Below are 72,089 nucleotides of genomic sequence, written 5' to 3' on the forward strand. Positions count from 1 at the left end.
GTCTTCCTTAAAAATCTCAACCACCAAGACCTAAAGGAGCACTATATAAAGGACCAAAATGGGAAAAATTGGGGACGCCTACATTTACACTTACGCTCTGCAATTTAGTTTTATAGCTTTCTAGCTTTTTAATATTTTCTTTTCAGCAACCTTGTTTCCGTTGCCTTAGTTTATTCGCCATTCTTTTTAGAATTCCGTTTTTCCTTTTCCTTCTGTTTTCCAGTTGGCCATAGTAGTAGTTTCCTACACTGGGGAACTACTACACTTTATTTAATTTTAGTAAGCAATTTGTATTGAAGAAGCAAAGCCTATCGACTTGTGGAGGACTGCTCAAGTACTCCGAGATTTGCTATACTCTGTTACTTCGATTTCCAGGTTTTTATTGAATTATTATTATTATTGCCCAATTACTATTATAATTATGTTTGTCGCAATGTTGATCTGTTTATGCTCTGTGTTTGCCTTATTTAACATGTCCGGCTAAATTACCGGTATCCGTATGTAGCAATTTAATTAGATGGGATTTAATAATAATCGGTGAAAACCCTTTTTCTCAAACAATCTTTTAGGCTGAAGTTTTTAATTTAAATTTAATTAACTTTATCACAAAAGCGTGAAAAGCCATTTAATACGATTTTGCCACGAGAGTGGGAAATTAACTAAGGTGAGAACCAACAATCGCGAGACCGTGAGGCTCGAGCTAGATAGTAAAAACTAGGCATTGAGTTTAAAAACAGCGAGAGCACTTTAAAAGCACTTAGAACTTATTTACTTTCAAAAAGTAATTTTAACTTCAAATGGGACAACGAGAGCGTACATTCTGACTTAAAGTTATAGGCCGAATCAACAATCACGAGAGTGTGAGATAAAGCTTTTTAAATAAATATTTTCTACTGAGAGATATTTGGCATTTAAACTATTCACTGGTGACTTATCGAATCCCTGACAATTGATGCGCTGCATACTGATTCCTTCCATAAATTATTTCTTAAAACTAAATTTCCCTTAGATTTACTATTTTGCCCCCGAACTTCTACTAATCATTCCCTTAGCTAAACATAGTGACGTTAGTAACACTAGTTTGACCATAGGTCCCTGTGGGATCGATATCTTTTAAAACTAAAGCGACTGGACTATGCACTTGCAGTCAAGTACCCGATAGACTATATTTTATATATAGTCAGACGAAGCATCAATGGTTGTGACATATAATGATTGGCATGAGATGCTCCCTTTTTCTTTGCATGGGTATCGTACATTTGTCCGTACTTCAACAGGGCAACTCCTTTCTCTCTCGTGTATGGCATGGAAGCAGTGCTCCCCATAGTGGTTAAGATCCCATCAATGCGAGTCTTGATGGTAGCCAAATTGTCTAAGGTTGAATGGTGTCAAAGCAGATATGATCAATTGAGTTTGATTAAAGAGAAAAGGATGACAAATTTGTGCCATGGCCAATTATATTAAAAGAGAATGAAGAAAACATTTGACAAGAGGGTTCAACCTCGAAAATTCAGAGAAGGCGACCTCGTGGTCAAGGAGATCTTGTCTTTCAATACTGATTCTAGGGGAAAATGGACTCCTAATTATGAATGCTCATATGTTATTAAGAGAGCCTTCTCTGGCGGTGCAATGACTCTTACGACTATGGATGGTGAGAAGCTCCCTTGTCTTGTGAATACCGATGCAGTCAAGAAATACTTCGACTAGAAAAATAAAATAACAACTCACTAAGTTGAAAACCTGAAAGGGCGGCTTAGGCCAAAATGAGCGTCTCCGTGGATTGAAAACCCAGAAAGACGGTCCAGGCAAAAATTAGAGACATAAACAAAAAAAATCATCCTGGTAGATTTAACCCAAAAGGGCAATCTAGGAAAAAGCTAGGGATTTTGGCAACTAACTACATTAGGCCAACCTTGATCATTTGAAGCAACGATGCCTATCAAAGATTCTCATCCAGTCATCCTCGAACGAAGTTCTGAGCATAGCGGAATTCAAAGTTGTTAGGGAGAGTAGTGGTCATTGTATTTCAATGTAGCCATTTCCATATATTTACCATTTTTCAACTTTTTAGTGATCCATGGAGTCACGCCATTTGCGGACTACCATTCTACAATAAAATTTGAGCATTTTGCACATTTGTTTGTTGTTGTTATCCTATTTTAGTTTATAAAATTTCATTTATTTTTTATAATAATTTTTGAAACATATATATATATATATATATATATATATATATATATATATATAGATATATATAGATATATATATATATATATATATAAACAATCACGTTTTTGAAATTTATAAAAATATTTTCCTCGATTTGTGAATATAAAAGAGGAATGTCAACAGTAATCTCAAGGATGGTAAGATCTTGAAGAACGAAGCTCAGTGTTCTCCTAAGACATGATTTTTCCTTGTGAATGTATACGGGATCATTAGTTTTCCCAACACGAGATTGCGGGAATGGTAGAATCCCCGGTGAAGACACCAGTGAGGTTGCCGATAGTTCCTCGTAACAGGGTTTGTTCGGATGTTTCTTATCCCCGATAAACCTGTCCCTCCCTCGGAACGAAGTTCATGTTTCTAGAAGATTAACTTTGGGTCTCTAAGCAGTATCTTTTTTCTTTCCAGGAGGATTTAAGTCTTGTATCAGGATTTAGCTCCTTTGATAACTTATGATTGTTCATCACAGGGTTTTATTCAGCTGAATCCCTAGCAAGATCTCCAGTAACATCTCCACCTTGTTGAGGTTAACCGAGTATCTGATTGTGTTGTGTTATCAGTCTAACATTTTGTGCATTTTTTGTCAGCATATTCAACACATATTCATACGCATATGCATAACATCATGGTGTTTAATTGTGCATCCTGCATTTCTTGGTACTTTCCCCGCTCTTTAGTGTTTTCCCCCCCACAGAGTGTGTGCATCCTCTCTCCGATAGAGTATCGACTTTAAGCAGAAAGTGCTTATTCTTTCTAATTCCCCATAAAGTTTGATCCCTGTGGAAGGTTTTGTTTCGATTTTCCTTTCCAGTTCATTATCTGGATGGAATCGATCCCCAGTTGAGTTTATTTCCTCATTGGATTGAGTTTTCTTTGACTGTTTCTCTCCAGTTTATTCATGGGTTGAACTTTGGCCCCTTGAGCTTATTACCTTTGTTAAGCTATTATTTGTATGATAACAAGTGATATTTCTCTTACCTTTGGTTGGTTACCTTTGTTAAGCTATCACTTGGTTGATAGTTGGTAACCTTTCTTTTTGAGCTTATTACCTTTTGTTAAGCTATCACTTGACTGATACTTAGGTAATTTCTCTCCCTAGCAGAATTGCGGCATCCGTTTTGATTGATCTTTTCCCCGGTAGAGTCTTGCCTTGATAAGTCTTCCCCTTCTGGATTTTTGGTTCGTTTGTTTTCTAATTGTGCATTGGTTTCTTTCCAATACAATAGTTATTCCCGACTTGAGTCGTTTCCTCTGTGGAACTTTGTTTGTCCCCAACTGGGTCCCCCCATTGGGATTTGTCATTCCCCTACAGAATTTCGGTCTCCTCTTTTCTCCATCAGTTCTTTGTCTTGTGGTGCTATATTCCTCACAGAGTTCCTTGTCAGCATTCATGTCATATCATAAGCATTTTTGCAGTATCTTAGGGCCAGAAGTTGGATCTTTTGTATTTAAATATCTTCAATCTCGTCGAGACGAAGATTTCAATCTTCATATCTCTGAATTGAATAAACTTAAATAGGGGCATCTGTCATACCCTAATTTTTAACCCTAAGATCCCACATATCATTTGCATCTTTGCATACAAACAAGTCACATCTTAGTCCTCTCTCACTCATCTTTGAGTTTGCCTTTTTGCAGGAATCATCAATCACCTATTTGCTAGTGTTTTATCTTTGTGTTCATATGTTAATTCCTTATCTAACCACTAATCAAATTATCAAGAATATGTCTTGTTTTCTTTAAGTTAAGGCTTTTCATCAAGAGCATCAAACATGGCTCCCCAACTAGGGTTTTGTTGATTCCTCAAGACAAATTATGGTCAACCATTGATTCTCAAGGGGCTTATCTTTCAAGACATGATCTCTAAGGTTCTCAAGCACATTTCAATCTCATTTTGATCTAGAGTATCTCAAAGTTTTGTTGCTAACTTTTCAAGAAAAGTCAAAGGTTGATGTGTTTATTTTCATGCCTTCTTCAACAAGTTACCTCAAACTTTAAGCAAATTAATCAAGAGACATTCAAGGAAACCTTATTTTGAGTTCATAAGATCATCCATGTACCTTGAAATACAAGAAAAGTCCAAGTACACAAGTTTGTTCCAAGTGGTTTGACCAAAAAAAGTCAACATTAGAAATCAAAGTTCAAAGGATCACAACTCTTTCAATTATCAACATTTTTGAATGCTTCTTTTTGCATATGACTCTTCTCAATATCCTATACAACTTCTATTTAAATGACAAGATCCAATTATGTTTGGAAGATCATCAAAAGTTTGGAGACATTATAGGTCATTTGTGGACTTAGTGAAATTTAACCTACTTTCAAGTGACTTTATCTTAACTTTCAAGATTCATAACTTCTTCAATTTTCAACATTTGAGGCTTATTCTTTTAGTACAATATCATTTGTGATTCCCTCTACAAGTTTGCTTCAAGAATCAAAGTCAAATTATGCTTGGAAGGCAATGTCATTCATTGAGACATTACAGGTCATTTTCAGCCATTTGGGACTTAGAATTTTCTAAGTTACATGACCATTTTTTCGTGCCAACTTCAGCATGTCACAACTTTGTGCTCAAGCATCTAAATGCAACCTTTCTTGGCACATTGTAATCTTTGATATGATGTCAACCAAATGCAAGAAGAATGAGATCAAAAGTCCTCCCGAGCAAGATGCCCCATTAAGTTGAACATGGTGACTTGGAACTAAAGAAATCACCATGATCCGAAATTTGAACTTCACTAATCTCAATTCCAAGCCAAATTACCACACGTTTTGGACCTAAACATGTTTAACCAAGTCTCCAGAAGTTAATTGACTCTTAAAATGCATCATTTGGCTGAGTTTTGATGGATTGGAAGTCACATTTTTCTCACTTCATGATCAAATTTTTTTTGCACGAATTAAGCTTGATTCCACATGTATTTGGATCCCAATTCATTCCCTATAAATAGAGGAATCTACTACATTCATTTCCAAGCTTTTGAGAGCCAAGAAATCCATGCTTCAATATGAAATTTTCCAGAAAAACTCAACTATTGTGTTTTGAATTCTAACCTGTTTCAACCCAATTTGTTGATTGCATTAGCATCTCCGGTCTTCTCTGAAGCGTTTGTAACAATTCCTAAGCTATGAGACCTTCTGAAGTAACCAGACCAGGTCGAGCTCAATCAACTTCTGATCACCATTTGGACAAGGTAGTTTTGAGCATCATTTGAACTCAAACAAGTTACCATAATATAGTCATTCACTCTCTGATGCTTTCCTTAACTTATCTGTTTAGATAAATGAATTTCGAGCATGTAGTTGAATTCTTGATGAGGAGGCGATCACATTGGTGGTGGTCTCGTGGTCTGAATTTACCAAATGATGAAACTCCGACGAGGGACCATCGGGGAAGATGATCGGAGTTCATCTCATGTTATCTGAGTTTGGAGACACGTTGGACATTTGAAATGTTTTGATTGGTCCAATTTGAATTAGATTCAATGTTTCATTTTTGTTAATTTCCATCATGCGCCCTAGCCTTATGATTGTTGGATCTGCCACATCAATTAGTGAGGTCAGATCCAACGCTCCGTATTTTTTATGATTTTATTTCTTTTTATTTTTTCATTTTAAATTGCATTTTCTTTTAAAATTCATAAAAAAATCGTTTTGCATCCAAAAAATCTCAAAATAATTTCTAAAATTCTCTTTTATTTTTCTTCATCTGATTTTTATTTTTTCATATTTTATTTTATTGATTTACTATTTTTCTTTAATTTTTTTGCTTTCTCCTTTGTTTTAATTGGTTTAAAAATACTTTTATGCATTTTTAAATTCTGAAAAATTTATTTTATGCTTCTTATTTTATTTCCAACCTTCCATAATTTTCTTGGCCATTTATATGATATTTTGAAGGGCTTTATGGATTTTCTCTTTTATTTCCCTTTTAAAATTCATTTAAAAAATATTTTTAATTCATTTTATTGCATTTTATGTTTGTTTGACCTTTATGGACTTCTGTTGGCCTTCGCTCATGGTTGTTTTGATCATAGGTCTCATCAAACTCAATAGATCTTGGGTGTTGATTGAGTAAAAAGGATGATTGAATTAGATGATGACTTGATCAATCCTTTGATCCAATTTGGATGTGATATCTCTTATCCTTTTCTTCTTCTTCTCTTTCTCCCCTCCTTGATAAATTGAATGATTTGTGTCCATCTTGTTCATAATGTGTGGATTGAGGCTTGATGAACTTTCAACATTTCAAATCTACCTCCTAATTGATCATGAATCATTTATGATACTTTGGATTGATGCATAAGTTTGTCATAGGTATCATGAAGTATAGATTGAAGCAACGAACAATCATTCTAGCCTTTGTGCTTGATCCATCCTCTTTTCTTTTTTGTGTGGCATAACTTTAGGAGAATGATTTACATATCATTTCTCTATCATGTATTAACACAAACATTATTATTGACCGACCTCAGATAGTTGTGACTTCTATATAAGTCCAAGTACGATTGCTTAACATATCCTAATTTCCCTCTGAAAGTAAGTCATTTTTATAAGTGAGATTGTAAGTCTCCCATTCCTCATGGTATTGTGTGAAAAGTATTATTTCCTTTTCACCTATGTGAGCTAGAAGTATACTTGTTAATTTTATTCAAGTCGGATCCCTTCTCATGGTGATGTATATGTTCATATTTTCATGCTTTTGGGTGAATAGTTGAGTATCCTCCAAAAAATGACCAAACCATCTTTCATTTTTTATCACTAACACAGTTTACTAACATTTTATTGTATTAACTTTACTTTAATGTCATTTATCTTATGCTCTTTATTCTTTTGTCATTTACTTTATGCTTTTATTTTAGCATTTCACATCATATTGTTTATGCTTATACTATTTGCTCTTTGTCCATTTGGATTTCTTTTTATTTTTAAGACATTAATAAAGGAAAAACCTCTAAAAAATTGGTGCTTTTGATTCATGGACTTGAGGTTACTATCCTTGACATTATTATGGAGTTATGGACTTAGAATTAGGATCTTTGACCATTGCTTTGGAAGATTGTGATTTGAGACCTTGGGATTCATCTGGTACTTTGGACTTTGAGTTTTTTTTGAAGACTTGACTTGTTTATTTTGATTTTATCTTATACATGGATTATTCATTGCTTACTTGGCTTGCTCGAGGCTTAATCCAAAGGAGGGAATTCTTGCTTGATTATCTCATAAAGCTTGCTATCTCTTGGTTAGATCTTTCCTCCATAGCTTTTACTTTATGCTCTAGGATAATATCTTCTTCTCTTCTCTTTATTTAATTTTCAAAATCTTCTCTCATTTTAAAAAAACTTCTTGTTTTTAAACTTGAACCATTTTCTCAATAAACCTTGACCTCAAAACCTTTTCTTAACAAATTCTAATACATTTTAAGCATATTCAAACCAATTTCAAAATACTTAAAAATGCATAACTCATTCAAACTATTTTATGTCCTTTGTGCACTTTTTTTCCTTTTTTTAAATTTTTTCTCCAAGTTTAGACATGAATCATTTCCATAGTTGATATATAATTCTCCCACCCCCATAATGTTGATGATAATTCTTTTCCACCTAAGAGAGCTAGTGACATACTTGTCGATCTTTATCCAAGTTGGAGTCCTTCCTTGTGGTGATGCAAAATTCTCATACTTGTGGGTGACTAGTTGAGTATTCTCCTTAAAATGACAAAATGAATTTTCATTAAAAAGAATCAAAACAAACACCTTTGATATTTTTACCACGAACTACGAGTTTTGATCCTCCATTGCACTTTGTTGGTACGTAGGCATGAGACTTAAAAGGTCTTGGCAAATATAAAATTAATAAAAATATTTATTTTTCTCATCTCCCCAATCTTTTACAAACAATACCATTTTAAATCAAACATGTACATATTTTCAAAGAGGTTCCTATAGACTACTATAGATGTTTAGGATGTTAATACCTTCCATTTACATAACTAACCCTCTGACCCTTATCTATTTTTGTTAGTTTTATTTTAAAACTTCATTGGGTTTTATTCATACTTTTTCCCTTTCCTTTAGAAATAATAAAAGTGTGGTGACGACTATTGATTTGTGAGTTAAGTTAATCAATAGCTTAATCTCAAATTTTTTACCACTGCACACACCAACACTACTGGTAGAATCTCATATATGCTCAACACGAAGGGTGGAGTTGCGAGGGAGCCACAACTAGATGGTTCAATACATCTATCTCAAAAGCAGTAAAAGGAAGACGAAGGCCCATGATAGAAAATGCACATTCGAAAAAAGAAATGACGCAAGTTCCATACCTGTCACATACCCTTTTGTCTTCAGAAGGAGTCGCAATTCCCTAGTTAGAAGACAAGACTACCTCTACAGAAACACCATTAAAACCACCTGGTTTGACGAAAACAAAACTAGTGGAAAAGTAAATAGAATCCATCCAAGAAGATGTAGTATCCTTTTAAGACTTACCAATGTTTTTTTGTGATCTCTTATTCATAATGCATTAACTTGCAGTTACAAGAAGTGAAATATAACAAGGGAACAATGGAACTATAAAACTAAAGAGACGACTTAGAAAAAGAGAAGAAAATACTTATCACTCAAAATAAACTGTGTTATAGAAGGAAAAAGTCTTCACCGAATACATCTAAGTCTTTCACACGCATACTCATGCCTCGACAAGGGCTCAGAGGCAACTGTTTTGGCCCGATCAAAAAGACCCCAAACGAGCTATGCTTACCGTGTCGTCCCGGTCTGCAATCTAATAAAGGTCATGTTCCATCAAGAATCTTCCTACTGAGTGGAGATAATTATTTCTACGGTCCCAAGAGATCTTATTCGTAAAGCACATTCAACGATCATCCGCAAAAAACAACAAGCAAATAACTAGTTTGTTCTCTCTCTCTCTCTCTCTCTCTCTCTCTCTCTCTCTAATAAATTTCAAATACAATTTTATTTCGCTCTTCTTCTTCCTATACTGACTTGAGCATTGAAGTGCTAACCTTGCAAGTACCCTCACTCTAGTGCATCAGAGGTTGCCATCCACAGTCACCTCTATTTAAACTTCTCATTTCTGATTCTAGTATAGAACAATCTTCGTATTTGCTATTCAATACATATGTTGCGGAATAAAGTCATTGAACTTGTAGCACAATTATATGATCAAATTTTATTAAGGGACGATGTGGATTTTGCATGTATCTCCCCTGTTGTTATTCAAATATGTAATTGTAATTAGATTTTTTTTGACTAAATACATTTTTGGTTCCGTATCTTTGACCCGAATAATTTAAAAAAAAGACTGTTTTAGTCCCTCAACTTTTCATATCGTATCAAGTTAATCATATATATTCAAATGGTAGTAATGATGTCAATTTTCGCTGTCATGACAAATGACATGTAACATTAAACTTTTGTGACTGATTTATTGATAGAAAAATCGGTTACTAAAAAGATTTTATGAGTTTTTAATAAGATCTTCATCTTCTTCGTTATATCATCGTCATCTTCATTTTCTGGAGAACTAAAACAAGAAGTTTGCCATTAGGCAGCATACAACAAAACCCGTTTTAAAAAGTTAAATTTTTTCGTTGTACTTGATTAAGACTAAAAGATACCATACTAAATTGGGGAAAATCATAATGCAAAAGGTAAATTAGATATTAAAGGGTATGCATCAATTTAATCAAATTGAGCACTAATAGTTTCCACGTTTTGGTTTACTTAAGTTTTTCTTGATAAGTTGTTTATTGTGAGTGATGTTGGTGATGCTTTATGGAATTTTTGTTTATTTTACGAGGATGAGGAGAACTTTTATGGATCCCAAGAAACTCATGTTGCTTACAAGATTTCTACTTACTATGATTCTTGGTTATCAACTATTAAAGAGTGTGTACTCTTACTTCCATTTATGGATTCTCCAACCCAATGGCCTCGACATAAATGGGGATATTTTATGTGTTGTGATGTTTGCCTTTATTGCTAGCGATGCAATTATGCGGAAGAAGCTACAATTGTTGGCACCTAGATAAATTTGTGTCCACATTTTAAACTATTTATATGACTTTTATCATGGTGTTGCCACGGAAATTATATAAATTTTCATCATTACTTTGAATTTAGGAATTAACAAAATTATATATCAAGGAATTACCTAATTCCTTGATATATAACTCACTAATTTAAACTACAATTCTCTAATTCCTTAGGTGAGTTGGATAGTAAAATCAGACAATTTAAGTTCGTTTATTCCTTAGTCACAACTAATAATCATTTATCCCTAAATTAATTATATAGTAGAATAATTAGTCTAGGGCCGATAATCCCTACTAACCAAGACCAATTTGTGAATTTGTCAATACACCAATAACATTAAACAAAAGAGCAATTGAATAGAAAATATAATATCAATTTATGCAAACTTAAAATTTTAAAGTATGATTTTTTGATTACAAAAGTAGTCAAATCTATTAAAAATTATAATTTCAAATTATACCATTCAAGTGTGACAAGTGATTCTAGTGTAATACATATTTTATTTATTTATTGAATTTTGAATAAAATGTTACACTTATATTTTGAAATTATTTATTAAAGTAGAGTTTGTTAAGCACTAAAGTTGTCAAATTCATAAAAGTTTATAATTTCAAAATTTACAATTGAGTTTCGATTATGAACTTCAATATAGTATTTAATTTTGAAGTGAGAAGTGTACCGTTTAATTTATAATTATTTGAGTTAGAAATTTGTTAATCAATAAAATGGTCAAATTAATTAAAGTTTATGATTCCAAATTATGCAATTGAAGTTGATTCATATGTTATGTGTTCAGTAAAATTTATTATTATAAGTCATAAAGATCAACCAAAGATAGATCATGACTTATAATTAATGAAATTAAAGTATTTCTTTACACACCTATTACTTGTATATCCAAAGATATACATGTTTTAAGTGATTTTATTGTCTATTAAAGTCTATTTATTTAGCATCATTAGAATTTATTGAAATGTATTTAAGTTTGACCCAAATATGAACTTTTATACATGTTTAAATATAATTAGTTTGAATCCATGAAGTTTATTCAAATAATTAATGTATGAGCGTGTTTTAAATGTTTGTGGTTACTAGTTTGTTGTTATGAAAAATGTGAAAGAGTATTCAAGTTCTGAAATTACTGACAAGTTTGTTGTGGGGAATTTGATGAGTGAGTTGACGACTAAAAAGTTTGAATGACCTCAACCCATTCGTGATCATGTGACTCAAATTGGAAATTTGGCAGCAAAGTTGAAGTCCTTAGGTATAGATGTGAATGAATTTTTTCTTGTATAATTTATCATTAACCCGTTTTCTCTTGAGTTTGGACAGTTTCAAGTGAATTACAACACCATCAAATAAAAAAGGAACTCTCAAGAAATTAAGACCATGTTGGTTCAAGAAGAAGAGAGGTTAAAGTAGATGAAAAATCAATATGTTCATCTCACGACTCATGATGGAGTCAGTTGCAGTAAGGTGAAGCCCGACAAGAAGGATAAGAAGAAGGGCAAAGCTCTTTTAAAGGTTAACGGGGATTGAGTCCAAAAGAAGAAGAAGTGTTATTTATGCAAAGAGAATGGACACTTAAAAAAGGATTATCCTAAAAGAAAGACGTGGATTAAAAAGAAATGTATATTTTATGTTTTCGTAAATTTTGAATCAAACTTTATTGAAGTACCAAATAATACTTGATGGCTTGATTTGGGTGCGACTACTCATGTGTCACATATTACGCAGGGATTCCTTTCGATCCAAACCATAAAAAGGAAGTGAAAAGTTTCTTTATATGGGAAACATAATGAAGGCACGAATAGATGGAATTGGAACGTATAGATTGATCTTGAATATTGAATATCATATAGATATAAAAAGTTATCTTTATGTACTTGGATGTACTAGGAATTTAGTTCTGTTGCAAAGCGGGATGAATTGAATTTTAATTTTAGGATTAGAAACAATGTATTTTCTTTATTTAAAGATTCAAACTATTATGGTTATGGTATTTTAGTTGATGTTTTATATCGTTTTAATCTGGATGTTAATTTTAAAGAATCTATTGTCTATCTATTATAATATATTAAATCTAATGCAACACATTATGTTACGACACATAATATGTCATGTAGGCTATATTTACCACATCAATTAAAATATGATGTGCCATCTTTAAGAATGAATATGAACATATTTATACAATTATACTTCAACTTCTATTCAAAAAATCATATGTTACAAATTTTTTATTATTAAATATCATAAGTATTAATTACAATTAAACACAATTATAACCCTTAATATAGTTCATTCTTTTTACCTTACATCTATAAAAAATAATAATAAGGACATAATTTTTTTAATAACTACACTATTATTGTCTTTTTATATAGTCTAATATCAAAAAATATAATAACTACACTATTTGGTTAAAATAAAAAATATCATAAAAAGAAATGACCATTCAAAAATTAAAAAAAAAATTGATGACTTACAAATATAATTATATTAAAAATTTAAAATTCTTACAAAATTTAATAATTACAATAATTTTTTTAGTTGATCAATTTTCATAATTAGTTTAAATTTTATTTACAAATAAATAAAATACAATTACACTTCAATTTTTTTCTAAGTATGTTACAAAAATCTTATTATTATATATTTCAGAAGAGTTAATCACAACTAAACACAATTATCACTCTTTATATAATTCAATCTTTTTACCTTACACCTAAAAAAAATAACTACACTATTTATTAATAACTACACTATTTCTTTCTTTAGAGTCTAATACCTGAAAATATAATAACTATAATATTTTATTAAATTAAAAAACATTTAGCACAAAAATAAATCGATCATTTAAAAATTAAAATAAAAAACTGATGGCTAATAAAAAAATAATATTAAATATATACAATTCTTACAAAATTTAATAACTACAATTTTATTAATTGATCAATTTTTGTAACTAATTTAAACTTTATTTACAAGTTAATAAAATAAAATAAAAACCATATAATAAAAATATTTAGGTTTCCAAATATTAAAAAAACAATAATCATGTGATAAAACTTTTTAATAGGAAATCATCTTATTATATGATGAACGTTTATAATTAATCTGAATTTCTTTTTTAAGTTTTAAAATTATAAAGTTCTAATATATGATTTAAAAACATCATATTCGCTTCCTCAATAACATAAAATACTCATAATATCTACAAGTAACAAACTTACTTTAAACTAAAAAAAAACGCTACAAAATTTAAAACAATTAACATATTTTAGTCCAACAAAAAAATAATTGAATAATGTCCAAATGATTTTGTAATTTCTTTTTTTTATTTAAAGTAAAACTTGAAAGTAGCTCAATACCATTCTACTATATAAAATATATACAGAATAATAAAAAAAAATATAAATTAAATATCTCTATATTTTATGAAAACAACAAAATATTAACATTTACAATATTCAAATAAATACAAAATTGTTAAAAAAATGTTAAAACCTCCGCGCAACACGCCCTTCTAGTAATGTATTAAATTTGAAGCGGCAGATTATATCACGACACATCATCTGTCGCATACCATATATTTGATACATCATCATTATTCTTATGTGGCACCTTCAATGTAACAACCCGTATAATATATGTCTAGAATAATATCATACAAGTGTTAATAATTGGTACTGATCCACCATAAGTGCCTAGTGGCATCAATATATATACATGTCCAAACTAAAAATATCAATGGAACATGTTATACAATAATGCCTAAATAATAAAAATCTAAGAACTATGTGTAATATCTTCATTGCACACAACTCCACAGCGGAAGATCATGATAAATAGCATCCCTCGAAACATCCATAAACAGCTTCTCATATATTCAACCTGTAAGGATTACCTGAAAAATAACAACAATAATGGGATGAGATAATAATCTCAGTGAGTTCTCCTATCCTATGGGTCCACTCGGCTCTACAGGGTTTCTAATCAATATTCAACTCATATATAACTCAAGTCAACAAGGGAACGAAGACTTGAGCGATGGAGAAGCTATCTCGCAATTGTATGGCAACATGCATCTGAGTTCTCATAACTCAACCACGATCATTATTCAAATCACGAAACATCAATTCCCAAACGGACTTACGTCTAAGCCAGCCCCGGTTCATGCATGCTCATATGATTCGACTTTCGCGGTGGATATCCGATTCCCCTATGGGACTTAAACCTACTATTGAGAACCATCACTCGTATGGGACTTTACCCACTTTGAGTCTCTTTCACCGTATGGGCCTTATCCCACTTTGGTGTCCACTTTCTGTTAGACTATGGCACGGATCTAGAAGGGGGGGGGGGGGTTGAATAGATCCCAATTAAAATTTGAGTCGGCGCAACCAATTAAAAATTGGTTTTGAAAATTTGTTTTAAGTGCGGAAGCGGCCGAGGAAAATATAGTCTAAAACGAACTGTTATTGGAAAACCGGATATGCGTCTAGCCTATGGATTAGTGATAATGTAGAATAAGAATCACTACACTAGTCACACTATCAATGATTTATTTCACTTGCTAGGATTCCTAGTTCCAATGATTCAAAGAGCAAACCAAACTAGATACACAACTAAGATAATTTTGGTTTAGGCAAATTATAAAACACTTGGTGTGCAAAAACACTCCAAGTGATATTTATGTTGAGTAAGTGATTCCAATTAGTCTAGTACAATATCTTATTGTACTTGGGATTCAAAAATAGAGTTTTAACTTCTTACTCAATTAATATCAAGGTTTGATAAAAGTGCTTGTACAAAAATCACTTATTGTTAAACTAAAAACAAATATGCTGAAAAATAGAGAAGACAAAGATTTGATGAGGCAGTTCCCCCGTCGTCCTCGCTTCGGGGTACGTCTGCCCTCAATTCTAAAACTAGAATTGAGATTGCTTTAATAGATATCACCTGTTGAGTATAACAGTTTATACAAGGATTGACAAGCAAATATACAACAGAATTCTCAAGACGTTGAATGTTGCTTCCACTCCTTGTTCCTTGATTCAAGGTGAATCAAGTCCTTCGATTGTTGTTGATTGACCTCCGATTCCAGCCCCTTTGTTGAATAAAACTCAGTTCTTCAAACCCTCGGCCCAGCTGATCTCAACTACAACAAATCGAACCCGAAATCTTCCCTTCAATATCACTGAATCCGCTACTAGATTGATGAAGACTTCCTCTTCTCAATCACCTTCGCTCAGCTGAAAATTGATGAAGAATTCGTCCAAAAACCCCCAAAATCAAACCAGTCTTGGAGGACAAAACCCTAAAGGTTTTATTCAAGAAAAAACCTGTCGCAAGCTTCAACCCGAACCGGATTCCCCAATCTCGGCTTCGAACGTTATCACCTTTAACCAATCACAAAGCACTTCAAAAATGGTTGTGTGTAATTGATGTGTTGTGAGATGTTGAAGATGAAGATGAAGAATCTTGGACACCTATTTCACTTTTTCTTGTTCTTTGTACACTTGAATCAATTTGTCAAATGTTGGTTGATACAAGTAACTAAACTTCTATTTATAGTGACAAACCAACCAACCCATTTAACAGCTTTTCAAACAAAGTGGGAGTTACTAAAAAAACTGTGTTTGCGCACGAACGGTCGACCACAGCAGGTCTATGTGTCGACGCATAGCCTGCAGTTTTGGACAGTCTGAAAATCACATCAGTATGCGTCGACCATAGGTCGGCGTGCGGTGACCCGTGGTTCATGCGCCGACCCTGCGGTCGACTCAATCCTTTGTGCGCTGACCCGTGAGGAAATGCACTATGTTATGCGCCGACCCTACGGTCGACTCAAACCCTGCAAATCTGCAAAAATTCAGATTTTTGTGGTTTTCATGCATTTTGTCATGACCACATTTTGTCCACATATGTTGTATGAAATATAACAGTTTAGATGAGCATAGAAAAGGATATGATAGGTGATATGTTGCATTTGTTTTGTAGAGGTGGAATCGACAATGCCGATTCATCCATGGTGGTAATTTGTCATCATCGAAACCTATGATCGTATGTTGTATGACAGTTTGCCCTTACATACTCCCCCTTTTTGATGATGACAACCTGTGTGAAACCAAAGAAAAAACAACATGCAATATTTACACACACTCCCCCTTTCTTTTGTAATCTAAGGCTGGCTGCAAAACAAACTGTTAATTGTTGTGAATATCTTGGCTTGGCTTTGGTACACATGCTCTTCTGCCCCTTTGACAACATCAAAAAGAGAAAGAGAAGTATTATTCAACATAACATGATATTCAACAGGAGATGATGAATCATATAACAATACCACACCAAATATTATTACTGAACAAATTGAAAAGGAGATAACATTAAACTAGATTAACAAACAAGCATAACAGATAATAAGTTCAGTTAAACAACAAAAGTACAGATGCACATGCAGTTTTATGCCCTAATAGCCTCGTCCTCGACCGAAACAAACATCCGTTATTTGGTCAGCAACACTACTTAGATACTTGAGGCCCACATCGACGGACCGCTCCTGTCGAGCAAATGTTTCGGTGAATGCTGCATACCGTTCATTCATGCTGGTTGAGAGGCTATCGAGCCTCTCATTTTGTGCTTGAAGCTAGCTGCTTATATTAGCATAGCGCTCATCCTGAGTTTGTATGAATGATTGTTGAGCCAGCTGCATATCTCGCATCATATCTAAAAGTTCAGAAGAATTTTCTTGCTGCGGAGGAGACGGTGGAGATTCTTCAGCACCATATTGATACGGCTGATAGAATTGGCGTTGTGTTGACCAGCCCATATGTTTCCATTCACCCCAGCCACCTTGGTTGGGGGCATCTTCTTCAGTTGAATAGGTATTCTGAACCCAAGCGGTGTTTGTGTAGTCGTGTGTGTCTGCTTGTGGAGGACTATCATGCTGCTCAAATGCTTGTCCTGCTCCTTCTTCTTCGTTTTCCTCTTGGTCTTCTTCTTCACTTTCATCACTTTCATCATATTCTTCAACAGTCGTAGGAATATACCCCCTGCGAACAAATCTGTATGCTTTCCGCTCATCAGACCAAAAGTATCCCATCATAGAGAGAGTTTTTGGGCTGAATTCTTTATCTGAGGAAATGGAGGTATAGAGAAAGGACGGATAATCAACGTCGGCTGCAGTAAGAACCTCTTGAATAAGAGATCCATAGGCAAGAGCAGTGCCTCGTCCGGAGTCTCGTAAACTGAACATCCTACTAGCAATGTAGTAGGGCCAATTTATTTTGCGCTGATTTTTCAGGATATATATGAGATGAACCTCAGCCTGTTCAACTTGGGAAAGGCCACCCTTCTTAGGTCGCAGGATGTGCGCCACAATCCACTAAAGAATACGCTCACCTATTTTCAGCTTACCGGCAGTGACAGTTCGTGGGAACGCATCACTGTTCACAATGTGGTCTGGGTAGGGTCGTTTCAGCATAGCGTTCAAAGCGCTCTTAAATTCTTATCCTTCTATTGTGTGAGAATCAGTTACCTCAGCAAGAGGATTTTCATCAGCAGCCAATGTCAGATCAAAATATTTATTCCAAACATCAGACTTGAACGATACCTTTCTTGTGCCGATCCTGGAGTGAAACTTTTGACCACGAAATTTGTCATGAAGGCAAGTGTAGAACACACGGACTAGGTCTTCGCTATATTTGGCATTGCATTCCAGGAATTTAACAATACCGTGATACTGTAGCAGAGACATGATGTCTACGAGATGCATGCGTTCTGCTGTGAGTTTGTAGAAGGCATGTTGCCTCACAACTCCTCTTTGACCAATGTCATTGTTGAAGGTGTCGACAAGAGCCGGTGGAACTAATGAGACAGCGGTAATGGGTAGGGAGGCAGAGGATGATCCCCTTGACTCTTACCGGTAGGTTTGCGGGATGAGGAAGCCATGGGTAATGATTCTGAAGCTTTTTGTAAAGGTAGAGAGTGAAGCTTGGTGGAAGATATTGAGAGTGATTTGCAAGAAGGAGGTTTGCCCTTTTTATAGATGAAGATTTAGGGTTTTGGGAAGAGGAGAGGCCAAGAGACAATAGGCACTAGGTAGATGCAACTCACAATGTAGTGGGCACTACGCCAAAAACTGGAATAGACAGCGCACCTTAGAGGGCGCTTTATTACAAAAGCGCTCTCTAAAGTGAAGCGAAAAATAAGGAGCAATAGACAACGCACTTTAGAGGGCGCTTTTGTAACAAAGCGCCCTCTAAGGTGAAGCGAAAAAATAAGGAGGAGATAGAGGGACAACAATACATGGCGCTTTTTAGAAAGCGCCCTCTAAGGTTACCCTTAGAGGGCGCTTTTAATAAAGCGCTGTTATAAGTCCATGTGCATTTCCAGCTTATAAAGCGCTTCTGCAAAGCCTTAGAGAGCGCTTTCATAAGCGCCCTCTTAGGCCCCCTTTAGAGGGCGCTTTGTTTCCACAAGCGGCCTCTAAGGTGAAACGAAAAAATAAGGAGGAGATAGAGGGACAACAATACATGGCGCTTTTTAGAAAGCACCCTCTAAGGTTACCCTTAGAGGGCGCTTTTAATAAAGCGCTGTTATAAGTCCATGTGCATTTCCAGCTTATAAAGCGCTTCTGGAAAGCCTTAGAGAGCGCTTTCATAAGCGCCCTCTTAGGCCCCCTATAGAGGGCGCTTTTTTTCCACAAGCGCCCTCTAATGTCCCCTTTAGTAAACATTAAAATTATAACATACTGCGCGTTTTGTTATTTCACTATCTGTTATTTTCGTTCTTTTTCACGTTAGGGTTTTAAGGCGTTTTCCTTCCACCTCTGTTAGATCTACATTATTACTGCGCGTTTCCTCCTTCTACCAATCAAAGGTACACGCTTTTCCCAATTTCTGTTTTATGTTATTGCTTTGTTTTAGCTTTGCCCAATTTCTGTTTTACATTATTACTGCGCGTTTCCTCCTTCTACGTTTGTTTCGACCATGATAGCGTATGCAATAGGAAATTGACGGTTGGTTTTTAGTGACCATGATAGCGCATGCAATGGGACTACATTACCCAGTAGTTAGGGTTATACGACCTATGAACATATGATTTTGTGTCAATACCAGTATCATTAGAAACCTAGGTCCGAATGTGTTTGAACTCTTCTGAAATTGTTTTTTGTTTATTCTAATTAGTAATGGATAATACATGGATGTCTTCCAATCGATTGTCGAGAGAGTACGAGAATGGGGTATCAGAATTCGTTAAGTTTGCCGTTGCGCACGCCGAAGACCCCAGTAGAATGATATGTCCTTGCTTGGGTTGTTGTTATGGGAAACGGGTTGACGCAGTTCAGTTGACATCGCATCTAATGAGGCATGGAATTGATCGAAGTTATACATGTTGGAATTTGCATGGTGAGAAAAGTAACGAGAATGTTGAACCGGGGGATAGTACGACCTATGCCTCAAACTATAGTGGCGCAGATACATACGATTGTGATCGAGTTGAAGAGATTGCAGAAGCACTTGAAGGAGATCTTAAGGATTGTCCCAAAATGTTTGAGAGGTTGGTAAGTGATGCAGAGAAACCTTTGTATGATGGTTGCACTAAATTCACAAGATTGTTTGCGGTATTAAAGTTGTACAACTTAAAGGCGGGCAATGGGTGGTCGGATAAAAGTTTCACAGAGTTATTAGCCCTTTTGAAAGATATGCTTCCTGAGGATAATGTTCTTCCCAATCGAACATATGAGACCAAAAAGATGTTGTGCTCTATTGGCATGAGCTATGATAAGATACATGCATGTCCAAACGATTGCGTTTTGTTTCGAAATGAGTATGCATCGTTAAATGAGTGTCCTAAATGCGGTGTCTCGCGATATAAGAACAAGTTGTCTCCAGCAAAAGTCTTGTGGTATTTTCCTGTTATTCCGAGATTTAGACGCATGTTTCGTAGTGAAACCGATTCAAGACACTTGACCTGGCATGCAGATGAAAGAATTATAGATGGAAAGTATCGACATCCGGCAGATTCACCACAGTGGTTGAAAATTGATAATGATTATCCTGAATTTGGAGAAGAATCAAGAAACCTTCGCTTGGCATTATCTACTGATGGAATGAACCCACACGGTATCCAGAGTATCTCACACAGTACATGGCCTGTGATTATTATGATTTATAACCTACCTCCATGGCTATGTATGAAGCGTAAGTACATGATGTTGTCTATGTTGATTTCTGGACCTAAACAACCAGGGAATGACATAGACGTGTACTTGAAGCCCTTAATCGAAGATTTAAAGATTTTGTGGGAGACCGGTGTGGAGGTTTATGATGGATATAGGAAAGAAAGTTTCAACTTGAGGGCGATGTTGTTTGGCACAATTAATGATTTTCCAGCATACGGAAATCTATCAGGGTATAGCATAAAAGGTCAATGTGCGTGTCCTATTTGTGAAGATAAAACAGATTGGAAGCGCTTGGAGTTTGGTCAGAAGAATGTCTTTCTCGGTCATCGGAGATTCTTAAATTCAAATCATCACTACCGTGGATGGAGAAAGGCGTTCAATGGAGAGACAGAACAAGGCAGAGCTCCACCTATATTGACGGGTGATCAAATTTTTGAAAAGGTGAAAGATTTGGATACTCAGTTTGGCAAGCCTTTTGCCCACACACTTGTCAAAAGTGGGTGGAAGAAGAGGTCAGTTTTTTTTGAATTGCCGTATTGGAAGTCCTTGTATGTGAGACATTTTCTTGATGTTATGCATATTGAAAATAATGTATTTGAAAGTGTTATTGGCACGTTACTCAATATACAAGGAAAGTCTAAGGATGGCCTTAAGGCAAGAAAGGACTTGATAGCGATGGGAATAAGAACTGAATTAGGACCCTTGAAGAAAGGAAAACGAACATATCTACCTCCTGCTGCTTATACTCTATCTAGAAAGGAGAAAAAAACATTGTGTAAGTTTCTAAGTGAAGTTAAAGTTCCAGAAGGGTACTCTTCAGATATTAGAAGACTTGTGTCTATGAAAGACCTCAAGTTAAAGAGTTTAAAGACCCATGATTGCCATGTTATAATGGAACATTTTCTCCCAATAGGTATACGTTCTATTCTTCCAGAAAAAGTAAGAAGCTCTATAACTAAGTTGTGTTCTTTCTTCAAGTCAATTTGCAGTAAGGTGATCAATCCTGCGATCTTACCAATGTTGCAAAAAGAAATCGTTATTACTTTGTGTGAGCTTGAAATGTTTTTTCCTCCATCATTTTTTGACATAATGGTACATCTAGTTGTTCATCTTGTGAAAGAGACACAATTGTGTGGACCAGCTTATATGAGATGGATGTACCCTGTTGAACGTTATATGAAAATATTAAAAGGGTACGTGAAGATTCGAAGTCGACCAGAAGGTTGTATGGTTGAAAGATACATTGTTGAAGAAGCGATTGAGTTTTGTACTGAATATTTGTCTAATGTTCAGTCAATCGGACTCCCCAAGTCTCAGCTTGTCGAAAAGAAAGAAGGAAAAAATCTAATTGGAAATAAAATCGTGGCAATATCAAGGGTCGAACGGGATCAAGTGCATTTGTATGTTCTGCACAATGAGAATGAGGTTGAGCCGTATGTTGAAATTCACAAGGATGTTCTCCGAGGTTTAAATCCCAATAGAAATGAAAATTGGATAGTACGAGAGCACAATCGATGTTTTATACCTTGGTTTAAGGATCATATTTATTCAAAGTACTATTCAGATCCCGCTTCAATAACAGAAAGGTTGAGATGCTTAGCATATGGTCCAAGTTTCCATGTTTTTTCTTATAGCGCATACGCGATTAATGGATACACATTTTATACCAAAGAACAAGATGATAAAAGTACTATGTAGAATAGTGGTGTCACCGTGGTAGCTGAAGCAATGCACATATCAAGTGTGAAGGACTTAAACCCCAAATTTGCAAATCTGTCGTATTTTGGTGTTATCGAGCGCATTTGGGTGTTTGATTATGAGAAGTTTCAGATTCCTATATTTGGTTGCAAGTGGGTTGAAAATAATAACGGCATTCGAATGGATAAGTCAGGATTTTTGCAAGTGGATCTTAATAGGGTGGGATACAAAGATGAGTCTTTTATTCTAGCCTCTCAAGCTAGACAAGTGTTCTATGTCAATGATCCTAAAAGTACGAAATGGTCTATAGTTCTTTTTTCCAACAAAGTAATTGATGAAAACACTGGAGATCAAGGTGATATTGATGTTGAGATTGAATCGTTTACCAGAAATGATCAAGATGAGAATATTATATCAAATGATTCATATATTAGAAATGATCATAATGAGGGTATTTGGATCAATCCAACCGTCCGTGTTGTTAAGAGACATGTAGAACATATTCCAACCAAGAAAAGAAAGAGAACTTAGTGAAAAAGGTACAGGTCAAATGATTTTAATTGTTTTCTTTATTACAGGTAAAATGACTTTTATGATTTTAATTGTTTTTACATTTGTCATCTGATTTTAATTGTTTTCTTTATTACAGGTAAAATGGCTATTATGAAGTCAATCATTCGTGCAAGAGACAAGGGTGTAAAATTTGAAGTACATTGGAGTGCTGAAGACCAACTAATTTTTTTTCATCAGGCTTGTGTCTCAATAGAGGATGGGTATCTACCTAAAGTTACTTTTGTAGTGGTCCAAAAGAGACATCACACCCGTCTCTTTCCTGTCAACCCCAAAGAGACCGATAGAAGTGGAAATATTATGCCAGGTTTTTTCAATATATTTCTCAACGCAGCTGGTATATATTATCATTTGAATTTATCACTTTTTGCTGATTTTGTTGTTCTAAATTGTCAAAGGAACCGTGGTAGACACCAGCATTTGTCACCCTAGAGAATTTGATTTTTACCTTAACAGCCATGCAGGAATTCAGGTAATATTAGCTATGTCATTTAACTTTATGCCATTGTTTACTATTTGTTGCTCAATCGCCTTTTGACAGTTCTGTGTTATTTGCATTTGGACGTGTTCTTTTTGCAGGGGACTAGTCGACCAACGCATTATCATGTGTTGTATGATGAAAATAAATTCACTGCAGACCAGCTACAGAGTTTGACCAATAACTTGTGCTACACGTAATGATATGATTTGCTTTTTTAATCTTAATTAATGTTTTCTAAACTTGTACTGTTTTCATTTAATTTTAGAAGCCTTCTGATACTATTTTTTTCCATTCAGTTATGCGAGGTGTACTCGATCTGTCTCAATAGGTTTGTTACTCGATTCCCTTAAGAGACATGTAGAACATATTCCAACCAAGAAAAGAAAGAGAACTTAGTGAAAAAGGTACAGGTCAAATGATTTTAATTGTGCTCTTTATTACAGGTAAAATGACTTTTATGATTTTAATTGTTTTTACATTTGTCATCTGATTTTAATTGTTTTCTTTATTACAGGTAAAATGGCTATTATGAAGTCAATCATTCGTGCAAGGGGCAAGGGATACTCGAAAGTATCGATTGATATTTGTTTAGATGGAGATGTTCCATTGTCGTCAAGCCTCATTCGCGTAGATGATGATGCTGGATATTTGAAAGTATCCCTCTACGACAATGGAACATGTCCATCTAAACAAATATCAATTCTATCTTCAAAAGATAAGAGACCAAAAATATAAGGGGATTACGCAGCAAATCGAGTCAGTTGCATCAAAAAAAAAGGTATAAACACAATTATATGATATTTATGCATAGAAAATGTTAATTCTTGATCTTATACATCACCTAACTAATTTTATGATATTTTAGGTTCATGCTATTGATATTGAACAAAAAGAGGTTGTTGCTAAGAAGACTGCTGCTAGCAAAAAAAACATACATCTCAGAGATGCTTTTGCTACTTAGTTTTATTTCTTTTTAAGTTATGAATTGGTTGTATATAGAATCTTTAGAAGTTAAACGATTATATATCAGTGGATTGTTGTATATGTATGGATTGTTGTATATAAGACTTGTTGAATGCAATGTGTGAAAAAGGGCTTCAAATTATATAGTTTTGGGTGTACTGCTTCAATATACAGGTTGTCTAAAATAAATAAAAAAATATAGCGCTTTTTAAAAAAAAAAAATTTAAATAACCACCCACTTTAGAGGGCGCTTTTTAAAAAAAGCGCCCTCTAAAGTGGAAACATTTAAGGGTTTAGAGGGCGCTTTTACTGGAAAGCGCCCTCTAAACCCTTAAAAGTTTCCACTTTAGAGGGCGCTTTCCAGTAAAAGCGCCCTCTAAACCCCTTAAATGTTTCCACTTTAGAGGGCGCTTTTTTGAAAAAGCGCCCTCTAAAGTGGCCCTTAAAGGGCTTAAAGAGCCACTTTAGACAGCGCTTTCACTAGGAAAAAAAGCGCTGTCTTTACCTATGCCAGCGCCAGATTAGAGGGCGCTTTAAAGCGCTGTTATAGGCCAAAAAAAGCGCCCTCTATTCCCTTATTTGGCGTAGTGGGGTTAAATGCACACTTAATGAGAATTTGAAATGCAAATGCATGGGAAGTTTGAACATTTTATGTAGAAAAACTGATTTTTCGTGCGATGCGTCGACCATACCCTCTGCATGCGTCGACGCATACTGTTTGAATTTTTAAAAAAGAAAATTTTTAAGGTGTGCGTCGACCATTGCCCTGTTATGGTCGACTCATACAGGCAAATTTTGCAGATTTTCACTGTTATGCACATATGCTCACATGTTTGATGCATAAATAGAATGCCACACAACATTAAACATCCAAACAGATATGGTATACGAAACAAGTCATATATATACAATATTATCATGTAATACAACTATTTAGCCATGGAGGTTGGAAGAGAGAGAAGGGTAAAGGAACAATATCACCTCGATGCCGGAATAACTTGATGAACAATATACTTGTGCTTGCAACAACATTAACTTGTTAGAAGTACAAGATTATAGTTTTAAATGAAATAAGATAAAGCAAGCAATTTATAACGCCCGTTCCGAAATGTCGAGAATACCAAGTTCTCGGCGAATATGAAAGAAATGCTCAGTAGCTAGCGGCTTTGTGAAAATGTCCGCTAGTTGATTTTTAGTGTTAACATGTTCAAATACAACATCACCTTTCTCTACATGATCCCGAAGAAAATGGTGTCGAATTTCGATATGTTTGGTGCGAGAATGCAACACAGGATTTTTGGTAAGATTAATGACACTTGTATTGTCACAGAAAATGGGAATACGTTCGAGTTTGAGATTAAAATCCAATAATTGTTGCTTAACCCATAGGATTTGAGCACAACAACTACCGGCGGCAACGTATTCCGCTTCGGCGGTTGACAAAGCAACTGAAACTTGTTTCTTGCTATGCCAACTAACCAAGGAATTTGAAAATAGATGACAAGTACCACTAGTGCTTTTCCTATCCGATTTGCAACCGGCAAAATCAGAATCGGAGAAACCTACCAATGAGCAATCATTACCTTTGGAATACCATAGTCCATACTTCGGAGTACCGGATAGGTATCGAAGTATTCGTTTGACAGCTTTTAGATGGGATTCCTTGGGACATGATTGATATCTTGCGCACATACACACGCTAAACATAATGTCGGGACGAGAAGCAGTAAGATAGAGAAGTGATCCAATCATACCTCTATACCTTTTTACCTCTACGTCCTTACCGTTTTCATCTTTATTTAAGTTTGTACATGTTGGCATGGGGGTGTCAATGGCCTTGGCTTTTGCCATGTCAAATCTCTTGATAAGGTCCAAACAATACTTTGTTTGACTCACGAATGTTCCTTCTTTGAGTTATTTAATTTGCAAACCGAGAAAGTATGTGAGCTCCCCCATCATACTCATCTCGAATTCACCCTGCATAAGATCCGAAAACTCTCTCACGAGATTCATGTTAGTAGACCCAAATATAATATCGTCAACATAAATTTGTACTAATATCAAGTGCTTTCCTTGGCGTTTAATAAAGAGAGTTGTGTCCACCTTTCCTCTTGAGTAACCTTGATCAAGTAAAAATTTACTTAGTCGCTCATACCAAGCTCTAGGAGCTTGTTTGAGACCATATAAAGCCCTTTTTAGTTTGCAAACGTGATCGGGATACTCATGAGATTCAAAACCCGGAGGTTGTGCGACGTAGACCTCTTCATTTATGTAACCATTAAGGAACGCACTCTTAACATCCATTTGGAATAGTTTAAAGTCTTTCGCACAAGCGAAGCCAAGGAGAAGGCGTATAGCCTCGAGTCGGGCAACCGGCGCATAAGTTTCCTCATAGTCGATGCCTTCCTCTTGGTTATACCCTTGCGCGACTAAACGCGCCTTGTTACGGGTTATTACCCCGTTTTCGTCCAACTTGTTCCTAAACACCCATCGGGTGCCGATTACTCGATGACCTCGCGGAGGAGGGACAAGGTCCCAAACCTCATTTCTAGTGAACTGATTTAGTTCCTCCTGCATTGACAAAAACCAGTGTTCATCGAGTAGGGCTTCTTTAGGGTTTTTAGGTTCCATTTGTGAAACGAAAGCGAAGTGATAACAGAAATTACTTAGCTTCGATCGAGTTGTAACACCCTTTGAGATATCTCCGAGAATGTTGTCAATTGGATGGTCTTTGGGAGACTTCCAAGCTTGAGGGAGATCATCGTTTGAAGGCGGATGAGCTACCTCGGTTTCCTTATGATGTACATCTTTATCCTCCTCAACTTTGACTTTGTCGGGTTGATCAATCCCCGGCTCGCCACCCTTGAGTATGTCTTCCGTAGATGTACCTGCACCATGAACAACACTACCCTTTCCGACGTTTCTCGGATAGGATTCATCAAAAGTGACATGTACAGACTCTTCCACAGCAAGTAATCGTTTATTATATATTCTATATGCTTTACTCGATTGAGAGTATCCGAGGAAGATACCTTCGTCGGCCTTGGAATCGAATTTGCCCAAGTTTTCCTTTCCATTATTTAATACAAAACATTTGTAACCGAAAACATGTAAGTGAGAAACATTTGGCTTTCTCCCTTTTAAAAGCTCATACGGTGTTTTATTTAGAATGGGGCAAATGAGCACCCTATTCAAAACATAACACGCCGTACTAATGGCGTCGGCCCAAAAATATTTCGGTAAACCACTTTCGTTAATCATTGTTCTTCCCAATTCTTCCAAAATTCGATTTTTACGCTCCACAACCCCATTTTGTTGAGGAGTACGTGGAGCGGAGAAGTTATGATCGATACCATGGTTACCGCAATATTCTTCAAATAAATGATTTTCGAACTCACCCCCATGGTCGCTTCTAATTGAAACAATGTTTGTATTTAATTTATTTTGGGAAAGCTTAGCAAATCTTTCAAAGGCGGCGAACGTATCGCTCTTGCTTACTAAAAAGATAGTCCAACAAAATCTAGAAAAATCGTCCACTATTACGAAACCGTAATAATTTCCTCCTAGACTTTTAATCCTAGATGGCCCAAATAAGTCCATATGAAGAAGTTCGAGAGGTCTTGTTGTTGAAACGATATTTTTGGATTTAAATGAGATCCTCGTTTGCTTCCCTTTTTGACAAGCATCACAAAGGTGATCCTTGGTGAACTTTATTTTGGGGAGACCTAAGACTAGATCTTTTGAGACTACTTTATTTAGTAAGTCAAAGTTAACATGTGCTAAACGCCTATGCCATAACCATGAATCTTCACTCATTGTTACAAGGCATTTGTCACTTGTTAACGATACTTCGTTCAAGTCTAACATATAGACATTATTCACTCGCAGGCCATTAAACATACTCTTCTTATCATCATTATGTAAAATTTTGCAACAATCTTTTGAAAAAGATACATTGTATCCTTTGTCACATAATTGACTGATGCTAAGTAGATTGTGTTTAAGACCTTCGACAAGCAATACATCAAAAATAGTAGTGAAAGAAGGGTTACCTACACCACCTTTACCTAGTATTGCTCCACGGTTGTTGTCACCATAGGTTACATATCCTTTCTTCTTAGCCACAAAGTCAATGAAGAGTGATATGTGTCCTGACATGTGCCTTGAGCATCCACTGTCGAGAACCCATCTTCTCTCGGTGGTCTCGAGGCATTGTACCTATGGAAATGCAATTAACACGAGAAGGTACCCAATGGCTTATTGGGTCCTGAATGGTGAGTAACGAAATGGTTGCATTTGGGCAGCCATTGATAAATTCCTTTAGGAACTAAGAATCTCCTAAACCTGCATTTAGCAATGGAGTGGCCTTTCTTGCAACAATAAAGACAAGAGAAATTAACATTTTGATTGACTTTGCTATCTTCATCCTTTATAACATATTTATATTTTTGATATGGATTAACCATACTTTTTCGAAAGTTTGATTTATCGATTGCAAAGGTAATCTTGGGCTCAAGAGCCTTGTCAAGTTTAATCTTTAGGTTTCTTACTTCACCTTGCCAAATATAACAAGTATCACACCCATAGTTGATTATCGTATTTCTAAGGTCCTCACAACCTGCTTTTGTGCTTTCTACTATAGAAGCTTTAAGTGCCTCAAGTTTCCTTTCGGATTCTCGAATTTTTTGTTCCAAATGGATACAAATTTGATTATTTGAGGCAAGCCTTTTAAAGGCCTCTTTAGCTTCACAGTGTAAAGTATCAAATGCAGCTTGTAATTCATGATGAGACATACTAGAGGATTTTTCATATTTAGCATGTCATACCTGTTTCTTTTTGTTCTTTTGATGAGCAGAGAGGCATAGGTTTACAGCTTCATCTTCATCACTAGAACTTTCATCATCGGAGGAGTCGCTATCGCTTTCCCAAGCTATGTATGCTCTCCTTGGCTTTGATGATTTCTTGTGTGATTTGGATGATTCCTTTTCCTTTGTCTTCTTGTTCATCGGACAGTCCGGTTTGTAATGACCGGGCTTCCCACAAGTGTAACATGACCCTCTAGTCTTTTTACCTTTTGAGTCGTCATTTTTAGAGTACCTCGATTGTTTCCGGAAGTTTACCAAGTTCTTCTCGGAATGTTGGATGCCGTTCTTTCTCACGTAACGATTGTAGCGTTTAACGAACAACCCCATATCTTCGCTCTTGTCCTCTTCTTCTTCGTCGCTCGAGGAATAATCACTTTGCTCTTTTGCTTGAGACTTCAAGGAGAAAGTCTTAAGAGCTATAGATTTCTTTTCACTCACCTTTGTTTTGTCCTTCTTTTCTTTCTTTTCGTGTTGTTCTAGGCTCAAGAGTACTTGTTCGTGCTCTTGTAGTTTGCCAAATAATGTTGTCAAGTCTAATATGGTAAGATCATTTGCTTCTTTGACGGCGGTCACTTTCGGCTGCCATTCCCTGTTAAGACATCTCAAGATCTTATTAGTAGCAACATCATTGGAAACTGGCCTACCTAATGAATGTAATCGATTGATGAGATGAGTAAATCTCTTTTGCATGTCAGCAATGGTTTCCCCTTGCTCCATGAAAAAGAGATCAAACTCTTGTGTTAGTGTGTTTATTCTTGCCAACTTAACATCGTTCGTCCCCTCATGGGCGATTTGTAGTGAATCCCACATGGCCTTAGCAGTAGGACAATGGGATACACGATAGTATTCATCTACACCTAATGAGGAGATTAGGATATTTTTGGCTTTCCAATCATAATTGTATTTTCTTTCATCATCATCAGTCCATTGTGCTTCGGGCTTTGGCACTAATTCATTATTCTCATTTGTCATGGTTATTTCAATTGGACCATTGAGAATAACGTTCCATATTTTTCTATCTATGGAATTTATGTGCACCCGCATACAGTCTTTCTAATAACTATAATTTTCACCATTGAAAACGGGAGCTCTATTATAAGCCCCTCTAGGTTCGTTAGCCATTTTCTATCAAAGTTATATTTTGAAGCACGGAGTGAACCGGTGCTCCTGATACCACTTGTTAGACTATGGCACGGATCTAGAAGGGGGGGGGGTTGAATAGATCCCAATTAAAATTTGAGTCGGTGCTACCAATTAAAAATTGGTTTTGAAAATTTGTTTTAAGTGCGGAAGCGGCCGAGGAAAATATAGTCTAAAACGAACTGTTATTGGAAAACCGGATATGCGTCTAGCCTATGGATTAGTGATAATGTAGAATAAGAATCACTACACTAGTCACACTATCAATGATTTATTTCACTTGCTAGGATTCCTAGTTCCAATGATTCAAAGAGTAAACCAAACTAGATACACAACTAATATAATTTTGGTTTAGGCAAATTATCAAACACTTGGTGTGCAAAAACACTCCAAGTGATATTTATGTTGAGTAAGTGATTCCACTTAGTCTAGTACAATATCTTATTGTACTTGGGATTCAAAAACAGAGTTTTAACTTCTTACTCAATTAATATCAAGGTTTGATAAAAGTGCTTATACAAAAATCACTTATTGTTAAGCTAAAAACAAATATGCTGAAAAATAGAGAAGACAAAGATTTGATGAGGCAGTTCCCCCGTCGTCCTCGCTTCGGGGTACGTCTGCCCTCAATTCTAAAACTAGAATTGAGATTGCTTTAATAGATATCACCTGTTGAGTATAACAGTTTATACAAGGATTGACAAGCAAATATACAACAGAATTCTCAAGACGTTGAATGTTGCTTCCACTCCTTGTTCCTTGATTCAAGGTGAATCAAGTCCTTCGATTGTTGTTGATAGACCTCTGATTCCAGCCCCTTTGTTGAATAACACTCAGTTCTTCAAACCCTCGGCCCGGCTGATCTCAACTACAACAAATCGAACCCGAAATCTTCCCTTCAATATCACTGAATCCGCTACTAGATTGATGAAGACTTCCTCTTCTCAATCACCTTCGCTCAGCTGAAAATTGATGAAGAATTCGTCCAAAAACCCCCAAAATCAAACCAGTCTTGGAGGACAAAACCCTAAAGGTTTTATTCAAGAAAAAACTTGTCGCAAGCTTCAACCCAAACGGATTCCCCAATCTCGGCTTCGAACGCTATCACCTTTAACCAATCACAAAGCACTTCAAAAATGGTTGTGTGTAATTGATGTGTTGTGAGATGTTGAAGATGAAGATGAAGAATCTTGGACACCTATTTCACTTTTTCTTGTTCTTTGTACACTTGAATCAATTTGTCAAATGTTGGTTGATACAAGTAACTAAACTTCTATTTATAGTGACAAACCAACCAACCCACTTAACAGCTTTTCAAACAAAGTGGGAGTTACTAAAAAAAATTGTGTTTGCGCACGAACGGTCGACCATAGCAGGTCTATGCGTCGACGCATAGCCTGCAGTTTTGGACAGTCTAAAAATCACATCAGTATGCGTCGACCATAGGTCGGCGTGCGCTGACCCGTGGTTCATGCGCCGACCCTGCGGTCGACTCAATTCTTTATGCGCTGACCCGTGAGGAAATGCACTATGTTATGCGCCGATCCTACGGTCGACTCAAACCCTGCAAATCTGCAAAAATTCAGATTTTTGTGGTTTTCATGCATTTTGTCATGACCACATTTTATCCACATATGTTGTATGAAATATAACAGTTTAGATAAGCATAGAAAAGGATATGATAGATGATATGTTGCATTTGTTTTGTAGAGGTGGAATCGACAATGCCGATTCATCCATGGTGGTAATTTGTCATCATCGAAACCTATGATCGTATGTTGTATGACAGTTTGCCCTTACACTTTCCCCCATGTCCGCCATGGTTGGGGCTCAAACTCAATTGAGGCTCAAATCATTGGTCCCACATCCCAATGCTTACACGTCTAAGCATACCAATAGAGATATGTACCATCACAGAAAAAACACACATTCTGAATACATGATCGGTTCCACAAATCACCGGTTCCACGAACCATAACAAAATTCATCAATCACAGGTGACTGTATGCACCACAATACACAAATAATAACTTGGCATGTTCCATACAATGCATCTCATTCTCAATCATGGTAACAATTCGTCCACGACCTCCACATAAGTGTCGTACGAATGAATACCGTATTCTCATACATATATCTTACATGTTCCATAACCTAGATTATATTTCTAAGTTATTAATCAAGTTATTCCCCTAGGTTTCCTCACTCATCTTTGTAAGGTTTTTAATCATGTTATTTCACAATCAAACATATCAACAATGTTTAACATTCATCATAATATAATTCACAGTATTTATAAATCACATAATATTTTATAACATGGAACAATAATAATAGCCATTTACGTTATCTTTCTAACGCATCCCTCCGTGTCCAAAACGGAGTTATAACCCTCGATTGATCCATATTTTTATTGTCTATCCAAAAATTGCAAGACTTGTAATCACGGATTCACACTGTAAGACTTATCTGATCTTTAAAAATCTTCAAATTTGAGTTTTCTAATAAATTCTGACTTAAGAGAAAAAAGAGTAAGGGTATTATTGGCATAAAATCTACAATTGGATTCAAAAAAGCATAAGCTTCAGGTAATTTCCCCAAGAAAAAACTACTTGAATAAAGGACAGGGTTAATACAAATACAGACCCCCCAAATATAGGTTATTTTTCCCCAAAGGCTAAATCTATCTAAGAACTCACCTAGTATAAGAAGAAGATGAAGTTTGGTGAGGATGATGAGTAGAAAATGGTGATGATGAGCTTTTCCTTCTTCTCCTCCAAGCCTTTCTTCCTTCTTTCTCTCTTCTTCTTTCTTCTCTTTTCCTCTTCTCTTCTTCTTATCCTTTCTTCTTTTCTTTCTTTCTGATAACTCTCTCTCTCTCTTTCTACCTACTCTTCCTTCTTATCCACTTCTTCTTTCCTTTCCAATCACCACCACACAAATACTATATAATATATATAAATAATATATAATATTAAGTAGTGACATAAAATATCCATTAATTCATCCAATCGATTGAAGGGGAGAACCAATCGATTGGTTGCAGGAAAAATTCTCCATTAATTCTCAGTAACTTCTTTCCTTAAATAACTCTACTTCTTTCCTTAAATAACTCCTCTGTTATTTTCCTTTCCATCTACCATTTTTACCTGCCATTTTCACATAACATGATTCTTCAACAACAACCAACACTCAAGGATTTCTCAACCTCATAAACACATGTTCTTAACAACCACAACAACCATGTTCAATCACAACAACACCATAATCATAGAAAACATGGTTAACTCATGATTCATGTAATATTTCATGAATAACTTATATTGTTATGAATTCATGTGATTAACCTCCATAACTTCAACAACAAAACACATTATCATTAAACACCCAAGAATCACAATTTCAACAACAACAACATGATATTAACACATAGCATGGATGAGGAGTATGAACACAACAAGTTCATCACAAATTCACACAAATCCTAACCCCTAAATATAGGTTATTTTCCCCCAAAGGGTAAATCTATCTAAGAACTCACCTAGTAGAAGAAGAAGATGAAGTTTGATGAGGATGATGAGTAGAAAATGGTGATGATGAGCTTTTCCTTCTTCTCCTCCAAGCCTTTCTTCCTTCTTTCTCTCTTCTTCTTTCTTCTCTTTTCCTCTTCTCTTCTTCTTATCCTTTCTTCTTTTATTTCTTTCTGATAACTCTCTCTCTCTCTTTCTACATACTCTTCCTTCTTATCCACTTCTTCTTTCCTTTCCAATCACCACCACACAAATACTATATAATATATATAAATAATATATAATATTAAATAGTGACATAAAATATCCCAAGTGATATTTTATCTTCCAATACCAAAAGACCAATTATTAATGTTATCAAAAATGTCCTCTCTTTTATTTATTAATATTGGTCTGTCCCTTTATTAATAATTAATCTCTTCAGAGTTCACTGGTTACTCTATTGGTCCCAATTGACAACATTTAGAGCACATAGGAGCTCCAATTGTTACAAATGATAATAGATAGAGTACATAGGAACTCAATTGATCTTAACTGACAACTAATTGAGCATTTAAGGGAATATGAGATATTACATTAAAACTCATCTTTATTTTTCAAAAGGTCAATGCACATACTATTCTTTTGTTGAGCTCATGTTGAACCTTGGCAAAAGCAAAATTATACTAACCTAACAACTATTTTGTAATTTTGATATATATTATTTGTTTAAATCTTATATAACATTGTTATTTTTCTTGAAATAATTTTTGAATTATTAAAAAAAGAGAAAAAAATTTTGATAGATTTTTTAAATATAATGCCACACCCATTTTGAATTAAATATTCTAACAATCCAACAATTACTTCAACTAAATATATTTTCTCAAATTTTTAAAATAAAAGAAATGTGTGAATTCAAAAACTATTAAATATTTTTGGTTTTCTAGAAATCATAACAAAGGTAAAAGTTTTTTTCTTTCTAAAAGCAAGAATTCATTGATAATAGAATACAAAGGGTATCTTATCACTTTACAACATCAAAAGACAGAAGGAGAAATTCCCAACCAACACCAAACTAGCCTAATCAACTTAAAGAATCCATGCAAAAGTCAAGAAAATTAGAATTAGAATATGAAATTTCTCATATACAAGACCATCTCCAAGCTAAAAGTTTAACATTCCAAACAATATCGTTCAAATTACATGAAACATCAGTAAAGATTCTTTCATTCCTACCCTTCCACAAACACCAAACAATTGATAACCAAATAATATCCAACTTAATGTTTCCCTCTTGATTGTTAATCAAACCGTACCAAGCCAAAAAGTATTTCCACGAACATCCTGCAAACAAAACCAAACAACCACACCAAGATTCCACTAAATCTCAAATTTTTGAAGATACCAGACATTCAAATATTTTTAGTGTCAAAGTAGATATTACACAAATTTCAAAGGTTTGTCACTATTTGTTGATATTGAAATATGATATAGTATGCAACACTTTTCAATCATATTTATATACTTCACTATTACATTCTTCATATTACGACGAACAAATAAACTAAAGGCAAATTATAATATTATTGGTTTCTAGCATATGAGTGTCAAATAGATATGAGAATCAAAATATAAAAAAATAACCACAAATAGATATGAGAATCAAAATATAAAAAATAACCATAAATAATATCTTTTAGAGTTATTAAAGTTTACAATAACTAAATTCTAGATATCAGTGTCAACTTACAAACATATAATTTTTCTTTCAAGTAAAATGTTCATTTTTATTGTTGATTAATTCATATTTGTCTATATTATAAGTCATAGTAAATTATTATAATATAACTCTTAATCATTATTTTTTTAAAATGAATATAATTTAAATTCAATATTAATCAAATAAAATTTAATTCACAACCGCGCATCGCGCCGGTCTTAATCTAGTATCTATTTAATATTGAACACGTTGTTGGTAGTAATTGAAGTAAAAATAATGAGAGTTCTTCTTATTTGTGGCATCAAAGATTAGGTCACATATCCAAAGAAAGAGTAATGAGGTTAATGAAAGGTTAAATATTACCTCAATTGGATTTTGGTGACTAGAATATATGTTTGAATTACAGTAAAGAAAAACACACCAAACAAATATCTAAGAATTCGTCTACAAGAAGCAGTGAACTCCTTGAATTGACACAAGCTGATATTTGTGGTCCCTTCGACGTTCCTTCTTAGGGAGGAGAAAAGTATTTTATCATTTTATTGATGACTTCTCACGTTACTGTTACTTGTATTTGTTGCATGAAAAATCTCAATTAGTGGACATGTTAAAAGTATTCATTGATGAGGTGGAAATGAGATTGGATAGGAAAATAAAGATAGTGAGGTCTGATAGAGGTGGTGAATATTATAGAAAATATAATGAGAAAGGACAATGTCCAGGTTCATTTGTAAAATTTCTCGAAAGTTGTGGTAAATGTGAACAATATAATATGTCTAACACCATAATAAAATGGTGTTGTTCAAAAGTATAATGTACTCCCATGGACATGATCAGGTCAATGTTAAATTATAGTAATTAACCATTATCATTATGGACATACACATTAAGGACCGTTGCGTATTTGCTTTAATATAATTCCTATCAAGATAGTTCCTAAGACTCCTTATGAACTGTGGATAGGAAGGAAACATATTTTAAGGTATATTCAAGTTTAGGACTATCAAGCAAAAGTAAAAGTGTATAATCCACATGAAAATGTATAATTTTATTGTCCTAATCATAGTACGAGAATAATCGAGTCTAGTAATGCTCATTTTATTGAAAGTGACTAGTTCAGTGGGAGTGTGGGAAATCACATAAAGTGGATATATGGAGACTTGTGGAGAATCTTCTTCATCTAAAAAATCTCTTCATGTTAGAGTTCATATAGTTGTGTTGTCTTTATACAACATAAAGAGACAAAAAAAATTATTCACTTGAGTGTTGATGAGGGTCCAGTCTCGTTCACATGGGCCATGAAAACTGCAAAGAAGGTTCTTAGGTACTTACAAGGCACCAAAAATTACATGCTCACATATAGAAGGTCAGATCATCTTGAAGTGGTTGACCACTCAGATTTAAACTTTGTGAGATATGTGGACTCAAGGAAATCCACATTTAGATATGTTTTCCTTCTAACTAGATGAGTAATATCACATAAGGCCGTAAAATAGTCTATAACTACTACTTCTACTATGGAGGCAGAATTTGTGGCATGCTTTGAGGCCATAATTAAATCATTGTAATTGCAGAACTTCATCTTAGGACTTTGTATTATCGACAGTATAGCTAGGGCGCTAAGGATTTATTGTGATAATCCTGGAGTTGTCTTATTCTCTAAGAATGATAAGTAAACCAAATGTGTTAAACACATGGAGTTGAAGTAATTATTAGTGAAAGAAGAAGTGCATAAACAAACAAAAAAAAGTCATTTGAATGTATTGGTACAAATTTAATGATAACATATCCGTTAACTAAAGATTTTTTTCCCAAGACATTTGCTGACCATGTAGAAAGGATGAGAATTATGTAAAAGTCCTTGTTAACAATATACTAATCGGTATATATGCATGTATAGTTTAATGTTCATATTGTATGATACTTGTGAATTCAATTAAGGTTATGTTTCTGCTAAATTTTGTTATCCATATTATGTTCTATGTGTTATTGTTAATATGTGATGACAAGGGTGTCTTTGAAAAGACATGAAAGACACATAATTGCATCCCTTAAAGTTATTTAAATTGAATTGATTTGTGATACAAGGAAGGAATCAAGTTGATGAATAATTTGTGATCGTCATGATCCGATCATTTCACTTAATTTAATATATTAGTTATTATAAAAATTAAAATAAATTAAATTTTATTCTGTTTACTAAAAAAAGTATAAAAGAAATGAAAAAAAAATAATTTTTTATTATGTTTTATTAAAAAAAAAAAGATATTATCTTTTTATTCTGTTTTATATTATTTATCATAAAAATATATAAAAAAAACTAATATACTTTATTTAAGAATATAATAAAATAAAGAATAATTTTATTTTAAATTTTTATTCTGTGTTAATTAATATAAAAAATAAATGAAAAAATGAAAAAATTATATATTTTATTTTACTATAAAAAATTAATTGAAAATCAAAAAACATATATACTAATTTTTATTTTATTTTTATTTTGTTTTAAATATAACTTTTATTCTGCTTTATTAAAAAAATGAAAAAAATATTAATACTAGTTTAACATATGTATACATAATTAATATAAACTTAAATCCTAATATCTATACTATTTTAGTATATATACTGTTAAAGATATATATACTGTTTTAATTTTTTAACATTATAAAAAAATAAAATAAAATTATTCTCCTATTATACTAACTAAAAATTAGAAATAATAAATCACAACAAAACATTATAATATCAAAACAAAATTAATATACATGTAAATAATATTTGCAACAATAAAATATCTAACAACATAAACAATAATCCAAACAACCACAAAAATATTAAAATCAGAATAATTCAATATTGATAAGAAAAAATTGAAAATGAAGTGTATATCTTAAATTTGTGAGCTTCTGTATAAATATTAGATGAAAAATTTTGTTAGCTTCTGTAAATATTGATGAAGAAGAAGAAGAAGGATGAGAGAAAAAATGTTGTGTATTTGGAGAGATTGTTGAAAGTGTTTGGTGAGAGGAAATTGAGAAATGAAACATAATAAATAACCTGTCTCCTTTATGACCGTTGTGTGTGCTTTGACATTTGTGCATGTGACGTTGCTGCGTATTTTTTAATTTGCAACCATTCTGAACATTGTTGCATGCCTAACACGTTGCAACTCATGTTGTTGTTGAGTGTTTTCCACTCTGCAACCCATGTGATGTTGCCGAGTCTTTTCCACCTCGCAACCATTCTGACACTGCTCTGTCAAAAGCTGCACTGAATTGACTAGTGATAACGTTTAAATTTTGAATTTTGAAAACAACATTGTGTGGTGATTATTATCACGCGTCAAATATTTTAAAAAAAAATTGTTTCCCTTCGAGTGAGTTGTGAGGTGATGTATTTACTAAATTATGTATATATATATATATATATTTATTGGATAAATGGGTTGCAAAGTGACTGACACTCGACAACACTCATTTTTTTGCGAGATGAATTTCATCCGGCTAATTTGAGTTTTTCTTATAATGGTTGCTTGCAGAAGCATTCACCTTGTGCCAGCATTCCCGAGTAGATCTCATCACATAGACATATCCAATGCACTCAAATCTATAATTAACTCCTCCATATACTAGTCCACATATAACCTACTCAATTGGTTTCTCATGGTCTTTTGAATTAAAAAACTCGGTGAATCCAAAGTTTATAGTTGCAAAAGATAAGTAAAAAAAACTGGCAAAGAAGAATCTTATGTGGCACCCGGGCACCGAGAAAACATATATGAAATAGTTTATAGTAAACAAATATAAAATCATTTATAGTAAGACAATTTTGTATAACTATAGGTATGCGCTTTGTTCCGATTATGAGAAAAGAAAAACAATAAAGGAACAAATCAATTAATACAAATACATATCTATATACCCATGCCATACTGCCAATGTAATCTTCTTTGTTTATATAGGATTGTCAAATTCCGAGTGATAGTCAATGCGTGAAAAAACATTAGTTAAATATAACTACTAAAATATAAAAAATAAAAGGTCTTAAAAAAATCACTTTGTAGGATTATAAACATATATTATACATGTTATTAAGTCAACTAAGATTGAGATATAGAAGAGTAAAATAGAGAAACAATGATATATGTCCTTACAAAGTTTGGTTCATCATTTTCATGCCTTCTCGTAGCTTCTATCCATTATATTGAAGTTTATCTCGTCTCTACTCAACTGCACTACACTTATTTGAAGTTCATATTCATTTCACTAATAAGTTGCTCATTTTCTTTCCTTTTTTGACTTCACATGCATGCATTACCTAAAATAGTTTATAGTTATGGTACTTTAGGCTTAAATTTAATAGATATGTCACTTGTGGTTCCTTTGAGTTGCCTAGCATTGTGTTTTTGAGAACTAAAGCCTAGGGTCCACATGCTCTGTTCTCTAGTTCGCATGTCTGTCTCAATGCGACCTGGATTGTACAATTCAAACCCTTAGTATGGAGATTGGAATTCGAAATTACATGTTATGCGATTTTTGGTTTGACTTGTTTTGGTTTTCATGTTATGACATCTCTCAGTTGTGCTTATTTGACTGCATAAAAAATATATAACAACCAAGAAAGTGTACATCTCTCAGTTAATGCTAGAGGATGCATGATGTGTGCTAGCTCCTCATATATGGAGTACGGTATACGACTATATTCAATGGTTTTATAGAGTGTAACATCCTTACATGACACCATATATAAATAGAGATCATTGAGTATAGCTCATTAGAAGATCTAAAAGGAGGAGCAGGCAAGGGCGAACCATATCGTTAATGTGTTACCAATATGTTACTACATTGTGGCTATTGGGAGAAAGGCCATAGGTAGAGGAGAGTTTGAGGAATTCACTACTCAGGTGGCCACTATATATGTCATCTTAGCAGAGACACGACATACGTTTCAATACCGATGACAGAGAAAGAACATGGGCATTAGATATACGCAATAGTGAGATTTTGTTTTAGATATTTTGACATTTTGTATTTGATATATATATATATATATATATATATATATATATATATATATATAACTTTATGATAACATTCTTTTTAATCTTAAAAATTTAATTTAGTGTTTTGAAAGGGCATTATAAAATTTTTACATAATACATGATCTCTACATGGAATGTAGTGAGCATCTTCCTACCGATTTTTTTGAGTTTGTCTCATATTATTTGGGTCAAATAATGGGTTTCCCAGTTCTTATCCCTTATAATGTGTTGATAATTTTATCTGGCATTTCTAAAGTCATATCTACCACCCCCTATATTTTTGTAATATAAAAAATATCCCTTTATTTTTTTTTCATTTAACACATGCGGAATTATTTTTCTCAGACGTGAAAAATTCGACATGCTATTAAGAAAATACGATATATGTTTTTACTAGAATTTTCAAAAAAATAATGTGTGATAAATTTTATCTGTTTTTTCAAAAATAAGAAATATCATATTTTTGCCACATCCCTAAAAAAATCTGGTAGTGTTAATTTTGAATGATTGCAATTTTGCCAAATTTTTTGTAGGGTTGTGATTCCACTGACATTTTGTATGGTCCATACTGATTTAAAAACTTGTATGAATATGCTCCATATGCTGTTAAAAAAATATCTCGCAATTTCTCAAGTTTGGTATCTCACATTTGTGTGCTTCAATAGTGTGAAACCTCCTGTTGATTTTAGACTCATAGAGGACACCCCTCTTGCTGTTATAAATCCAAACTAGATAATCTCTTGCACAACACCGACAATATTAAAGTGATTATGATCGAGTATCGTTCACCATCGATTAATAATGAAGAAAGTATCGTTCACCATTGATATGAAACAAAGGCCCCAATCGAGGTGGATACGACAATTGTGAGATCTATCGATGATATTATCAAGATGTTGAAACATCTTGAATCATTTAGTAATTTTTAAGTTGTGTTCATGTTATTTTCTTGTTAAGTCATGGTAAGCAATGTCCGTGTTAAGTTATGTTCATCATGCAATAATTTTCATCTAATGAAATATTAAAATAAAATATCAATAATATACAAATAATTCATTACAAACCAAAATAATGCTAGCACCAACAAAAAATAAACAAACTAATAAACTTTACTCAGTCCATTACGAACAATATGTGTTATTTGAGACAACACGATATAGATCTCACGAGTTGGGTTTACAAAACCTATGAGGTTATGGGAAAGAAGTGTTATCCTCTAGGCCCGCTACTAGTCAGTTTGAAAATGAGGCTTGAATAGTGTGAAACCTCCTGTTGGACCTTTCCAAATTCTTATACATTCCTCGTATTTAAGAGAGACGAAAGTGAACACCCCTATTAGCTCTAAACTTCTCAAAGACCAACCTATGTGTAACCCCTAAGAACTACTCAACTGACAAGCACACAATCTCTTGTTTAATGATATGAGTAATCAAGAAGTTACCTGCAAGGGGGAGATGGAAGAATCTGGAGACATCATCCAGGGTAATCGTCATCTCATCAAATGGAAGATGAAAGGAGTATGTCTCCTTATTCCATAACTCAACAAAAATTGACAACAATGAAGTGTCAGAATGGTGAGGAATAATCCACTAACGGAAGCAAGACAACATCAACACAATCTCCTTGACATCATCTGACATCTGCACATCATAGAATTTTTTCAACTTCACCCCATGGGTCGACACCTTCAATGGAGTGCGCTCATGTAGCAATTAAATTATAAACCATCAATTACTTTCAATTAATCATTAATAAATAAAGACAACTTCAGATAAACTATTTATACATCTCCCCACCATAATCTAAATGACACATGATTGACATACACAATGAGCAAGGTTGGTTGATTGGGCCCTCTAAGGAACTCTTCATTTATGTATATATATATACATCTTTGTATCAGTCTGAGCCGCCACCTCTGTATTAACTACCACAGGAACCTTGTATTAGTCTGAGGAGGAATCTTCATATCATCATGAGTTGCTGACTCAACATCATCAACAATGACAACATTTGACTTGACACCGTGATCTCTAGCCCGTCCATCTCTACCTCATATACGCTATAGAGTGTGGGATAATAAAGACTGTTATATCCTCATATGGTGAGAACCGATGATGAGTGCTTTACCCTCCCTAAGATGCAATTAATCTCCATCATCTCCACCGCCTTCATCGGAGCAGTTTGCAACTACTCTCTCTATTTTATCGGTCAATATATAAACAATCTTGTCCTCTTTTCCTCTGGTCCTCACTTCAACTAAAAAAATAAAACAAAACAAAATAAAATGACCTACTAGATTTTAAAAAATAAATTGAAAATAACCATATATTTATCGGCATTTTTGAGATGTCCGGTAAAATCCAATTTTTACATGCATTTTTACCAACATTTTTTAAAAATGTGATATCCTACGTGATTTTGATCGAAAATTTTGAAATTTCCGTTAGACATGTATGCATTTTTTCTGAAAATTTCAAAATTGTCAGTAAAAACACAGGTAGGATATCACTTTTTTTAAAAATACCAATAAAGAATTATATTTTACATTTCGAAAATGTTGGTAAAAAAACATATTTTTTTTTGAAAAATCTAATATATGTTCAAAATTGTGGGTATAAATACATAAATTAAATAGAAAAAATGCTTACTTGTAAATATCTGATATAAATTTAAAAAAATCAATAAAAGTTGTAATTTTTAAGTTCAAAGATATTATTGATAAAAGTGTTATTTTTAGAAGTGCCAATTACAAGGAAAAAATTCTCTGGATCAAAACCCTCTATGAAGTCTATTATTAACACGTAAAAATAAATAAAATACTGAACAACAAACAATCAAATTTACAGTTACCTGAATTTCCCTTAATCAATGAAGAATAATTGAATAAAAAACAATTAACTATGAGATAATTGAATTTTTTCTCAAGCTCAGAGTCCATGAAGATCATGGAAATCTTATACTTGATAATTAGCACACTGAAACTGAACAAATTGATATTTTACTCATAGTGTCATTAACTTAAGCGACTAGTGTTACGATATATGTAATGAGGAAGGAATCCAAAGATAGTTAGGAAAGATCATACAAATTTCAACTGTTTGCAAGCCTTTACATACATTTATTTGACCATTAGTGCATTGCCAAGGCACATTATTTCTTTATGCGTCTAGGTTTAGCATCAAGGCTCATTTCATTTTTTCATCATGGTTTCTCCATATCAAGAGGATGCATCATGCTGGATTCTTTGTTGCTCTTGAGATAAGATATTTATTTTCTGCGAGTATTCGAATTAAGTTTTAGGATTTCAAATTTGTTTGGGGGACCATGGCTGCCAAGGGTCATAAAACCTTGTCTCCGTCCTGACTTTCCCAATTCATTCTCATTGAGATGTTACTTCAAAAATATAAGAGTTCAACTACATTTTCAACAACTAAAATTACGAATTAAATTTTTTAAGAGGATCATTTTAAAAAAATAATAATTTAAAAGATTAAAAATAAAATTTGAGATATTTAGAAAGATGATACATATTTAACTAAATTTTATTAATAAAATATTTTACTCATTCTTAATATTTTTTTTCCTTTTAATAAAAAAGTAACAATCCATTATTTATTTATTTTGAAGCATGGTGTGCAAAAATCTTAGTATTTTGGAAATATTTCTTGAAAAAGGTTTCTATGAGTTCATTTTCTTTTATCTTGAAGACCTATGAGTGTTATATCATTCAAGTATTAGAATCTAGAACATTTTTTTTTAAATAATCAATTTTTTAAAAAAAATTTAAAAAATAATCCTAATTTCCAAAAAATTACATAAATGAGCACTTTTATTAATTTATATTTATTATAAATTATATTAATTTATATTAATACATATATATATATAAATAATATTATTTACAAGATATATATATATATATATATATATATATATATATATATATTAATTTTTATATATTAATTTAATTTATAACTAAATAATATTATTTATAAATTTTTGGGAGAATTAGGGTTAATCATGTTAGGGTTAATTAATCAATTATAATTAGGGTTTATTGATCGGTTATGATTAGAGTTTGGTAGTTATGACCTAATTCAAACCCTAATTCTCCCTAAGACTAATTAATCAAGTGCGACACTAATTAGGGTTAAGTACATTGGTGTACAACCTAGATTTTTTCCTATAAATAAAGTGTTATTTCCTTGCATTTTCTTCACCACTTTTTCTTATCACTTTCTCTATCAAGTTGAGTTCATGGCATCCCCCAGACCGTCATCATGGCAGCGAACATCATCAAGGCGGCCGGATCCTGAACCAGTAATCTTAAAAAGGGATGGGCATGTTATTTTCTCGCCTGTCAAACCCCCAATGGAGATGAAATTTTGGAACATCCGTTTGTTGGACCAACTAAAAAGGTCCTTGATGTCTTGGTTAGAGGGAGATTACCAACCTGGTGAAGTCATCAGAAGGATTCAGAGGCTTAGAACAAGGTTCTAATTTGAAACTGGAGAAACGGTATGTTGGTGGGTTGAAGTTGAAAGCGACATTGATTGCATCCAAATGATGCATGGATCAGATGACATAGTGTTAACTGTTGTAATTTCCTAGATTTTAATGGTTGTTTGTGTTGTTGTTCTTGTGTTTGTTATTGTTCTAGTACTTGTTCTTGTTTTAGTACTTGTTCTTGTTCCAGTATTTGTTTTTGTTTTAGTATTTGTTATTCTAATGTTAGATGTTTGTGTTTGTTGTTCCAATGTCATCTTCTATTTGGAATAAAAAGTAAACTTTATTGATAAATAGCATTGGTACACAGAGTTATGAATATGAAAACTATGTTGTGGAACTAGATCCACGATATGGACATTTGTTCTTATTATGCCCCAGTTGTCGACATATGCTACACTTCCTCTGCATTTTCTCTGCGACGTCCATTTTAGTTCTAATGCGCCTGCTGTTTAGGCGACCACTTTTATTCCGCCGCATCGAATCGTTGTGCCAAACAATTTCCCCGTCATACTCTAGCCAATATGCCTCCAATGCTACCACCGGAAAGGGATTGTCGTATACATTTAGCAATGTTGCAACTTTGTAGATGGGAGACACTAGAGACAATGCATCGAAGTGGGTGTGTGAACACGCTGCAATGACATGGGAACAAGGCATACGATAGGCCTGAAATTGACCACAGTCGCACCAACAGTCTAGTATTAGGACCCTATACTCTTGTCTGGGCAGCCCCTGGTTGTGGTTAATTGTTTCCTTGACACTAAAAGTGTGGCCATGGAGGTCGAATTCCGTAACCCGATGGCTGCTGGCTTTGGCAGATTCCTGCCTCATAAACTTCATGCAGACATCACTATATACTTGACTCGTCTGTAACACTGCATTCCAGCGCTTGCCTCTTGTTACGAACAACGTTGCCATCCGAAAATAGGTCGCACTCACCAAAGCGGTTACCGGGAGGTTACGTATGCCTTTAAAGACGCCGTTCATTGATTCCACAAGATTTGTTGTCATGTGGCCCCACCTCACCCCATCGTCGTATGACCTAGTCCACTTTGCTCTGTCAATATTATCGATCCACCTCCCTGCATCAGAATTTGCCAACACTATTTCCCCGCGGTAGTATTGGAATCCAGGTTGGTTTAATGCATACCCCGCGTTTATCAAATTTTGCTTCAAGAATTTATCTTTGAACTCCCGCACAAAATTTTGAGCAATATGCCTGATGCAGTAGACATGCGTAGACGGGGGGTCATGCCAACCATTTGCTGGATTATTGTATGCACTGTCTATAGAAGCGTGCCTGTCAGAAATCACACAGATGCCAGCTTGTGGAGTCACGTGCGTTCGGAGATTCTTAAGAAAGAAACTCCAAGCAGCAGCCGTTTCTCCTTCTACCAATGCAAAGGCTATTGGGAAAATATTATAATTTCCATCTTGTGCGACCGCCATCAGTAACGATCCTTTGTATTTCCCATACAACCAAGTTCCATTGACTTGAATAAGCGGCTTGCAGAATGTGAAACCGATGATGCAGGGACGGAATGCCCAGAAAAGTCTATGGAATATTCCATTACCTTCTAGACGAGTTCCGTCAGGGGATTGTGCCGGCAAGGTCTCCATTATAGAAACCGTCCCAGGTGAATACAAATATAGTGCAGCCAGGTAGCGCGAAAGTTGTTTGTATGATTCCTCCCAATTACCGTATACCAGTTCAATTGACTTGGTTTTCGCTAACCAAGCCTTTCTGTACGACGATGTATATTTGAAAACAGCAACACAATGGGAGATAATAGTTTTGACCTTGAGTGACGGGTCAGCTTCAACAAGAGGTATTATGGAATGACAGATCATATCATGGCTAAGTTTGCGATGATCCTGTGCCATGTTTGTGTTGACGCAAGTGTGAGCTTGAGAAATGGACCCTATCACCCACGCATTATGTTTCTTCTTGTACGATGCCATCAACCTATACCCACACTCCGGGTTTTTGCATAAAATAACGTATCTTTCCGGGTTTGATTTGTTAACATCGTAGTCAACACAAATTTTCAAGTGCCAGTTTTTTATTGCTAACAGACACTCTTCCTTGGTCCGAAATTGGTCACCCTTCTTTAACTTCTCATCAGACCTCATATATGGGTTGTAGAACATATCTGACGAGGGCTCATCCTCGCCCAAGTTAAGGGTTGTGAAGTGCGCAGGCGGTGAGTAGCGTTGCGCTATAGGTATTTGTACTTGGTCTTCGTCTTCGTATTCGGAATCACGGTTCACCAAGTCATCAACCACGCCTTCTGCATCATCAACCACATCGTCTTCAACGGGGTGTTCAACATCTTGTTCGTCATCAACCACAGGATCAATAACCTGTGACTGAATATTCTGAGTTGGTTGAAATTGTTCCAAGACAATGTACAACACTATATAATCGTAACCAGAATACTCATGGTTACGAAACATGTATTGTGCCTCCATGTCATTTTGAATCAATGACTTATAAAACCTGACTGAGTTATTTTCAGAAAAAAAAGGTTGTTGATAAAAAATTTGGGACATAGGTTGTCTAAGTTTGGACTCAATCTTTTTTTTCAGATAAGAGAAGTCAGCTCCTCTATTTAGACAAAAACGAGTGCAATCGGTGTTTCTAAATAGGAAGCCAGACATATCACATTCATAAGTCTCACCATTCACGTGAGCTTTGATTTTGTATTATGATGAAGATGCCATGATATGTGAAGATATGTGTGAAATATGTGAAGATATTGTGAATACCTGTGTGAAAATTTGTGTGAATACTTATACTCACGCATGCCTACATACACAGATTCAATTGTGATGCATGCGTTAGACGTGTCACATTTTTGCATGCAACACATCCACCAAGCCTTCCCCTAGACAAGACAAGTGTAACCTAACCTGTACCAATGCATGCTAACCTATCCACCTAGCCTGCAAGATTCTCACGCATGCCTATCCATCAAAGTCATATCCACCTAGCCTGTAAGATTCTCACGCATGCCTACATACACGGATTCAATTGTGATGCATGCGTTAGACGTGTCACATTTTTGCATGCAACACATCCACCAAGCCTTCCCCTAGACAAGACAAGTGCAACCTAACCTGTACCAATGCATGCTAACCTATCCACCTAGCCTGCAAGATTCTCACGCATGCCTATCCATCAAAGTCATATCCACCTAGCCTGCAAGATTCTCACGCATGCCTACATACACGGATTCAATTGTGATGCATGCGTTAGACGTGTCATATTTTTGCATGCAACACATCCACCAAGCCTTCCCCTAGACAAGACAAGTGCAACCTAACCTGTACCAATGCATGTTAACCTATCCACCTAGCCTGCAAGATTCTCACGCATGCCTATACATCAGAGTCATATCCACCTAGCCTGCAAGATTCTCACGCATGCCTACATACACGGATTCAATTGTGATGCATGCGTTAGACGTGTCACACTATGTTCTACAATTTCCGGTGGCGCCCAATGAAATGAAGCCGACAAGGGAATATGTGGATTGGTATAGAGCAAATACAAATCCAGAAATGATTGTGTCTGACCCGTTCTATTTGGACGATCCCCAAATGCAACAACCATATTTCCAACAACAACAACCACCACAATATTCCCAACAACAACAACCACCACAATATTACCAACAACAACAACCACCACCATATTACCAACAACAAACACCACCACCGTATTACCAACAGCAACCACCACCACCGTATTACCAACAACAACCACCACCACCGTATTACCAACAACAACCACCACAACACATGTCCACCCCCCAACCAAATCAACACTACATACCACAAACTCAACCCCAATATCATGAAGATTACCAACACCAACCTCAACATTCCCACCACCATCAACAGTCCCAACACCTACCACAAACTCAATCCCCCCACCAACACCAATCTCAACACTTCCATCACGAGGATGTCCCGGGCTCTTCTAGTCCTCCACTTAGCCCCGACACAGGTATACAAGAGGATTACCAACAAGACTACTACACACCACAACAGACATTGTTCTTTAGCCAACCCGATTCAACCCTCAACTACCAAAGGCCACATTTCGAGGACGCACCCAACAGGAGTCAGTTTGTCCCACCGAGACAAAGCTTTGAGGGTGCAGAGGGCACCCGCCTTTCCTACAGCATTGAAGGGACTTCGACCCAACCACAATGGCAAAGGGCAAGGGGACGCGTTACGACTAAGGGTGGGAATAGGGAAGCACCACCACCACGTGAGCCGTCTAGACGAGTAGTTAGACCTCCCCCGTGCGGATCTTACCAGGGACCGCATAATATGTAAAAAATCCCAAATTAATAATGCATTTTAATTAAACTTTATAATATTTATCTTGTGTATTATTTTAATATAAATATATTGTGTTTATTAATATAAATTAATATATATATATATATATAATATATATTATATATATATATATATATATATATATATATATATATATATATATATCTTGTGTATTTTATAAATATATACATAATATTATTTATTTACATGTATATAAATTAATATATTTTAATAATTTATAAATAATATTATTTAGTTATAAATTAAATTAATATATATAAATTTATATATATATATATATATATATATATATATATATATATATATATATATATATATATATATATATATATATATATATAATATATATATATATATATATATATATCTTGTAAATAATATTATTTATATATATGTATTAATATAAATTAATATAATTTCTAATAAATATAAATTAATAAATTTAAAATAAGTTAAAAAAGATTTTAAAAAATTTAAAAAATAATTAAAAACATATTAAAAAAAATTAAAAAAAAATTTAAAAAATACAAAATTAGGAGTAGGCGCCACTCCTAGTGGCGACTTGCCCTACAATTTAAGGGTAGGCACCAATGTGTAAATTAGGGCAAAAATTGCCCATTTATGTAATTTTTTTAAATCATGGATATTTTTGTAATTTTTTTTAAAATATGATTATTTATAAAAAATCTTCTTAGAATCTAAGTCCAATAAATCTAAACTATAGTCATTTTGAATTGAAAATACCTTAATGAGTTTGTAGTTAGTTGGATTATAATAAAAATCTCTTAAAATTGAGATTATAGTCGAAATCTAGAGAAAAAAATCAAAGAGAAATGGATTTATAGGAAATAAAAAAAGTTTTATAATCGCATGGAATGATTATGAATGAAGAAAATGAAGAGCAGGCTAATTTTTTTATAATGGCAACAACATTTTCGGGTGTGAATCTAGACGATACAACAACGATAACGTGTGAATCTAGACGATACAACAACGATAACGATAATAATGAAGTGTTCTCTAATTTATCACGTGATAAGCTTGTATTTTTTAAAAATAAATTAATTGATAAATATTGCAAAATATCTAATAAATTCAAAGCTTATGATCCTAGTGTTGCATGATCATATTTCCTAAATGGAGATGACAATAAAAAATTTCCTATGATAAAAATATGGAAAAACAAGAAACATCCTAGAACTAACCAGACTGAAACACCTGACTTAGTACCTAGACACCGGATGCTCATAATATTAAACGAGTGAAAGGTGTGTGTTCCAAATCCTAGCAATGAAGTTTGAAGGTAATGTCGGTTTTTGAGGGAACTAGAAAGGAAAAATAGTAGGCTTTGGTATTGTAGGTAACAACTCTCTTCGCTCAATTATTAACATGTTATTAGTAGAAAGCCTCGTGTACAATCTAGTGAGCATACGCTAATAAAGAAAAATTGGTTATGATTGAGTTTTTAATCAAAAGTATTTGAAAGCTATTAATCATAAATATGGCTTTGTCCTATTCATTGTGTCAATGAAAAATAACATTTACAAAATTTAAATGGTCAGCTTTACAGAAACAATGGGTGAAATGTTTCATATCGGCGAGCGAAGAGCGGTGGATATGACATAGATCTTTATTGTTATGCTAGCTTAAGATTAATCTCAAAGACTAACAAATTTAATATTTTAATATTTTAAGATATCTATCAAATTTGAGATTATAATTGAATGTTCTTTGTGAGACATGTCTAAAAGAAAAACTTACAAAAAGTTCTTTTCATTTTAAAAATATTGTTTCCTCGTCAATAACACTAGAGGTTTTACATCTTGGTTTTTATGGTCATATGGAAACAACCTCAATAAATGGTAAAAAAATGCACGGATCATTATTGATGATTATAGCAAACGTGAAGGGAAATCGTGATATAAAATATTGTAAAAAATAAAATAAAAATTTTTTAAATTATTTTTACGAATGGATATGATCAATGATATAATGTTTACCTTTTGCAGTGATTAATCATTGATGCAGAATATAGAGAACGATCACAAACATTGAACGAAGAACAACGCCTATATTCCATCCACTTTTAGATAGTGCCTTAACTCTAAATGCTAGTAACTAGAAATAAAGACTTTGAGAAATTAAACCATTAGAATTGATCATGGTGGAGATTTCAAAAACAAACCCTTTGAAAATATTTGTGAAGAAAATGACATTCCCTTGATTATTCATATCCTAAAACTCCACAATATAACGTAGTTGGAGAGAGGAAAATAAATATTTTTATGAGATGGCTAGAACCATGATAAATGAGAAAATTTTGCAAAGTACTTTCCCGAAGAAATTTAAAATATTGCATGCTACATTCCAAATAAAATCCACAAAAAATTTATTTTGACATGACTCCTTATAAATTGGGAAAGGTAGAAAATCAACATTTCATATTTTCATCAATTTTGGATGTATTTATTATATTTTTAATACTAAAGAATACCTTAATAAGTTTGATTTAAAGACATAAAAATGCATATTTTTAGAATTTCAAATCAAAGAGGAATCTAAGTCAACACCATTTGTAGAAGATGTGTTGTATGAAAATCTCTCTGGAAATAATGCATCTGTTGGTGACACGTAAATTAGTTATTATTTAGCTTTATGTTTTTAGATAGAATTGTTTATCACCTACTTCTAGACTATTCCATTTCATTTCTCTTCTCTTCTATGTAGTCACTACTAGGGTGTCACGAGAGGATGGTTGGGAAAGCATTGTGCATGCATTGTTAATGCAAACATGGATCTTCATATTCTCCCTTTTGTACACGTGCTCATGATGGTTCCCATTGTTCCATGGACATTCCTTGATACCTCATCATCTCAACCTGTTTCTAAGCATTCGAATGCTTCACTCAAACAACATAAAACTTTTGCATAGGCAATCAACAATGTTTGCAACATACTCCTCAACCAATTTCCAACACCGTGTGTAAAATGATATAGGTTAGCTATTGTTATACACAAAGAAGAATACATTTTGGGTGTATAATCATGCAAGCACAATCTACATGGACGTAGTGGTTGGCCTAAAGGATCCTCTACATTAATGGTTGTAGCTCTCAAAAGCAAACTCATGGATTTGTGGAAATCTATTGGTAAATGGAAAATCACCTCCCTAGGCAACATGTATTTCAAGTTTGCCTTCCATAGAAGATGTAAGAAGAGTTAGATCTATAGATTCTTGGAACATTAAACTCAACTTCCTCAAACTTTTTCCATGGAGCAAAGATTTCAACCCTGGTCAACTGAAACAAACCTCTGCTCACGTTTGGGTGAGTACATGGTTTGTCCCAATAATATTGGAGATCGAGAATATTTGTTGCAATTGCAAACAACATTTGTACTCCTTTATGCACTGATTCTACAACAAGTAAAGGAAGCTTTAGTCTTTTTACCACTTTGTGAGAGTCTTGATGGACTTAGACCTAAAAAAGAAGTTGATATACAAGGTATCAGTGGAAAGGCAATGTTACGCTTTCTTTGTTGAGCTAGAATATGAAAATATACCATTCCTGCTCATTATGTAATACTATTGGACATAACTATGAATTTTGCAAAAGAAGGAGGTCAAATGATGGTCCACAACCTAAAATGATAAAAATAAGAGAGACTAATAAAGTCTATAAATAAGTGGTTAACACCGCTAGTCATGATGTAGTGCAAATAGAAAATGACAAAGTCGTTGTAGTCAATGAATAACATGTTAATTTACCAAATTTCAATCTTGGGGAACCAAGCAATATCCAACTGAATGAGAACAATACAAAACATGTGGATGAGGATGAATCAGTGCTCGAAACTCATATGACAAATATTGAGAAGTAGTTAGTCCATATGCAAGATGTGAATGGTGGTCACTTTAACTGAACCACTAAATCTGAATTTGTTGATGTTATCATTTGTTGGATGATAATATGGACACAACAACCAAACACAACCCATAAATGAACAGGTCGGTTCAGGTCAAGTTTTGATAATGAAATTGCGGGTTGAACGAAGAACCCAACCCATTGAAGTTTGAACGGGTTAGGCAAAACCCGGTCCAACCCAACCCGTGTATACCCCTAGTGTTTATTAACCAACTTCATCATTTCATTAACCATATTTTTATATTTTATTTAACAACTTTATTTTACTATTAAAAGTCATTGTTCATGTATTGTTCACAGAAACAGTCCATGTTGTAAGACCTCAAATTTGACCCTAAGATCCCTCATGCTATCTCATCATTTGCATTGGTTTTGGGATCACACCTTGGTACCCTCCTCACCCCTCATTCATTGGATTTGCATTAGGAGAGATCATCAGACACTTTTGATTGTATCATACTTTATTTTCTTTTGTTCACTAACAAAAATACCAAAAATATGTCTATGTATAACTTTGTTTCTTTTGTAGGTAATGTGTGCATCCACCCATGCTCTATCAAGCTCACATTTAGAGTTTGAGACCCTCATGGAAATAGATCAATCAAGGAATGGTTCACCATTGGTTATAAACATCATATATGTATTCCCATGTTCTTCATTTATCATTTTGATCAAAAATTCATCAAGAGTTTGAAGCTTGTTTGCCTCGGAAACCCTAGTTCATCTGGGTATCTTGTGTGACTTCCTCAGTAAGTTTCTTCAACAATTGGTAAAATATATCAAGATATACTTCATTATACATCACATTATGCATATATGATCCTCCATGATCTCTAAATATCAAGATAACTTCAAGTTTGCAAGTTGGTTTAAAGAGGTTGACCAGAGAAAGTCAACTGGTCAAAACTGGGTTTCCTAGACCCTATCTCCTACAATTTTGGTCATATTAAAATGATTCCAAGAGAAAAGTTACCCTTTATTACATTACAAACAACTTTCATGTTGGCATGAAGATCTAGTTTTTCTTGGAAGTCATTTTTTATGGTGAAAGATTATAGGTCATTTTGTCTGTGCCCTAATTAGGAGGTCAACTTCCAAGAACCATAACTTGATCAATTGTTATGATATGAAGGCCATCTAAGTTTCATGATCAATTTTAAGATGTCTTCTACAACTTTTATTATTTGAGAAATGTCAAATTCAACTTGCAAGGGCATGTTCCAAGAGGAAACATTATAGGTCATTTTGGACCATCACCATTGAACAATCAATTTTTCTCAACTTCTAAAATGCATAACTACATTATGCCAAATCCAAATTATGTCAAATTTATGACCAAATTTAATAAGAATGAAATATCTACAACTTCGATGAATAAGCCATTTCCATTTGAAGCTCATAGCAAAAGTTATTCAAGATGGAAGAAGTGGTCATTTGATTTTGTACTTAGAAACTTTTCAACTATGTTTGATTTCTCCAACTTCCACCTCAAAATTCATCATGATCCAAGCTTCAAATAGAAAAGTGTTCAACATAAAAGTTGTTCCCCTTGATGTCACCTTTCCAAAAAGTCTAAGATCGCTTCATTTGGACAAGAATTGAGGAACTTGAGCATGGGTTCTTTACATGGATTCATTTGGTAAGATCTTTGTCCAATTTCCATTTCCATAATGCATGATCACATGATATCATTTCAGGTTGATTAGTACAGAATGTTGGACCTTTTGGCATCATTCAATGGGCCTTGTACACGCCCATGCATCCATGCAACCAAGGTTGCTATTTTTAACAAATTCGGAAAGTGTGTGAAAAGTAATGCAAAATCCTATATATACATGTCCTCTTGCTCAGAATCACGGACCCTTGGCCCAAGCTTTGATCTGCAAACACCCTCACCTCCATTAAAGGATAATCTTGAAGGTTTTCATTTGAAAATCGAGTTTCAAATTCACTTTTGTTTTGAAGTTGAAACTTCAAGAGTCCAAACCATTTGAGCTTCCATTTCACTTCCTGCAAGCAATCAGAAGCAAGCCAAGCCAATTGAGATCCAGATCGAGCTTCATCACTGCCCAACAAAAGGTGAATTTTCTCATTTTTCTCTTCTTCGATTCTCCCTCAATTCTCAACTATTTTGATTAATTTTTGGTTGGCTGAAGTCCTACCAATGTAGGCAATAAGATTGAGTTGCTTTGAGGTCAAATCGAAGTAACTCAGATCATGCACCTCAAATTTCAAATCCATGTATCTTTTAATATACTTGGAATTGGAAGAAATTGAGGTCAGATTCAAGCTCTTGAGCATTTTTCCTTCAAAATGATATCCTAATTCTTCATTTTCTGATTGGTTGAGGATGGACCAGTCCGATGAGGTCCACAGGAGAAGATGACCGGAGCTAGGGCTCCGGTGGTGTGTTGGCACTCTCCAAACCCTTTGATCATGATCCCACATTTTAATCTGATCCCTTGCTTTTAAATAGCAAGGCCATCAGATCTGCCACCTCAATTAATGAGGGAGATCCGTTGACCCTCGTTTTTTCTAATTTCTTTTTAATTTCTGATTTTTCATTTAATCCCTTTATTTTGTTTAACTCATATTAATTTCGTTATTAATCCAAAAAATATGGGACTTTCACCAAAAATCTTTAAATATTTTCGTCTTTCATATTTTGAATTAAAATTATTTTTTGGATTAATATATTTTTCATGAATTAAATTTTTTTGGACATATTTTTAATTATTTTAAAATACTTCTGACTTTCCAAAATTCATGAAATTTTTCGTCTAAGGTCCTTTGACCTAGGATAAATTCCTTGGCCATTTATTTGGTGTTTTGAAGGGATTTGAGGTTTTGTCCATATTAAAATGCATTTTAATTCACTTTTAATTTGATTTTTAATTGATTAAATGTTTAAAAATTGTGTTGAGCCATTTTTATGGTCTTGTGATGTTTGACTTTCTGTTTGGGCCTTGGTCATGGTTGATTTGACTTTTATTTAGTCAATACCATTGGATTTAGGGGATTGATGAAATGTACATTTCATCTCCCAAAATGAATGGATGATATTGATCAAATGAAATTCCTCTCATGATCAATTTGTGTTTCTATCTCCCCTTCCCTGTTCATCTTCTTCCCTATTCTTCCCCAATCCCTTATTGCCCAATGAAATCTCTTCATGTCTAATGCTATTTGATTCATCAATGACCTTATGTTAGATGAATCAACATGAGCAAGACTGAGATAGGTCCCCCCGTTTCTTTTAGTGTGTGGTATATTTTAGGAGTTTGATTCCTTGTACCAAATCTCTAACATGCATTAACACATATATTTTTACTTCCCGGCCTCAGATCGTTGTGACTTCTACATAAGTCCAATTACGATTGCTTAACATAGAGCTAAATTTGTCCCTTAAGGCATAACATTCTAGTAAGTGAGATTGTAAGTCTCCCATTCTTCATGGCATTGTGTGGGAACTTGACCTTTCTTTCATTCATGAGAGTTAGTGGCATACTTGTTGATTTATTCAAGTTGGAGCCCTTCTCATGGATGATGTCTTGGTTCAAGGATTCATACTTGTGAATGAATGGTTGAGTGTTCTCCAAAGAATGACTTAATCAATTAAAACTCATCACTAACATTTGACTAACCATTGAATAACTTTTTATTAATGTTGTTTTATTTTTAAGTCATTTACTTTATGCAATTTAAATTTCAGTACCTTTATCATTCATTGCCATTTACATTTCATGCAACTTGTTTATGTTTCAAGCATTTTCACTTTGCTCATTTGAGCCATATCTTGTGATTGTATATATTGTTTGTTTGTGGTCTTAGGGCCTTAAAACACCTAATAACAACAAAAACCCTAAAAAACATCTGGTTGAACTGTTGGGATTTGATCTGAACTTCTGGAATTAGAACTAGGTGTAGGACCCTAATTTTGACCCTAAGATCCCTCATGGCATCATATCATTGCTCATTGCATTTGCCTCAAGGATCATAACATCTTGGCTCCTTAACCCTAGGGTTGGGACTTGTGTGAGTTGGTTTGAGACCACCAAGCATGCTTGAATTGTATATTATTTCTTTTCTTATTTTGTTTGCTAACCAAAAGCACAAAAATATGTCACTAACTTGTTTTGTTTTGAAGCTTGAGCAATCATGTGATTCAAGGCTCCTATGAGGCCCATATGCCCATTGAAGTGGCCAGATGAAAGTGAAAGCAAGCATGACAATGGTTCCCAAAGCTCTCAATCAACATATATACCTCCCAACTATCTCAATTTGTCAATTTGATCAAAATAAACCAAAGGGCTTGAGGATTGTTCCCCAAGGAAACCCTAATTCAACTGTGCATTGATTGTGCCTTGCTCATGAAGCAACCTCAACCTATGATCAAATAAAATCGAGGGACGTTCTTTCATTCATCATTTTATGCATATATGAGCTTATGTGAGTGTCCTAAATCATTTATTCATCAAGTCTTGAAGTTTGGACTTGAGAAGTTGATCAGTCAATTCATCTGACTATTTTGAAATCCACTGAGACCTAACTTTTGATGTGTTTGTCAAATGAAGATGACCCCAAGAGAAACAATGTTCTTAAGAACCATATGAACAACTTTCATGTTCATAAAAAATCCATTTGAAACTTGTAAGGTCATAATTCATTTCAAAACATTATAGGTCATTTTGACTGAAACCCTAATTTTGGGCCAACTTCCCAAGGACCTAACTCCTTCATTTTTTATGATTTTGAGGTGGTACCAAATGCATTGGAAATTTTAAGATGTCTAACTAAATTGTTATGTTGGACAAAATTTCATAATCCTAAAAGAAACACATGTGATAATACAAAACATTATAGGTCACTTAGGACCAAAGTCATTGAAATGTGAAAAAGTCCAACTTCAAGTGCCCATAACTCTCTCATAAAAAATCCAAATAATGTAAAATATAGGTCCAAATTGATTTTCTTGAAACGATTTACAACTTTGATGTTTAAGGATTTGTCATTTGAGGCTTGCATCATTGAGATAGAAGGGCTTGAAGTTGGTCCATTTTGGCAAAATTTCCATATACATGTTTTGTACATTGAACTTCATGACCTGTTTTCAATAATTTCCAAACTCCAAATGGACTTTTGATCAACATAACATTTGTTCCTTATGTCAAGACCTTTCCAACCATTACCCACATGCCTATGTTTCAATTTTGCAAATGGCATTTTCGAAGAGGTGAAGTTTTGGTTTCAATTATGCATAACATATCAAAATTCCATGCACAAGCTGATATCATGCAATCTGCACGTCCATTTCCATTTGGTTGATGATTAGCAGTCAATTGCAATTGCTTTTGGGCCTCCCATGCGCCTGTACAGGCCCATGCATGGAGGACCCAACTTCACATGCACACGAGTTTCCCACCATTTTGCATCAGCTGTGGCTATAAATAGAAGCTTCATTTCACTTCATTTGGTAATCCCTAACCTTCACTCAAAGGAATTTTGATTTTTCTCTCAATTTTTCAAGCTCAGATTTCAACTTCATTGGTTGATCTCTGACTTATAAATCCTTAGCCTTGCTTCCTTGCTACTTCAAGAACAAGCTACACTGAAGAATTGGATCAGATCGTGCCATTGAAAGCTGCACTTCAAAGGTTCATATTCAAACTGTTTTGATTCGAATCTCTCTTAATATTGAGCATTTCTCGTATTGGTTGGTACCTCTGAAGTCCTCATGTGAGAGGCAATTGGTTTGTGCTTTTAATTTTGTGAATTGAGTAAGTTCAAATTGAACACCTCATTTTTCCATCTCAGATTTCTCTCTCTCTCTCTAGGGATCTTGAGTGGAAACTAAGGGTACATGGGTGATGTACATCACCCCGGCTTTCTAATGATGTATGGATCGTGTATTATGGTGAAGGTTTGAAAACCTGCAATTTTGGCCGGAACAGTGAGGTTCACTGGAGAAGACGGTGGTTTCCACCACCGTCCCCACGTGGATGAGTTCCTGGCCCTTGGATCCTTTGCTTCAGATCTAATCATGGCTCTTGGTTTGATTGACTTCATTTAATCATGTGTGTTACGTGTTTGACTAATCCACACCATGTGCGTGCATCTCCCAGCCTTTAGATGTGCCACGTCAATTAATGAACCAAGATCCAAGCGCTGCGGATTTTTGCTATTTTTAATTTCTGTTTTAATTTTCTTTTATTCCATTTTATTTTAAAAATTCATAATTCTTTATTTGGAATCACAAAAATATATGACCAATTGCAAAAAATTTCTGTTAAATTCTAGTTTCTAAAAATGATTTTTAATTATTTTTGTGATTCCACTTAATATTTTTTGTGAATTATTTCTTTTCTGGTTGTTTTTAATTCATTTAAAATGCTTTTCAATATTCAAAAATGCCAAAAATATTTTCTTAATATCTTTGAATGATGATGAATCTATGAAAAATATTCTCATCAATTTCTTAATTAATTTGAGATTTATTTGAGATTTTAGTTCAATTATGTTATTTTTCTTCATTTTTAATTGTTTAAAATTAGTCTCCGTTTTCAAAAAATGATGAAAATTTTTGTCAAACCTTGTTTGACCATGTTAGACTTATGATGATCCAATTGTACTTTTCCAAGTTGATTTGAATTGGATTTGAAGTTTGACCTTTATTTGTTCATTTTAATTCAAGTATTATTTTAATTCCAAAAATACCAAAAATATTTTTATTGTTTCTTGACTTCTAAGCTTCATCTCACTTCTGTTTACCATTGATTGATGTTGATTCCATTCATATTTGGTCAATGTGTGTTGGTTATATTGTTGGACTTTTAATTGTGTACATTCCATTTCCATCTTCTTCTTCTTCTTTTTTCTTTTTGACCAATGAGTTAATGATTGGTGGTTAGCCTTGACATATGAGGGGCTTAACCTTCTTTGATCCAAATCAAATTCATCTTGATCAAAGATCAAGTGAATTGCTTTGCATTAAAGAGAGGTTGCTTCTTGGTCAAGCAAAAAACCTAAATCCATACAAGGTCATTCTTCTTTTCTTTTGGCATGGCAAGTTGTAGGAGCTTGGCTTACTAGTCATGGTCTCTAACTTGTGTTTATTTGCCTATAGTTTTATTGACCGACCTCAGATAGGTGTGACTACTACATTAGTCCACTTACGATTGCTTAACATAGTGCTAAATTGCCTTATGGCACACTAACACTAACCACTAAATACTAACTTTTAATTCAAGCATTTAATTATTGCAATTTACTTTAATGCAATTTAATTTCTTGCTCATTAATTCATTTGCCTTTGCCCTTTGCTCACTTGAGCTCATGTTTATGTTAACGCAATTTGCCTTTTGCTCACTTGAGCATATTATTGTGTATATACTATTGCCTTGTGTTTTGTTTTTGTTTGTGTGAACCCAATGCAAATGGAGAAAGGACTTAGATTTAGGACCTTACCTATGCTAAATGGAGTTTCAAGAGCAACTAGGCCTCATGTCTTTAGAATGCTAAACGTGTTGAAGAGCAACTAGGCCTCATGCCTTTAGAATGCTTAATCTTGAAAGATGAATTAAAAGGATCCTAATTCTAAACTCACTCTTGTCCATTCTTTTATTGTATTGTGGAACTTTTTTATTTGTGTGTTCTTGTGTGATAGGGATCCTAAACTTGAGCCAATTAGAAGAACCATTGTCATGGACATCCAAGATAAGAGATACAAAAGCCAATTGGAAGATTCATAGGAGCTTGATTGATATTTGCTTGATTGCTTGAGTTAATTGCTTATTGCTTGCTAAGTCCAAAGGAAAGGAGCAACTTGGATCATCTTTATGATCTCAAGAGGGGAACTCCAAGTGGTTTTATTTCTCTTCCCTCATCTTTGCATGTTTAGGACCTAGCCCTTCTCTTCTTCTCTCCACTCTAACCCAAGCCAAACTTTTTGTGCAAACATTATCATTGCTTTTCAAAATTAGAAACCTAGGCACTATGCCTTTGATTTTTTCAAACTCTTTTTCATAACACTTATTTTGAATTGAATCTTAAGTCAACTTTGACATTATTTTGTGAATACTTTTCATTTGTAAATACAACTCATTTCAAACCTTTTTGTGGTTCCAATGACCATTTGTGTTAAAGCTTTTCATAAACATTAGCTATTAGGTTTGAGTTATCATAGAGGTTGATATAATACTCACTTGTATCCTTAGTGTTGGATTATAAGTCTTCCATGCTTATTATAGGGTTAACCCCTCACTAGCATGTTGAAGCTCTCCTCACATGGTGGATTTGTGGTTTAGGTTGAGTTTTCTCCCTTTGATAACAAAAGACCTTAAGGCTTTTGACCAATCAATTCACCAACTTCTTTTGAGATTTTTACCCCGAACTACGAGGTTTTGATCCTACCTTTTTTAAGATGGTACGTAGGTAATGGGTTCATCCATTCAAACACAAAGTTGTAAATAACTTGTATATTCTTTTCTCATCTCCCCAATCATGTTTGCACAAATATTTTCACAAATACCAACCTACCATACAACATTTGTAAAAAGGGCTCCCTTAGAGTACTAAGGATGTTTTGGGTGCTTAAAACCTTCCCATTGCATAACCAACCCCCTTACCCAGATCTCTGACATTTTTATTAGTTTTTGACTTGAAAAACTTCTCGGTTTTTGTTCGCTTTCTAACATTTCCTTTGGATAAATAGAAGTGCGGTGGCGACTCGAATTGTATGATTTACTTTTGATTTTGTCAATAAATCTAAAGGTAACGAATACCCCGCTACAGAAAAATGGCGACTCTGCTGGGGAATTTGGCTTAGTGGGTTTTGCCTACTTTTTACCTTTGTTGTATTGTATGTTTATATTTCCTTGTGACATATTTTTGTGCAAATTTGGGATGACTGTATTGTTTGTAATGTATGAATTGCTTGATATATCAATTGCTTGTGTGCTTGGTGGTCTTTTGTGAGATGAGTTCTATACCCGAACTCGAGTGCACTTATGATAGGAGAATGGCATAGTCTTGTTGACTTGTGTGGATTTATTCCTTAGCAAGTTGACTTGCAAGCCCATTCACTTGGTGGAGGTTATGTTGGGATCAATAATGTCACACGAGTAGTTGTGGTTAGGCATTACTCTTTCCAATGTAAACCTTAGAAGCCAAGGACCTTAGATTACCTAGCCCATCTTGGCCTATTTTAGGACGTAGTGCGAAGGTCGATCAAGTGTAAGATTTGATACGATTGTTACACGATACTACACTCATAAGAGTCTCTCTTGAGAATATTTTTGGAATACGAGTAGTCATTTATCCGATAATATCCGAAAGATGGGATGATGACTATGGTAACCTCTTGTAGAACATGATTGTCAGGTTTAACCATAACACACTCCCTTTGGGTGGTTCTTAACCGAGACTCCATGCTCGTGACTCACAACAAACCCTTGATTCGTGGTTGATCCGTTCTCGTATATCCTTAATATCAATGGAACTTGGGTGTTGATAAGGTGTAAACCATAATCCACCAAAATGGATGATTGATATTAAGGATGACCTGATCCATCCCGTGACCTTTGTATGGTGTGATTTGCTTGATCCTTGAGTGTGATTGTTGCATCCATGCATTCATGCATTCATACACATCCATATCATCAACAATGAGAAAATTTTCGAGGAACTTAAGAGGTCTATTTGCAAATTTTCAGACATGGATAAGCAAAGAAGGAATACGAAGAAGTACAGTTTCAGACAACCCGACTTGAAAGAGTTAAGGAGTTTGACATCCTATGTATTAGACCCCTTGGAGTTCAAAGCTCGCCATTGGAAGCTTCTGTCTATTCTTGCTACTCAGGTGGATGAAGGTCTGATGAGTGTGTTGGTGCAGTTCTATGATCCTTTGTACCGTTGCTTCACTTTTCTGGATTTTCAGCTTTTGCCTACGCTTGAGGAGTATGCCTATCTTGTGGGTATACCTATCCTAGATCAGTTGTCGTTCACAAAGAATAGTAGTGAATAAATCTATTTCTACAACTTATTCACTACTTGAAAATATATTTTATGTCAAGACTTAAATAATCTCTTTCAACAACTACTCAAATCTAATATTCAACTTAGGGCAAAAATATCATTCAATACATCAACAATCTTTTATCATATATAAGAGTCAAATGAAATACATAAACAAATAGGAATAGCTACTACCTCCAATCTTGACAAAATGTGGTTTAGCTCCTCATCATCATTTTGGAAAGCAAAACGCAATGGTAAGAAATATATTTTTCTCTTACAAAATATCCAACTATGAATGAATGAATGAACAATTTCCATTTTGTTTTCTAAAAGGGTTGACCTTTCCTACAATGCTCATCTTCATCTAAAGCTGAAAAGCCCCCTAAAACAGATACAAAATTGTCAAAACAGCTGGCATTGAAAACAGAACACTTGGCAAAACAGCTTGCTGGATTCGCAAGGTTCGCGGCGCGAAGGAAGACCGCAGCGCGAACTGAAGCTACTTCAGCTTCCTTGACTTGCAAGCTTCATCAATTATTCTTCCATGCGTAAATCTTCAAAAATAGGCCTCCAAATTGCATTCAACACTTCTTCCAAATTATGATTATGCATTCCGAAGCTCTCTTGTCCAAAAATCCTACAAAACTAACAAATATGTGAAATAACTACTCAAAACAACATCAATTAAAATTAATTGCATTTATACAAAATAGTGAGAATAAAAGTGTGTAATTACATCAAAAATTGGTAAAAGGGACCAATAAAATTATATAAAAAGTAGTACTAATTGGTCCCTAACAACTCTCCCCAACTTAGCATTTTGTTTGTCCCTAAACAAAAGTTTCCACCAACACAACTAAAGCAATGACACAAAAGATTGAAACAAGGATTAACCAAGGACATTCAAATGGTTCAAAAGTGTTTGGCACTTTCTCAATCCACCTATCTCAATGCTAGACAAAACATGAATAAGAGCAATGGTTGGGTGCAAAAATCATACCAAGGAATTCAAAGCCATATATGTCAAAATTGAATCAAACTTACACACACATCATAATAATGATGAATAACATGAAGGTTTACTTTCACTCATCCAAGCAATTAAATCAACAACAACTCAAATCATGCGGTCATCAAAACAAATACCAAATCATGTGAAAAATAAGAATCAAGAGGTCTTTCAAGGGTTGTAATGTGGCTTGGGTTACAAGAAAGGATATGATTAAGAGAATTCAACAAAGTTGTCTATCCTAAGGGAGCATTCCCATACATTCAACTCTACACAATTTCCATTTCTTTGATCCCCGTTTTTTTCTTTTCTTTTTCTTTTTACATCCACACAACCATGAGCCTTTTCTTTGTTTTTCTCTTTCTTTTCTTTTTCTTTGCTCTATGGTTTCAAGGGTGATTTCTTTTTCTTGTTTCTTTTCATATTTTCACCCTTTCATAAAAACTCACTTCTCCAAGTTTCTAATCAACTCTTTTTACTTTACTCTCCCCAACTTTAGATTCCAAAACCAAATTTATTCAATAATGCTCCCTACTTAGACATAAGCACAAGGCAAAATTTGCAAACAACTCGGTTTGAGGGTTCAATTGACACAAAAGAAATTAGGATTCATTTATTCACAAAATTTTTAATTGATTTTACACTTATCAATCAAATGAATCCTAAAGTAAGCTCAAAGGGGGTTAACTAAGGATTACTCCTCACAAGGTTCGTTGATTCAAAACTTTTTGGTCAAGTGGTTGTTCTCACCAAACAATGCCTCTATCATTTTCAATATTTTCACACAAAAATAGATTGATGCATGATTTAGCATGATAAGAATGAGTTGAAATAATGTCTGGTTTTCCGCATTTTAGTGTATAATGGAAGACCTCCTCACAATTGGTTAAGTTCTATTTTGATTCAAAAATGACATGTATTTCAATGAATTTATGATATGGGATTTGCAACACACCATCAAACTACTCATGTTGAGTCTAGAAAGCGATAAAGTGTACCTTGAATTGCCGACACTAATTCTCATCATCACCACTCGAAGTGTCCTATGCTTCTTTCTTTGCCAACATTTCTTGGTTGCTTTAAGCTTGACTTAAGAGTAAGAACAATCAAACAAAAAAATGTTGGTAAACCAAATTCATTGTAACACACTTAAATCTCACAGAGTATTCATGTAATTAACAAAACAAACTAACAAACCAAAGTTTTGGTGAACTAGAGCCACCCAAAAGTACAATCAAAATTTTACAAAAGCAATAATAATACAAAGAAAACTCAAAATAAAAACAAACTCTAAAATTCAAAAACTCCTCAATCTTCCTCCTCTTGGCCACCACCAACGGCCCCAAGGACGTCATCCATCCCATCGTCATGGGTCTCGCCACCTCCTGCACCCCCCATAAAAGCTGGCCTGCCCTCAGGCCAATTAGCATAAGCAATATATTCCGCCTAGGAAGGGAATGGAGAGGAATAGTTTTGAAATTTGGAGGTTTGGAAGTGGGGTAGTGAGAGTGTTGAAGACAAGTTTAGGTTTGTGAAAAGAAGGATGACTTGAAAATAACCTAAACAGAACTTAAGTGGTTCTGCCACGCTCTGTTCGCTGGGCGAACTTTGTTCGCGGCGCGAACTGAAGCTTTCCATTCAGTTCGCCGGGCGAACTGAAGGAATTTCTGAAAAAATTAATTTGCAGTGGACAGAACTCAAGTTTCACAAAAATTGACACAACAGAATATCATAACAATCAGAATTGACAAAATATAAAATGCAGACTTACAACGTTGGGTTGCCTCCTAACAAGCGCTTTGTTTAACGTCGTTTTGAGCTCGACGGTTCAATGATTCTCTTCACGATCCGGCTTTGTTGAGCAACTTACTCAAGGGCTTTGTTATCTTTAAGAGGTTCTTGATGAACCTTCGATAAAATCCGATACCACCTTTTTTCGGAACTACTTGCACCAGACTCACCCATTCACCATCGGAGATAGGACAAATCATCCCGGCCTCCAATAGTTCGACAACTTCCTTCTTTTTCAACACTCGTATCAATTGATTCTCCTCTTTTGTGGATAAGGTATTGCTAATGATCACCGGTTTAGTACAATCATCACCAAGGAACACATACTTCAAGTGTGGCTCTAGTTTTGGCTCTTCCACTTTCTTTGTCATATCCAAGCCTTCGTTTGTCTCTTCATGATAAACAAGCTCTCCACAAGACTCTAATTCATGCAACATTTCTTCAATCTCTTTTCCTTCATTTTCGGTCGAAAATTTGTAGACTCCGATAAGAGATCTATCTGATGGATTAGAAACATGAACCTGTTTTGCGACCTCCACTAGTTCCTCCTTGGTGGCATCGATTCGGAAAGAATCATGCTTATCATTAGGATGCTTTTTGGCTTCAAAAAGATTGAAGGCTACCTCTTCATCTTGCACCCTTACTTTCATTAGTCCATCATCAATGTCAATCATCATTCGGGCTATTTTCATGAATGGTCTTCCAAGAATTAGAGGAACATCACGATCCTCATCCATGTCTACTATCACAAAATCTACCGGAAACAAGAATTTGTCCACCTTCACTAACATATCTTGAGCAACTCCATATGGTGAAGTGGTAGATTTATCGGCCAGTTGTAAAGTCATCCTTGTAGATTTGATCTCAACATTTCCCAATCTTTTGACAATGGATAGGGGAATTAAATTGATGCTAGATCCCAAGTCAATCAAACCATTACCAATGTAGGTGCTTCCAATGGTCACCGGTAAAACGACTCGGCCCGGATCGGATTCCTTCCATGGGAGAGTTTTTTGGATGATGGCACTACAACGTGCATCAAGCAAGATGGTTTCGTCTTCCACATGGCTCCTTTTCTTTGTAAGAATATCCTTCATGAACTTTGCATACCGTGGCATTTGCTCTAATGCATCGGCAAATGGAATATTGATTTGAAGTTGTTTGAATATGTCCATGAACCGTGCATAATGTCTAGCATTGTCCTTCTTTGATGGTGCATGTGGATAGGGTAGATGTTGAACTGGAATGACACTCACTCCTTTGTCTCTTTTTTTCTTCTTTCTCGGTTCAATTTCCTTCTTCATTTCCACTTCACACTGTTGTTCTGCTATCAATTGCTGGTTCTGCTTTTTTCGCGGCGCGAAGGGAGATCGTGGCGCGAACTGAAGAGTTTCTGCCACTTTCTCCTTTCCACAAGTCACATCCTCATTTTCATATACAATATCCATCTCATTCTCTACTGTAATCTCCTCACTTTTTCCACTTGTCAACTCTTTACCGCTTTTAGTAAAAATTGCTTTACAATGCTCCTTTGGATTAGTTTGAGTGTTAGCGGAGAAGGAAGATCACGCGGTTTGTTCCGACAATTGCTTCACAAGTTGGCCTACTTGATTTTCCAGATTCTTAATTGCTGCCTCGTTGCTCTTCTGATTTGCCATGGAGGCTTGCATGAATTGTTGGAGAGTGTCTTCTAGCTTTGAATTTCCTCCTTGCGATTGTTGTTCTTGAGAATTTGGGTGTTGATAAGGACTTTGCTGCTGAAAATTTTGGTTATTGAACCTTGATGGTTGATAACCTTGATTGCTTCTTGGATATGAGTTGTTGGGAGGTTGTCTTTGATAGCCTTGATTTTGATTGTTCACATAACTCACTTCTTCTAGTGGAGGGTAAAAACTGGTCGGATGATCTCCTTGACATAATTCACAACATGCTACTTGATGTCGAACTTGAGACCCTTGAATTTCCTTCATTTGTTGTGGAAGCTTGGCCATTTGTTGAGTAAGCAACTCCACTTGTTGAGAAAGTAGCTTGTTTTGAGCAAGAATGGCATCATTGGTATTTAACTCAAGAACTCTCGGTTTACGTTGTGAAGGACTACAATCATGTTGACTTTGACGATCATTGAGTGCCATCCGGTCTGTAAGACCCCAATTTTGTCCCTAAGATCCCTCATGGCATCATAACATTGCATTTGACATTGCCTCAAGGATCATTAGCATCTTGGTTCCCTTTGCCTTTGGGTGAGACTTCTTTGAGTGCTTTGAGATCACCAAGCATGCTTGAATTGTATATCATTGCCTTTCTTATTTTGTTTACTAATCCAAAAGCACAAAAATATGTCACTAACATCTTTTGTTTGTAGCTTAAGCAATCACAAGGTCCAAAGCTTCAAGGAGATCATTGGTACAAAGACATGGTCAAGAGGAGATGATAGCAAGCATGGTAATGGTTCCCAAAGCTATCATCCATCAAATATGCCTCCCTAGCATCTCAATTCATCATTTTGGTCATAGCAAGTCAAAGGGTTTGAGGTTGGTTCCCTAGAGAAACCCTAATTCATCTGTGCACCACAATGCCTTGCTCCTGAAGCAACCTCAGCCCATGATCAAATACAATTAAGGGAAGTTCTTTAACTCTTCATTTCATGAATATTTGAACTTATTTGAGTGTCCTCAATCATCAATTCCTCAAGATATGAGTCATGGACTTGAGAAGTTGATCAGTCAATTCATCTGACTATTTTGAAATGCACTGAGACCTAACTTTTTATGTGTTGGTCAAATGGAGATGGTTCCAAAAGAAATAGTGTTCTTAAGAACAATATGAACAACTTTCATGTTCATCAGAAATTGATTTGAAGCTTGGAAGGCCATTTGTCATTCCAATACATTATGGGTCATTTTGACTGAAACCCTAATTGTGGGTCAACTTCCCAAGGACATAACTCATTCATTTTTTATGATTTTGAGGTGGGATCAAATGCATTGGAAATCTTAAGATGTCTAATTCAAATTTTATGTTGAACAAAATTTCAAAATCTCAAAGGAAATACATGTGATAATGCAAGACATTATAGGTCCTTTTTGACCAAATGCATTGAAAGGCAAAAAAGTCCAACTTCAAGTGCCCATAACTCTTTCATCAAAAATCCAAATGATGCAAAATTTAAGTCCATTTTGATTGTCTTGAAAATATATACAACTTTGATGTTGAAGATTTTTCCATATGAGGCTTGCATCATCAAAACAGAGGGGCTTGAACATTGGCCATTTTTAGAAACCTTGCATTGACATGTTTTGCACATCACACTTTAAACTCAAATTTCATAAATTTCCACACTTCAAATGAGTTTTTGTCCAACATAACATTTGTTCCTTATACAAAGACCTTTCCAACCATTACCCACATGCCTATGTTTGGATTTTCTAAATGGTATTTTCGAAGAGGTGAATGTTTAGGTCAAAATTATGGAATGCACATGAGATCTTGTTGCACAAGCCAATTCAGAGCAAATTACACGTCCAAACCTTTGGCATTTGAGTTCAGCTGGCAATTGGCATTGTTTTTGGGCCTTGTGCATGATCATGCAAGCCCATGCAAGTGGTATCCAAATTTATGCACACGGATCATTTCATCATTCCCTTGCCTTTCCCTCTATAAATAGAGACCCTATGCCATTCAAATTACACACCTGATTCAACCTAAAGTGCTGCAGAAATCAAAACCCAACCTCTCACCAAAGAAGCAATTTCATTTTTCTCAAATTTTTCAGATCCAAAATTCAACTACATCTGGTTGAATCTTTGGATCTTAAACTTCTAAACCTTCATCATTCATCTCACTGATCTTCTGTTTTAGCAAAGCAAGCAAGGAATCAAGCTCAAGTTACCAGAATTCAAGTTTACACTTCAACTGGTATTTTCTTCGAATCTCATCATCCATTGACCTATTTGCTTGGATCTTGTGTTGGCTGAAGTCCTCTCAAAAAAGGCATCATAATTATGCATTCAATTTTTGAAATCCATTGAGTTCATGATGAACACCAGATTTTTCAACCTCTGATTTCTCACACCATGGAGATCTAGAGTGAAAATGGATGGTACAGGGATGATGTACATCATCCCAGCTTTCTAAAGATGTATAGATCGCGCATTTTCACTAAGGTTTGGATCTCTGCAATTTTCGTCGGAAAATCCAAGCTCACCGGAGAAGACGGTGGCTCTGGTGGCTTCATCATTGCCAGATCAATTCCTGGCCGTGTGATCTCTTTTCCAGATCTAATCTGGACCTTCCATTGTTATGACTTTGTATATTGCCTCGTGTGTCTCAGTTGACTAAGGCATAAGATACACGCGCGCCGAGAGCCCTTGGATTTGCCAAGTCATTTAATGAAATGAATCCAACGCGTGTGCTTTTTTTCTATTTTTCTGATTTTCTCATTTTATTTTCTTAATTCCATTTTATTTCAAAAAATCATATCTCTCCCATTTTTTATCCAAAAATTATGGGACCAATTGCATTAGTCTCCAAATAATTTCTAGTTTCTATTTCTGATTTTTTATTTTTTTATTTTGTCATTTGATATTTTTTGTGAATTTTCTCTTTTCTGGTTATTTTTAATTCATTTTAAATAGTTTTTGATATTCAAAAAATGCAAAAATATTTTCCTAACCTATTTGAATGATGATGGATCTATGAAAAATATTCTCATCAATTTTTAAATTGATTTGAGATTTATTTGAGATTTTAGTTCAATTAGGTTATTTTTATTCATTTTTAATTGATTAAAAATAGTTTCTGACTTTTAAAAATGCTAAAAAAATTTGTCAAACTTTGTTTGACCTTGTTGAACTTGGGATAAATTACTTGGACCTTTCATGGTTGATTTGAAGTGATTTTGAAGTTTGACCTTTTCTTTTATTTTTAATTCAAGTTTATTTTAAATATTAAAAAATGCCAAAAATATTTTGTTCAATTCTTGACTTCCAATCTTCATCTCACTTCTGTTTTTGATTGTTTGACCTTGAATTTCAATGTTATTGGTCAACATATGAGGATTGGTACATGTCATTTCATTTAATGCACTTTAATTTTGCCATTTCCATTTCTCTTATCCATCTTCTCCTTCTTCTTCTTCTACTTCTTTTCTTCTTGATCAATGAGTTGAAGGTTGATAAGTTAGCATTGGTTAGGGAGATTTAATCTTCCTTGATTCAAATCTAATTCATCTTGATCAATTGATCAAGTGAATGGCTTTGCATTAAGGATAGGTTGTCTTCTAAATCATGCAAAAGGCTTAAACCAATTCAAGATCAATTCTTATTTTCTTTTTGGCATGGCAAGTTGTTGGAACTTGGTTCTCTAATCAAGACTTCTAACTTGTGTTGTTGCCTACATTATTATTGACCGGCCTCAGATAGTTGTGACTTCTACATAAGTCCAATTACGATTGCTTAACATAGCGCTAAATTTGCCTTATGGCACACTAACTACTAACACTAACTATTGACAATTAACATTTACTTTATGCAATTTACTTTTATGCAATTTACTATTCTTGCGCATATTATCCATTTGCTTTTCTCTTTGCTCAGTTGAGCACATGTTTATGTTAATGCCATTTGCCTTTTGCTCACTTGAGCACATAATTGTGTATATATTATTGTACTTGTGTTTTTGTTTTGATTGTTGTGGACCAAATACAAAGAAATGGACTTAGTTTCTAGGACTTTCCCTATGCAAAGAAATGGAGAATTGGACTTAGATTCTAGGACCTTCCTTATGCAAAATTGGAGTAAAAGGATCTTAATGATGAAGATGGATTAGAAGAACCAAATCTCTAAACTCACTCTTGTCCATTCTTGTTTTACTTCATGGAACTTTTGATGTGTGTGCTTTTGTGCTAGGAGTTTCCATTTTAGCTTAATTGGAAGACCATTGCCATGTTCATCCAAGTGGAAGATACAAGATACATTGAGGATCTTTTAAGAGAC

This window comes from Lathyrus oleraceus, chromosome 3 (genome assembly GCF_024323335.1).
Source record: "Lathyrus oleraceus cultivar Zhongwan6 chromosome 3, CAAS_Psat_ZW6_1.0, whole genome shotgun sequence".
Taxonomy (NCBI): Eukaryota; Viridiplantae; Streptophyta; class Magnoliopsida; order Fabales; family Fabaceae; genus Lathyrus; species Lathyrus oleraceus.